The sequence below is a fragment of the Humulus lupulus genome, chromosome 2 (assembly GCF_963169125.1).
Source record: "Humulus lupulus chromosome 2, drHumLupu1.1, whole genome shotgun sequence".
Lineage (NCBI taxonomy): Eukaryota > Viridiplantae > Streptophyta > Magnoliopsida > Rosales > Cannabaceae > Humulus > Humulus lupulus.
The window spans coordinates 105,314,125-105,386,213 of NC_084794.1; the positions used below are offsets into that span (position 1 = coordinate 105,314,125).

Consider the following 72,089-nt stretch of genomic DNA (forward strand, 5'->3'; position numbering starts at 1 on the left):
GTGGTTTAAATTTTAAAGAGATGTTGTTTAAATTTTAAGCCTTGTAGTTGTTTAAATTTTAAAGAACTGTGACTTAGATTTTAAAAAATTATGATTTATATTTTATATGGTCGTAGTTTAGATTTTAAGTTTAGTGGTTTAACTTTAAGCCTTATGGTTTAAATTTTTACAAGTCGCGGTTTAAATTTTAAAGAGTGATGATTTATATTTTAAGGTTTGTGGTTTACATTTTGAAGAGTTGTAGTTTAAATTTTAAGCCTTGAAATTAAAATTTTAAGGGATCGTGGTTTAGATTTTATGTCTTGATATATATATTTTAAATGATTGTTGGTTACATTTTAAGATTTATGGTTTATATTTTAAGCCTTGATTTTTACATTTTAAGGAATAATTTTTCATAGATTGAATACATTCTTATAAATATAGTTGTCACACACATATAAATATATATATGACACACTACAATTAGAATATATTTTCAATTTAACTATAATATAACACATATAATACACATTACAATAATACTTAAAATCATGTACTCAAATAAAAATAATTTGAAAAATCTCATAATAATAATAATAATAATAATAATAATAATAATATATAAAATTTAAATAAATATATTTAGTATCTAGGTAACATAAGTTCTACTAATCTATACAAGGAGTGGGTTGGTAGCGGGTCCAACCCGTACTCGCCCGCCTGTTTTATTAAAAATAAAAATAAATTATAAACAAAACCTAACGAACTACATAAGCCTAGTCCCCAGCCTCTCTTTCCCGCTCGTTCAGCCTCTCTTTACCTCTCTCGTTCAAGGTTCATCAACGGCGCAGGTCACAAGTTTTTCAAAGGGTTGGCGCTCCTCGGTCTTCTCTCTCTGTTCAAGGTTACCAGAGACCACGGCGGAGCTCAGAAGTTGTATTGGTTCGCGCTCCTCAGTCCCCTCCCCTCCTCGCAGTGCTTCTCTTCCCTCCTCAGTACCCCCACGCCAGCCACTTTAGCATCTCGGTCACGCCCACTCTCTCTCAATCAGGTAACATAATGACACACTCAAGTTCTTATTTTGTTAATGCAAGTCTTGCATAGATTTATAAATATTTATCTGTTTCTTTTTTTTTCTTTGTTTTTGTTCTTGTATTTCTTGTTTTTGTTTTTGGTATTTTGAGGCGGTGAACTTTGCATCGATATTGATCACATATTGTTAGACGAAATGCTTCTTGTGTAATTGTTTTTTGAATTGATTATATAACTTGTAGAGTCTGTAAACGTGGGAGTTTCAAAGTTGCCTGCCGAATGTTTGATAGAATGCGTTTGTGAGGGACTCTTCACTAGACTGGTTTCTGTTGTGGTAGTCATTTCCTCCCTATTTATTTTGAGATTGCATATGTAGTTTTGGTTATGGTCCTCTGAGAACACTTGAGCATATATATAATCTCGTATCATCTTCGTCAAATGTGTATCGAAAATGTATTTGAAATATTTATATGTATGTTTATATAGCTTTGATAGTATCGAAAATGATATCTACTCTAAGTCTGGGGCTTTTGGATTTGATTTATAAACTCTTTATCATGTACGGAACTTTTTTTTATCTCGAATGCCCCCATTGCTGCAAGAAATGGAAAAAAAGGCTTCAGGCATTTTTTCTGTTTGTCGTTGTTGATGATGATGTTTCCCATGGTTTCTTAAAAATGGTTACTTCTGAGAATGAGTTTAGGTATTTTTGGTGTCATTGTGATTGTTTTTGAAGACTGCTGATGAGTTGAAATATATTTACTTGATAATTACTCTTGGTTGGAAAATTGATTTGTTCTTAAAATTTTTAAGCAGTATTTAGTTTTTTTTTGTTTAATGGGGTTAGCATATAAGGGGGCTTTTGATTAATTAGATGATTTCACTGCTTCTTCTGTTTTGACAACTGCTTGTTTCTATCTTAGTCTGTGATTTCACTTTTTTTTTTGGTTCTTTTCCAGAAGAAGTCAGATCTTTTGAGATTTAGTATTATCTTTTTCAAAACTAAGAAAAATAGAACATAATGTTTGTATTCTTTCTTGTTGACATATTTACATGTTCAATATTCTATATCTAAATTATAATATGCTTAATTCTTATAGTTTTGTTAGGAATAGAGTTTTCTAGACATGAATAATGCTTACTACACCTCATGTCCATTTTTGAATGACGTAATGTGTGTACATATATTTACTAATATGTCTGATTTCACTTTTTTTTTGGTTCTTTTCCAGAAGAAGTCAGATCTTTTGAGATTTAGTATTATCTTTTTCAAAACTAAGAAAAATAGAACATAATGTTTGTATTCTTTCTTGTTGACATATTTACATGTTCAATATTCCATATCTAAATTCTAATATGCATGCTTAATTCTTATAGTTTTGTTAGGAATAGAGCTTTCTAGACATGAATAATGCGTACTACACCTCATGTCCATTTTTGAATGACGTAATGTGTGTACATATATTTACTAATATGTAGTTTCTAACGCAACTTTCAGGTAGTTGGTCCTATTCTTTAAGTGCATCTTGGAGTGATCATCTCAAAGTTTTATAGCCTTTGATCAACATTATGTCATTTACTGACTCATTCCTTGATTTTGACTCTATAAAGGATTGGTTTGACAACATTTCAAACCCAGATATGGCTGAAGGAGCAAAGATTAAGACTGGTGCTCTTGAAGCAGATTCTTACGGAGAAATTGACGTTCAAGGACCTGTTATTGATCAGTTTGACTCGAATGTTGTTGGCTCCAAGCCAATTGCTATTGGTTCTGGGCCGAGTGACTGTGGGTCTCAATTTGTTGTGAAGGTGGAAGAAAGGGAGTGTGAAATGTCTGGAAGTGTAAATTGTTTGATTGAGGAGGTGATGGGAAAGGTAAGTTTGGTGGGTGGGTCTGAAAACTCAGGAATGGATGAAAATGTTGTAAAAAGTAAAATAATTAGTGATGATATAAAGAGTGAAACAATGGAGGAAAATGGTATGAAGAGTAAAATAATGAGTGACAAGGTTGAGAGTGAAAGTTCAGAGTCTGAGGTTGAAACTACATCATCATATTCTTCTTCCTCTTCCGGTTGCAGCTCTAGTGAAGATGATACTAGTGATAATGATGTGGAAAAGGAAGAAGTAAAAGAAAAAGAAGAGAAAGAAAGTATGAAGGTAAAGGTTGAGAGCAAGTTTAATGAGGTAACTGAAGTAGAAGAGGGTGAAATAAGGGATGCTGATGGACCAGACATGGTTGGCCAGACTCGTGATGATGATAATAGTGAGGATGAGGATGAGGATGACAATGATGAAGAGGCAATGGTTACTTGGAGTGATGTTGATGTTGCTGATGAAGAAGAAGATGGTGATGGTGCTTTGAAAGGACCCATCAAGTCTAAGAATGAGCTTGAGGTATGAAGAATACATATGTATTTATTTAAAGATTTATTGGTTGTACAGTACTTGTTTTCTGAGTAATGAAATTTGTGTTTATTTTTTGGTTGCTAATATTGAATTTGTGCTCATTTGAATTTACAAAACACAATGATTGCGATTACTATGTGATCAGAGTAACGTGCTATACAAACCCTGATTATATAGATAGCAGATGAGTATCTAATATTTAAGTTTGCGTTTGTATGCAAGTTTCAGATGTTAATTAAGTTTGGGATTTTACTTGCTTTCTAAAGCATGTGAAATTTGAGAAACTGTGCAGATATTTATGTTTCCATGGTTCTACAGTCTGATGTTTATTATGTGATCCTTCTCACATGAGAATAATTTTGTTGCATCTTGTTTCTCCTAATATAGCTTGATTTACAATACTAAGTGCTTCCATATCAATATTTGATCATAAAGGATTATACTTCTTGTATCGAATTACTCAGATCAAGTTTTATTTGCATTTTTGTAGGTTCTCCCTTCAGTTCCTCCAGTGAATGCTACCTTGCAACCACATCATCAGATGTTGTCTGTGGGAGTTGTTTTATCGGTAAGCTCAAAAGAAACTATGAAATACCTGTGAGAAATATTAAACTCAAACTTTAGCATAAACACTGACATATTGTTATATAATTACTTATTCCTTTGTTACCTATTGGCATTTATATTTTTGTCTTTTAATTGGGGTTGAATCAATACGAGTGTTGTTTGCAATCGTACAGATAATTGGTACCCAAGTTATTGTGGAAGGGATTGAGAAGCATAGCCCTCTAAATGATGGTTCTATTCTATGGATAACTGAAAGCAGATGTCCATTAGGGTTAGTGGATGAAATCTTTGGACCTGTCAAAAACCCATACTATGTGGTGAGATACAATTCAGAAAGTGAAGTTCCTGCTGGGGTGCAAACTGGCAGTTTAATTTCTTTTGTTCCAGAGTTTGTTAGTCATGTGCTTAACAACAAGGACGTTTACAAGAAGGGCTATGATGCGTCTGGTGCTAATGATGAAGAGGTGTATGATGATGCAGAGTTTTCTGATGATGAGAAAGAGGCAGAGTTCAAGAGAATGCAAAAAATGTCGAAAAGAGGCATGAACGACCAGAAACCTATGAACAACAAGAATGATAAAAGGAAGGTTAAAAATAGAGCTGAACCATGGAAAAATAGTAAACATTCATCCCCGCAAGCACCAACAGATGCAGGTCATGTACCACCCAATCAACACCAGCATCATTTGTCCCCTCATTTAGCACCGGTTGATAATGCCAATAGTTCAACCTCTTTTACTGTAGGACAAGGTTTGATTGGCGGGGCAGGTTTAATTCCACAACTTCGACCTGCTGCACAGACTGCTTGTTTTAATCCACCTTCAAATGGAGTTTGGGGAAATGGAATGTCATTTCAACAGCCACAAGGTGCTTTTTTCCCTGGTGGCTTTCCAGCTTATGGTATGCCATGGCTTCCACAGAACTCTCAGCAATATCCATTTCAGATGGCAATGCCAAACATGTTTCCCCAGCAGGTGGATCCCAGCCAGAGGTTACTTTCTGCTAATTTGCTACCAGGTCAACAATCAAATACCTTAGCAGGATCTGCATACTCTCAGGGACTCGTGGGTCAAAATGGATACAACCAAATGACATTTGGAATGGGTTTACAAGGTCAACCTTCTCAGCCATTCTTAAATCTTGGTCAGCAAGGAATTAATCCAAGCGGGTTACACAATGGACAGAATTGTAATGTGCCACAATCTGGAGGGATTCCAGGAAACAACAATGAAGCCTCTCAGCAGTTCAATGTAGGTGCTTCTGGTCGTGGAAGAAAGCCATTCCGTCGTGGGGGTGGTCGATTTTCACATGGAAGAGGTGGGAACCAATCTAGATAAAGTTAACAGCTGCTCTGCTGCGTGATTTTGATCTTAACTTATAATAGGCCTCTGAGTACAACTGCTGCATTTTGAAAATTGTTGTTTTTTCTGTAGGTCAATAGTTTTTGTAGCCTATATTTATAATGCTATGTTTTTATGTTGCTACTTGTTAGTTCTGTATATGGTTGCTTATAGATTTCCCCATACTCGAGGATTTCATCTCTACATTTTCATTTCTTGCAAATTTGTTCCTAATTTATTTTGGTTGAGATGGGTACTTTTTGTTATTCCAAAATTAGTGCAAATTTGTTCTTTTGGGAACAAAAATGCTGGTAGGATTAGGCCCAAAAGACTTGTTCATACACAATTTGAGTTTTAAGGAGTTAATGCTGAAAACCAAAGTAACATTTTTTTTGAGGCATTAAATAATGAGAACAAAAGCTACAGCAACAGTATTCAACTGAAGTAAAACTGAAACTCTTTCCATATGTTTTCTTATGCCACTACTCAAAATGAGGCTATGATGTGCTTTGATCTTATGAAGTGTTAAATACATCATTTAATCTATCCAATCTTTACAAGAAATCTGTCTCATGAAGCGAATCTGAATACAGAAAGCTTAATTAAGACATTCCATGGAGTGTTTGATTTCTTTTACATACTGGATAAGCCTAAAATAGTCCTCTCGTGCTAAGTACACTAAGCTTAGTCGTGCTTTACTACATCTGCGTTCATATTCTCTACAGCTATCACATTCATTGTCATTTTGGTGTATGTTGATGATATTGTAGTAAAAGGTATTGACTCTTCAGCCATGTCCAATTTAATAACCTCCCTGAATTTGAAATTATCCATTAAGGACCTTGACCTTTGCATCACCCTTTGGGGATTCGAGTTCATCCCACTTAATCTGGTACACATCTTAGCCAAACGAGGTACATTACTGATATATTTACTCATGTTGCAATGCTGAATTCAAAGGTTAATAGATCTTGTATATTAAGTATGGATCCATCCAAAGAATTTATACAATAGGTATTCTTGCATTTGGCCCAATTTTTTACTAAAAGATTGGACTGCCCAGTTTAATTTCACTTCAACATTATTAAATCTCATATATAGTTACTTTGGGTATATTTATATAGTAGGACACACTTTTTTATCCTACTGGTATGGTATGCTCCTACCGACTTCATCCTATCATATCTACCTACCGACGAATCTCTATTTTAGACCATTGCAAATGAAACATCATCTACAAGTTCTGCAAACTCTAGTGCTCCTATAATATCGCCCTTGTCACTTACTCCTTCTCCATCTTTCCGCAACTCCACAGCCAACAAACTTGACTTTCTTTATGAACTATCATATGTTCCTGAAGAAAACAAGATTACTAATAACAACCTTCCTTTGATTAACCCATACCAAATTTTCCCAAAATCCATTATTCCTTTTACCCGGTCCATTAAAGCTCTCATCAAACCATCCTACAAAGCCCCAAAACAATATATCCAACTTCTAAATTTAGCGAGTGTCAAATGAGACCTACTCCTGAGGTCCAATTCGTTACTTTACAAATCTCTCCTGAATTTATCCCCCAATGGATTGCGCAAGGATTCACTCATATTCATTTTGGTGTTATTCGCTTAGCTATTTCCCTTCATGGCAGAAAAGGCCTTCCAATCGGCTGCCGAATGGGTCTGCTTGACACCCGAATAAGAAAATACCAACATGCAAGCATTGTAACCATAGAAACTACATTAAATCCAGGAATAGTAATAATTACACTGTTCCCTAACTTTAATATGTCTCTCAAAGACAATCGCTTGACTGATGCTTTCGAAATTGAGGTCCAATTGACTAGAATTCACCAAGATCTTACTTCCATTGGAGCTACTCTTCACTACTAGATGGCATACAAACTCCAAGATCACGCTTTGGATCTTTCTTTGCCAATAGCTGAAGAAACATTATTGGTTTTGATAGAATCTACCCAAGTTCCAACATGCACTCATATTCCAAGGCAAATCTCTACAGATGATCTTATGAAGATTTTGCCCAGTTCATGGATAACAAACTATGAGATGCTCCATCAACCTCAAAAAGTTGACCAAACTCTTACTGAACCATCTTATCACAAGAAAGAAGATGGCTCTGTCGAAATAGTCATTGACAGAACTCAAACAAAGACTCCCAGTTGCTTTACCACCCAGTACATGATGACTTCTGTCACACCAACTGATGTAGAAATCCAATCCTTTGATTCTCAAGGCAGCCCTATTTATGCTTTCGAATCTTCCGATGGACATAAGTATTGGGATGTTTACGACTACAAAAGCTGCCTAAAAATAGAAGAAGACCTCCCAAAGCCAAAGCGACGTCCTAGCTCAGGAAAATGACTTAAGCAACAACTAGATAAAGGATAAAAATGAATAGGATTGTTAGGCTAACCCTCTGGAAAGTTTGACTATATAGTCAAATATTCTGCTCCTAAAGACTTACCTGACTCTCCTCTAGAACCATCTGGTTGAGACATTGAGCTTCCTCCAACAGACTCCCAAGAGCCTCCGCTTTCAGCTCCTCAACAGAACATTTTTCCATGCTACAAAAAAGAAGCAAAATGGATGCGACATCATGGAGAAGCTTTTCCTGCTCAAAATCAGTTCCCAAAATTCCACAGGTATGTATGATGACTACTACTGGTTACGAGTTAGATTTTCCTCCTCTCAAGAAATTTGATAGACAAGACGACCAAGGTACGATTTCTCACCAACCAAAGGTTCAAAAGCCCATAACCAAAAATGCGGATGAGTCTCTACAAAAGTATCTCCGACCGAAGAAGTTCTCAACTGGCAATCAGAATATATGTGTAACACCTTGGATAATCAAGACTATTACACTATGTGTTTAAAATAGTGCAGGACTTGCTAATCAAGTCATTTAAATGAAAATGTGATCCTAAAGTCATAAACAAGTTAAGTTTAAAAGATTTTGGTCATAAACTGATAATTTTCATTAAAACAAATATTTAGTACATGGGATCCCAAGAATAGGGTTTAAAGGACAAATTTATAAAATTTCCAAAAGTTATAAACAATCAAGGCCACTCTAATGGAAAAATACACATTTTAGGTTTTCGTCCCTGTACAATCCATCGACCGTGGCGAACGAGCAACTAACAATGTACACGTCGCCCCCAGAGCTCTCCAACTCATGATTGAACCATCTTACCCTTGCCTTTACCTGCACCAAGTAGCACCCGTGAGCTGAGGCCCAGCAAGAAAACCATAATATCATAGCTTAAATCATAACGATAATCAAATAATTCACAAGTTATTAACCAGATATTTAGCAGGCCATAGCAGACACATAATCAGTGACAACAACCAAGGAATCATCAATCTAACATTCATGTATTCAACAAGCCTTAAACATCAGATTAACAATAGTAAACATATTCAACAGTTTATCACAATCATCATACAATACCCAGGGTCGATGCCCTTAGGCCGTACCCTCTATTTAACCCACTGACTACGGCTCGCTTAGGTAGAGCCCAGCGTTTATCTAGCTGACCCTAGCTCTCAGTGGCCGAGCCGCATCCTGTGCGCAAAGTATCAGCCTCGACTCTCTTAGGCCGCTTATTACATGCTCACATGGCATATGATAATCATACAACATTTGTATTCAAATATAGGGAATCTCAGTCCCAACACAACCATGCAAAGGGTGCAGTTTTCTTACCTCAGGTCCGGATACTTTGGTTAATACGAACGACCCTCGAGCACGATACCGTTCCGAGCCCTAGCGAACACCTCAATTATGACTATCTTCCCACAAGCTTCAACCTCCAATTCTGAGCTTAACCCCCCTAGTTCCAGAGCTTCAATTTATCTCAACTATGGCTGAAACCACACCAATTCCAGCTTCAATTCCTAGCTTTTTCCCAGCCGAGTTCCCTTCCAAAACCTCAGCCTCAAGTCTGAATTCTTCAGCCCCTTTTTCCTTAGTTTCAAAGTTTCATAAGGGAGAGTGAAGGAGATGAAGTACGTTAGAGAGAGAGAGAGAGGGAGAGAGAGAGAGAGAGAGAGAAAGAGTTGATAGTTTCCTTTTAACTTCTAGTTTCATCCCTTTTGTTTTTCCTAAGTTTCTGAGTATATCACTTAGAGAAAAGACCAAGCTTCCCTTCTAGTTTAACTAGTCCTCAAGTGACTCCTAGGGATAAACAGGTCATTTCACTTCCAATTCCAACTAATTCCTCAAATGTTTCTACTATCTACCAATTAATCCTGTTATCCAATTAATTACCAATTATTTAATCAATATATAATAATTCCCAAATTATTCTCCAAATTCCCAAAAATACTCCCCAGGCTCCCCCGAGTCGGGTATTAATCCCCGCCGTGACTATTTTGCCAATCCACTCACTAGGACCGTCTCGAGCCATATGTTGCAAATATATTCACATAATAATGTGGTCTCATCAATTTATCACATATAATTACATTTATGCCATCAACGACCAAAATTACAAATATGCCCTTATAAGCTAAACAGAGCCCACATGCATATTTAATACTCATAAACATCCATTTAATCATATAATCATGCATGCCACATAATCATGCATCTAATCATTTATTCAAACATATACCAATTATGCCCTCCCGACATACTAATCAAGGCCCTTAAGCCTTATTAGCAATTTTGGGTCGTTACAACTATCCCCTCCTTATTACAATTTCTTCCTCGAAATTTATTCGACCACATCATGTAATAAATCTCATACATCTGACCATAACTTCAAAGTCCAATTCTTTACCTTTTATCATTCAATAACACTCTTACTAGAGTGACAATCTTGTTCCACAAGATCTTATCTTATAATTATAATTTCATTAGCCTTTCCTTGCACAATAACTCTGCAAAAACCCCACAGTCTGCTTATCTCATCAGCGATCATTTTCCCGTCTTGTCATTGGTACCAGTAATACTCATAAGCCACCACCCATACTAGGGTAAGGCTAACTTGTAGGCCCCTGTCCCAATTCTTGGTATGATCTCGGACCCCTTCTCGAATCATAAGTCAAAACTCCCCCTTTTCTTTCCCAATGTATCTTACTCTTTCTTATCTGCAATGTTTGGAGAAATACAAGTCTCCCGTCCTGTACTTCGTGTTCCGATACTTGAAACTTGCGAATCCTTATGTCCTTATAGATGGGCAGATACTTCTGCCCTAATAATTCTAATAACTTCATTGGTGTCCCCCGAACCAATACTGAACCATGATACTCCCTGCCTTTCATTTCCTTACTTAGAACCAGTACTTCTTGCTTTCTATCTTACCATATCTTATGTCGTGTCACCTTAGCCATAATCCAGTATTCATCACTATGACTGTTTCACCAAGGGACTATACTTTTCTTAATATCCAAAACACTGGCACATTCAATGCATAATTCTTTAAAATAACCATTAATTCTTTAGGTTACCATTCTATCTATAGACAACCAATAATTCTAGGTTCCAACCTTATGCCCTTCCTTCTCTGTTTCCTTTCTAGAACGTGGAAAATTTAAGGGTCTCAACTCGGCACTATCAATTATCATGCTACGCCACCCGTTCACACGAAAAAAAGTGTGTTAACTCAATCTTCTGAGTTGCAACCCTCCGTGTCCAATCATCTTACTTATAGTCTAATGTGGTCCATTCCTACGATCCTACACTATATCATTTTACCTTCCAATATACGAATTTTAAATCTTATCATCCATTTAAACTTCCTGGTTACAATATGCCTAAGGAGGTAGTACAATGTTCATTTAGGATCTCCATCTCAACACCAGATTCCATCAGATCACTCATCCGATCTTCATCTCTTAATTCATACTACGATGGTAGGATTCTTATCCATTATCACAAGATCCTCTTTCTGAATTTCATTGTCCATAGAGATATATATCTGTCCACAACCAATCACAACTGCTATATCAATCTCAATCGTTACCTTGTCTAACCTTACTGTAATATGTGGCATCCTATCCAACCGACACAAATCTTCCCAAGTAGGAGGTCAACTTCCAAATTAATTTCCCCCTTGTACAGTCAAGGGTTTCTAACATGAATCACCCATTAAATCTCACTAGATCTTGGTCACAGGGTTATTCCTTTACAAATGACATGCGCTCAAATCCCTTACGCTATGCATTCACCGCTAACTAGGTGTTCCATGTATACCGGCCATGATCCCATTCTTTCACCTACCGTGAGGCTCAAACCATCATCCCTTCAGTCTATATTTGGGTGCGTCTCAGACTTTGATGCACCACTTATAGTTTCATGTTTTAAACAAAGAAAAGGTCCTTCACATTACCTTTCCGTATCCATCCATTACACATGGATTCCTATACCACAGGGTGTTAACCAATCCTTATTCTGTCTTCTGAAAATCTGATTCAAAATTATCCATTAAGTCAACTTTAAGTTCCTCTGCCATCCCAACCTCTGGTGTAGCTGTCTTCGAAGATACTTCAGGTAGTAGATGACATGTCCACCGGTCTCATTGTACCTCTTATCCCTCAGACGTTCTTCAGTAACTTCTTTGTGGCTTCTGATTGAATCTTTTCATACTTGATCCCTTCTCTTTCTGTAGCGTGACCTTAAATACCCTTGGAGACATCGAAGCTAACACCTTCTGGAGCCTTACCTGTGACCCTGCTTCTTCAATCTTAGTATCATCAGTGTAGTACTCATTCGCACTCTGCTTCTAACTGGGAAGTAGTTCAACACATCCTTGACGAACCTGGATGTGACTCGTTCATATCGTTCCTGTACTCTCTGCTTGTAGAACTTACCTGTGTTGTTGAAGCATAAGTCAGTTAAGAACCTTTACTGATAATCCTTCACACCCTACTTGGTATAAGTAATAATTCCTGAAAATGTCTCTTTCCTTGATCCTCAGCTGGTAATAACTAGATCGAAGATCAATTCTTGAAGACATTATCCTGTCTTGTAACTGGGCGTTTAAACTCTTCATCCTTAACAGGCGATGTCAACGAATCCCACGATACGATGCTCCGTCTAATCCATCCCTAAGTCAAAAAATTCTTCAACTGAACTAGTAATTCTTTCTGCCAAACTAATATCATTCTTCATAATTCCCCTGATACCGAATCTGTCCATAGCCAAAACCTAAAGCATACCCAACTACTCCTTACATACCCATCTGAATCCCTACTGACCAACTCAGTTTCCATTCAGTCCAACTTATATACTTCAAGTGATGTCCCCTACAATCCATGGTTGTCCCTTATCTAACAAATTAGCTCTCACTCAGGCCCATAACAAGGCTCTTATATGAAAAGTTCAATCACTTTCACTACAAACCCCTTTACTACTTGTATTCCAATTCTTCTTTTAGAAATTTCTAATTCATCCCCAACAAGTACTAATATCTCAAGTCCCTCGTATAATAACCTTGAGGCATATACCTCATATCTGAATCTTCCCTGGGAGATACGCAACACCGAACTCTTTCATCTCGTCATATAACCAAGAACGAGAACTATCAAGTCAACCGGTCACCTCCGAAGAACTAGCCTCGAACTTTGAATGTAACAAGGCATTCCAGTCTTCCATTCTCTTATCCCGGGCAATCCCTAATCTGCCATAATGTACTGAACCATTCCATGTAGATAACGTGTCCTTACCTGACATCTTTCCAAATGGCGTCTCCTGCTTCTGGTGCATACTAAATAGCTTCACTAGGCCTCATCACTGTCCTGACGGCTAACTTGTAAACTATACCCTTTCCTCTCAAAACTAGGAGCAAAAGACTATCAGGGGTTCTTCTGTTCCGATTACTGAGCATCCGCCCTTACTAAATCCCACAAATGGGAATACCGTAATCTGCATTTCTTGCCCTACGACATTCGCGCTCTATACCTCATTCCTTATATCTTAAATAACATGGCCCTCCCTGCTGCCCAAGCACAGATGAAAATCTCATGCATTGGAGCGGCCCTGATGCTCTGGGCCATCCCAGAGTTTAATCTTTAAATGAATCATCATTTCCGGCTACATTCGCTTGTATAAACTTCCAAAGCGGATTGGCCAACCCACCAAGCTTATTGTAGAGTCAAAGAACTTTACTTAGCTAGTTAGATAGTAGTAGTAATAGTAATAGCTAGTAGTAGTTATAGTATGTTTATTTCTGTGGATTTTGGTTCAAGCTGGGACTTAGTTGGACACTCGTAACAACACTTGTAGATTTTATAAGTTTAACCTATAGTTTAAGAATATTAATTATAACCTAAGGTTTGATTAATATGACTGATTATGAAGATGATATTTATTATACTATAAGGTTTAGATAGACCCAATAAGATAATGACATTTGTCATGTGCATGTTTAATGAGAAATTAAGTATTTTTGAGGAATAGTTTATTAAGAGTAATATTTGAAAATCCCAGAGTCTGCCAGCAGCTTTGAAATTGTTATTAGACTCAGTCAAAGTTGTTTACTCAATTCAAATTAGGCTGAAAAAGTGTAATTACGTGTATAATATTTCAGCGTATGCCGATATATCGCAGCTCTAGGGGGCGATATATCGCCACACGGGGATACAAAAAACACGTAACTTCGCACGACCATTTTGACGAGCCTCGGGAATATGAGCCCAGACGATATATCGCCTATGGTAGGCAATATATCAACTCTAGGGCTGCATTTTCAAATGATTTTGAAACCGAGCTCATTTTATTCCATAAACCTCTTGATAAGCCATAACCTTTTTGACCGAGTCTTCAGCCTCTGCTGAACGAATATTCAAATGATTTTCAATTAAAAAGTCATTATTTTTATTCAAGCTAAATGAAGATCTTTTCATTCTTGAACTCTATAAATAGGACCTAGTACCCAACCATTTCTTCATTCTTCAAGCTGAGTTCAGAGCCTTCAAGCTGCTAGGTTTACTTTAGAGTGTTAAACACTTGGGTTGGGGTTATAAGCTTTATCATTCTAAGCTTATTAAAAACTTGGGAAGTAAGGTTCATAGTGTGTATTTCGATTTTGAGGTGTATTTCGGTTATAGTGCATTCAAGGTATTCCTATTTCTAGTTCCTTTCTGTATTGTTTCATTAGTTTTTATAGTTTTTCTCTACTCGATTCCTAACTCGCTGTTTTCATTCGTGGTTAGGCATCTAAGTTCTTTGAACTTGAGGTTCTTTTCGGTAAGTACCTTCTCGGTGGTTTAGTTCATTCCTTTTCATCTCTTTCTTTTAGAATACTCACCTCTCTATTAATGGTTTTTAGGAGTGTTCCAAAATCCCGCCCTTGTTCTCGCATCTCAGTATTTGGTAAGGAAAATAGGATAGTTCCTATGTGATATGTGCTATGTTATATAATATGTTATTATTATGCTATAATATGATTTTCTGTGTTATGATATATGTATGTTTTGGGGCTTATAGTTGCTATATAGCAAACCCCAGCACTTTTATATTTTTGGGGCTTATAGTTGCTTAACTATAACACATGTACATGAGTTAGAATTATGATATATGTGTTATAGTATATGATATATGTTCATAGTTTATGTGTATCATTATGTTTCATGCTTGTAGTAGATTTTCCTTGCTGGACATTAGGCTCATTCCTTTATGTTTTATATGTGCAGGAAAATAGTTATGGCAGCGGGAAGATTCTTGGCGGCTTAGGAATGTGTATTGAGGGAGAATGGAATCGGTGGACTGCGTGAACGATTTGAGGATGAAGTTGTTTAAGTCTTATAAATTATGATTTCTATATATTTCCGCACTTAATTTTGTAACCAATTTATTTAAGATTTAAGTTATGTTATGTTTTATTTTCAAAACAATGGGATCCCATATCCTACTTTGAATTTTATGTATTTTAACCTTTGTTTTACAGTTTTAATGAAGTTATGATTATTTCATATGTATGTTTTCTTAAAGATTAGTGTCCATGTATAGTAGTTATTAATGGTCCAAAGTCTAGAATAAGTTGGGTCATTACACTTATTGACATATTATTTCGTTGTCTTACCATTCTAAACCAAGTTCATAAACTTATTAGTCTCCGTAGCTCAAACTATGTCATAATAATCTTTTTTCTCAATTCACTGCCTGAATTCCTCTCAACCCATCATGACAACATTTTGGGTCTGAGTACCACTTCTCACCACTTCTCACCACTTCCGGGCATCCTTCTGCCACAACTGCTTAGCACAACCACTCTGTCACGACCTATCATGTAACGCCCTGGATAGCCAAGACCGTTACACTGTGTGTTTATAACGTGCCAGACTTGCTAACCAAGTCATACTAGTAAAAACGTGTTACTGAAACAGTAAAGGATCTAAGGTTAAAAGTGTTTTGGTCTCAAAAGTACGTTTTCATTCCTAAACATTGTTTCGTTACACGGGATCCCAAAAATGACAGTTTCAAAGGTCATTTACAAAATTTACAAGGTTTGAATACATTAGCGGCCGTACTAAGGAAAAATGAGCTGTTAGGTAGTCTCTGTCCTGACACACTTCTCGACCATGGTGATTGAACGGCTGGCTATGTACATACACCTCGGAGCTCTCCACCTCAGGCCTGATCCAGCTTGCCCTTGCCCTTACCTGCACCACGAAGCACCTGTGAGCCAAGGCCCAGCAAGAAAACACAGTAATAACAGAGCATGAACAACTAACCATCAAGTCATTTACTCATATAGCATCTCATAAATTTCAAGTATATCATCATTCAAGCATACCACATACTAAGGATCTCATCACATAAAACATAATGCACAGACGATAACCAGGGCTAGCGCTCACAGGCTGCTCCCTCTGTTATCCTATTGTTTCTGGCTCCTAGTGGCCAATTCGCGCCCCGTGCGCTAAAGTCATGAACGGTACTCTTAGACCGCTTATACATGTCCCTTGGCATAATACCAACGATGACACGATACAACACTCGGGAGCACTTAGTCCCATTCGAAACCATACACTCGGGTGCAGTTTTCTTACCTTTAGTCTGAACGGTTATTGAATTATGAGCAACGCCCCTCAAGCACGATTCGTTCCCGAGCCCAAGCTTATCACCTAACCACAATCAAAGTATAGGGTTTCATAAATATCCAAATATAGGTTTCCAATTTACAAAACTAACTCCCAGGACTCATAATTCCACCAAGCACGGTGGTGAAACCAAACCCGAGCACCCAAGACCACTCTCCATGCCTAAAACCCTCAAAATCCCAAGTGTGCAACCAAGGGCTGCGGCCCCCAAAGCCTAGCCGCGGCCCTTCCTCAAAACAGAAACCAACCCCACTTTGAACCACACACGCGCCGCGGCCCTTGCCTTGGGCGCCGCGGCGCGCCCCCTTGGCCGAACCTCCTTGCCTTCTTTGCATGCTAGGGCCGCGGCGCTCTAGAACAGAGCCGCGGCCCTCCCCTTCGAACCCAGTTTTTCCACCATTCAAAAACCCAGAACCTTACCTTAAACCATCCCAAAACTCCCCAACTCTTAACCACCTAATTCCTAACCTCTTAGCATGATCTAAATAGCATAAACTCCCAAGAAAACATAGCCTAACCTACTCAATCACTTCCCTTCAATTTCTGCAACCCAAATGCTTAAACACACATAAACCAACCACCAGATTCAATCTAAGACCTTCAAACCAGAAATTAAAACTCACCTCTGTTGTAGAACCTCTTCACCAAACTGTAGCCAAGCCAAGTCTCCAAAATCTCCTCTTTAATTCAGCCTTAAGCACCATAACCAAACTTGTTTCAGCACCCAACTAAACCCAGCAAAAATTCATAATTCAACCACAGAAAACAGAGTTAAATACTCACCTTAATCCCTGTTCAAAAGCTTGATAAATCTCTGAGCTAGACCTTCAATTCCTCACCCCCAAATCACAGAAATCCCAGCTTGTTTCCCCTTTGATTCACTGTATTTTTCCTTTAGTGTTTTCCTTGAACGTGAGCAAGAGAGAGAGAAAGAGCCTAAGTGCTAAATTAAGGTCGGTTTATATTTCTTCTAAAGGCTTCCTTAAGTCTGACTCACGTGTTAAGCTAACCCCGAGGCTCGGGGTGCCGGAACCGTCCCCGAGGCCAAAATGGTAAAACCCCCCATTATTCCCGCCTAGACATCCTAACCTCAAATATATCTCCATATATTTATTTTCATGTCCCGGTAACCCAATTCACTATCCGCTATCTAATAACATTCCTGACTTCTCCAAAGTCATAACTTAAACCCCATTATGACTTTCCCGCTATCTGACCCTAGAATCGTCTTGAGTCGTGCTCAATGAACCTGTCCACATAATAATGTGGTTCTCACATTTATCACATATCATATACCACATTTTATACTCATATAAACAATATTAAACACATAATTATTCATTAAATCACAATTATTCCAATAATGCCCTCCTGGCACACTAATCAAGGCCCTTAAGCCTTATTAGTGAATTTGGGTCGTTACATATCATCTTCTTATTATCGAGGGTGGAATTAGCTATGCCCATCCCTTAATCAATTCTTGAGCAAACCCAAACGTTTCCCAAAACTAGAGGATAATGCTTCTAAAGACTTCCACACAACAATTCTTATCTGTCTATACCCTCAAGTTAAACCAACACTGGTGCCCCTACTGTCAAACTATACAAAGCAGCTATTTCCCCAACAAAACCCGCTGTTTCACCCATCTAATCTCCTTTATCAGACCTCACAACTTTACTCACATACCGGCAAACATCTGCTGTGAATTTCAGAGGCAGATGGAGGATTCCAACCCTAGCTATCATCCACAACCCTCACTATAACAATACCAAGTCCAGTCAACCATTCTGAGCACAAACAATCTGAATTAATCTGCCATCACCGACTAAACCCTTCAGCCCTGATGTTCATATCCAGAACCATCCCACGGGCAGGTCCAAACAACCACAATAATCATACACACATAAAGTATATCAAACACCAATCTACATTACTATGCATTAGTTATCAAATTTCATTGTTACTAAATACAATCATATTCATCATGCTTTCCATATACCAACAAGCAGATAAAGCATATAAGTTCAATTTAAACAATTAACCACATGCAATCAATATACAAATCATTATCCAAATATTCATCCACATGCGATAGCAATGTTAATCAACACGCCTCAATATCATCACACAACAGTCAAGGGCCAGGCCCTATCAGAATCTCATACTCCCTATTAATCATACAAATTAATGTATTCATATTTCATTCAAGCACTTAAACATATAATCTCATGTATTCAATTACAAAACCCTGAGTCAAGCTTGTCTTTAGTGGCAAGTGTAAATGTCTAGCCAGTCTTCAGGAACCCTTAAACCTAGACCGCTTTGATACCAAGTTGTAACGCCCTTGATAACCAAGACCATTGCATTGTGTGTTTAAAATAGCGCAGGACTTGCTAATCAAGTCATTTAAATGAAAATGTGATCCTAAAGTCATAAACAAGTTAGGTTTAAAAGATTTTGCTCATAAACAGATAATTTTCATTAAAACAAATATTTAGTACATGGGATCCTAAAAACAGGGTTTAAAGGAAATATTTACAAAATTTCCAAAAGTTATAAACAATCAAGGCCACTCTAATGGAAAAATACACATTTTAGGTTTTTGTCCCTGTACAATCCCTTGACCGTGGTGGACGAGCAACTGACAATGTACACCTCGCCCCCAGAGCTCTCCAACTCATGGTTGAACCATCTTACCCTTGCCTTTACCTGCACCAAGTAGCACCCGTGAGCTGAGGACCAGCAAGAAAACCATAATATCATAGCTTAAATCATAACGATAATAAAATAATTCACAAGTCATTAACCATATATTTAGCATGCCATAGCAGACACATAATCAGTGACAACAACCAAGGAATCATCAATCTAACATTCAGGTATTCAACAAGCCTTAAACATAAGATTAACAATAGTAAACATATTCAACAGTTTATCACAATCATACAATACCCAGGGTCGACGCCCTTAGGCCGCACCCTCTATTTAACCTACTGACTCCGGTTCGCTTAGGTCAAGCCCAGTGTTTATCTAGCTGACCCCAGCTCTCAGTGGCCGAGCTGCGTCTTGTGCGCAAAGTATCAGCCCCGACTCTCTTAGGCCGCTTATTACATGCTCACATGACATATTATAATCATACAACATTTGTATTCAAATATAGGGAATCTCAGTCCCAATACAACCACGCAAAGGATACAATTTTTTTACCTCAGGTCCGAGTACTTCGGTTAATAAGAATGACCCTCGAGCACGATCCCGTTCCGAGCCCTAGAGAACACCTCAATTATGACTATCTTCCCACAAGCTTCAACCTTTAATTCTGAGCTTAAACCCCCTAGTTCCAGAGCTTCAATTGATCTCAACTATGGCTGAAACCACACCAATTCAAGCTTCAATTCCTAGCTTTTTCTCAGCTAAATTCCCTTCCAAAACCCCAACCTCAAGTTTGAATTCTTCAGCCCCTTTTTTCCTTAGTTTCAAAGTTTCATAAGGGAGAGTGAAGGAGAGGAAGTACGTGAGAGATGAGAGAGAGAGGGAGAGAGAGAGAGCTGAAAATTTCCTTCAACTTCTAGTTTCCTCCCTTTTGTTTTTCCTAAGTTTCTGAGTGTATCACTTAGTCAAAAGACCAAGGCGCCCTTCTAGTTTAACTAGTCCTCAAGTGACTCCTAGGGGTAAAAAGGTCATTTCACTCCCAATTCCAACTAATTCCTCAAATGTTTCTACTATCTACCAATTAATCCCGTCATCCAATTAATTACCAATTATTTAATCAATATCTAATAATTCCAAAATTATTCTCCAAATTCCCAAAAATACTCCCCAAGTTCCCCCGAGCCGGGTATTAATCCCCACCGTGACTATTTTGCCAATCCGCTCACTAGGGACGTCTCGAGCCATATGTTGCAAATATAACCACAAAATAATGTGGTCTCATCAATTTATCACATATAATTACATTTTTTCCCTTAACGACCAAAATTACAAATATGCCCATATGCATATTTAATAATCATAAACATGCATTTAATCATATCCATATAATTATATAATCATGCATGCCACATAATCATGCATTTATTCATTTATTCACATATATACCAATTATGCCCTCCCGGCACACTAATCAAGGCCATTAAGCCATATTAGCAATTTTGGGTCGTTACAATATGATTGCCCAAAACAAGGTCTTAAAAGCAAGTCGAGTTACAAAATAACAGAATAGAGACACCAGTAAAACAATCTCAGATTACTGTCATCGATAAACTCACTGCAAAATTCCAACAGACTCATGAAGAGCTTCTAGCCATCATTAAAAAAAACTAAGTCCCAATGCCAATATTCATAGCGAAATAAGCCGAGATGAAGAGCCTTAAAACTCAATATGATTCCCTTAAGAACCGGTTCTGCTAGCAAGAACCGACAAAGGCACCCTCAACTAGCTAATTGGAAACTTCGTCCCCATTCAGGATAACTACGACGCTAGTCCCTTGGCAGTTTGCTACAATACCAAAGACCTCCCAGCCTTTTCCAATTACTGGTTCCGTACAAGAGGATTTTGTTGGAAGACTAAGACGCATGCTTGATGAAATTCAACAAAAAAAGACAAAAAAGGGGAAGAAGAAAGAAGCACCAAGCCAACCGACAGATGAACTTAAGCAACTTATGGTTCATCCAGTCATAAATCCTCTGTCACGTATGATTCGACATACAAGCACTCTCCACATCACAGAAAAAGAAATGGACTCAGATGATCAAAGCTCTTTGGCTAGTTCAGACAATTCTTCAGATGACTGGTCTGAAGAAACAAGTTCAACTTCTAATGACACTACCTAGTGATCCCAAAAGCCTATCCAGTGAAAAATTATCCAGCGATGACGATGGAGCATTTCCACATTTGATGGTTCAACCAGCGGAATCAAACTCACAGACAGAACCAATTATCACAAGTGAAGATGAAAGTGGAAATGAATCAACAACACCACATGTTCCCCAAAAACGAAAGAGTAAAAGTTCAAACTTTAAAACTTTTACTTTAGATGACCTCCCTCCATCAAAATGGCGTGAAAGGTTCCAAGAGTTTCAGGCTTGGCTTAGCCTAGAATAACAAAGACCAGAAGCACAAATAGGAACAGTTCTCCTCAACTTTGTCTCCCGTTTTACAAGAACCCTACAAGATTGGTGGACAAGTTTGGGTGATTATAGACAGATGACATTTTTACAACATCCATCTGCCACCAATGTCTTGACCTATATGTATATTGAATTCTGCGGACAGGACGGTCAAGTCACTGAAAGACTACGCACACAATTCTTCAAGCTAAAATGTTGTTCAATGGATAAGAGAGATTTGGAGAAGCATTATAAAAAGATGATTCAACGGTTCTGCCAAATAGGTGGAATTGATGATCCAAATCTAAAACAAGCTTTCCTCTCTTCCATACCAGAACCACTAGGAGAAGAAACCTTTAGACTTCTCTCGGGAACAAGAAGAACCCTAGCTGATGCTACGATTGGAGAAATCTATCACCTAGTTCTAAAGGCATTAGAAAAGATCTGCTATCAGCACAAATTAATCCAAGAATTCATGAAACAATCAAAGAAGCTCAGAAAGGTTTGCAGCCAAAAGGACCTACAGATCAAATGTCCATCAGAATCAGCATGTTCTTGTCTTCCAGAAAAAAAGAAACACAACAAAAAGTTTAAATCCTTTAAATCCTCAAAGGGAAAAGGACGCCACTTGTTCAAATTTCTAAGGAGGAAACACTCTTTCAGGAAGAAATCTAACAGATGTTTCATCTGTGGAAACAGAGGACATTATGCCAAACAATGCCCCAAAGGGAAAACCGCCAAACGAATCTCCCACATTCAACAAAAAACTGCCGTATCTCTCAAAGAAAATGACATAGAATCCATCTTCTCTACTGATGACGAGATAAATCCAGAGTCCCTCTGTGCATTTGAACAACAAAAGGCTTCAGGCACGACAACTATTAATACAATACAACCATCACCAATCATCTCCATGCAGATCCTCTCTACAAAATATGCTCGACCAGTCAAAGTAGCAGCCTTCTTTGATACGGGAGCATCATACACCATGATGAACCCTGATGTTCTCCCTCCAGAATATTGGAGAAAAGAAAAACAATTCTTCTACGCTGCAAATAGAAGCATTTTTTGTACATAGCTCATCAGTAAACCAGTTAAATTACAGTTCTTCTCATGATGCTTAATTTTTCATAGAGTAATTGGCTCAAAATTACCAGGGAAAGATCTAATTATTGGTTTTGATGTCTACACCAAGAAAAAGGGTTTATGAATCCTTCCTGGTGGCCTTGGCTACAAACAACATTTTGCTCCATGGGAATCCATACCAAACTATTTTCTAATTCCTCCTGATCCATTCTCCAAGGCCAGAAAAAGGTTATAGAAAATTCATGTGCCACAAGTCATACCAAGTTCCTCCAAAAATGTGAATGCCCTCTATGGAAAAATCAACAGTTCTTCATCAGTTTACCATTCAAGCTCAATGAAGACATTAGCCCTACCAAGGCAAGTCACCCGGGCATGAACCCAGAGCATCAGAAAATGGCAACCGAGGAATGCCAAGATCTACAACAACAAGGATTAATCGAACCAACCACCTCTTCATGGGCATGCCATGCTTTCTAAGTCAATAAGAGATCAGAACAGGCTCGGGGAAAACCAAGACTTGTCATCAAATACAAGCCCTTGAATGAATTTTTGGCAAATGATAAATTCCCCCTACCAAAAAAAAAAATTCCCTATTTGCAAGCCTGTCAAAGGCTCAAATATTTTCAAAATTCGATCTAAAGGCGAGATTTTGGAAATTGGGTATCAAACAAGAAGATTAACCCAAAACAACCTTTTGCATTCCAAATCACCACTATCACTGGACTGTCCTTCCCTTTGGTCTCAAAACAGCCTCATCACTGTTGCAAAAGGCCATGACCATAATCTACGACCCCATTCTAGATAAGGTCCTGATCTACATTGATGATATATTGCTCTTCTCACAGGATGAACAAGCCCATCGCAATCTACTAGCCCAGTTCATCTCTCTCACAGAAGCCCATGGGGTCATGTTATCCGAAAAGAAGATGATCATTGGACAAGCCCAAATTGACTTTATGGGAATGAAGCTTATTAAAGGCCAATATGAGGCCCAACCTCACATAGGCCAAGAATTACTAAAGTTTCCCGAAAAGGACTTCACAAAGGTCCAAATCCAATAGTTCTTAGGAATTGTAAACTATTTAAGGGATTTTGTCCCACGACTTTCGGAAATGACAAGACCACTCAGTGACATGCTTAAAAAGAAAACTCCACCATGGTCAGGAGAGCAAACTGTAGGAGTAAAAAAACTAAAGGAGATGATGCAGACACTACCACCATTGCAGATTCCTTCTGATGGAAAAAGAATCTTGCAGACAGACGCTAGTGATCGGTATTGGGGAGCTGTCCTACTTGAACAAGACAAGACAGGGAAAAGAAAAATATGTGGATGCAAGAGTGGCTACTTCAAAGATTCTTAGCTCCACTACCATTCTACCCTAAAAGAATTATTGGCGATAAAGATGGGTATTACAAAATTCGAACTCCATCTGATAGGTCATCATTCCTTGGTAGAAACGGACTTTGCCGCGTCAAAAAAAATGATCGGTCTAAAGAAGAGCAAGACGACAAATGCCCAACTTTTGAGATTGGCAGTCTGGCTTGACAACTACTCTTTTGACATTAAACACATCCAAGGCAAAGACAATATTGTGGCTGTTCTCTTATCTAGATCACCCCTTGCTATAAATCTAGCCTTAGGATGCTCACCAAGAACACATCAGAGCCATACTTCATCCTATCCTACCGACGAATCTCTATTTCAGATCATGGCAAACGAAACCTCATCTATAAGTTCTGCAAACTCTAGTGCTCCTATAATATCGCCCTTGTCACTTACTCCTTCTCCACCTTTCCACAAGTCCACAGCCAATAAACTTGACTTTCTTTATGAACTATCATATGTTCTTGAAGAAAACAAGATTACCAATAACAACATTCCTTTGATGAACCCATACCAAATTTTCCAAAATACATTACTCCTTTTACCCAGTACATTAAAACTCTCATTAAACCATCCTACAAAGCCCTAAAAGAATATATCCAAGCTTCTAAATTTAGCGAGTGTCAATTGAGACCTACTCCTAAGGTCTAATTCGCTACTTTACAAATCCCTCCTGAATTTATCCCCCAGTCGATTGTGCAAGGATTAACTCATATTCATTTTGGTGTTATTCGCTTAGCTATTTCCCTTCATGGCAGAAAGGGCCTTCCAATCGGCTGCCGAATGAGTCTGCTCGATACCCGAATGAGGAAATATAAACATGCAAGCATTGAAACCATAGAAACTACATTAAATGCAGGAACAGTAATAACTACACTATTCCCTAACTTTAATATGTCTCTCAAAGACAATCGCTTGACTGATGCTTTCAAAGTTGATGTCCAATTGGCTGGAATTGACCAAGATCTTACTTCCATTGGAGCTACTCTTCACTACCAGATGGCATACAGACTCCAAGATCACACTCTGGATCTTTCTTTGCCAACAACTGAAGAAGCATTATTGGTCTCGATAGACTCTACCCAAGTTCCAACATGCACTCATATTCTAAGGCAAATCTCTACAAATGATCTTATGAAGATTTTTCCCAATTCATGGATAACAAACTATGAGATGATCCATCAACCTCAAAAAGTTGTCCAAACTCTTACTGAATCATCTTATCACAAGAAAGAGGATGGCTCTGTAACGACCCAAAATCACTAATATGGCTTAAGGGCCTTGGTTAGTGTGCCGGGAGGGCATAATTGGTTTATGTGTGAATTTATTAAATTAATGTGTGATTATATGATAAACATGTTATATGGCTATGTGAATGTAAATGTGGTTATATGTTATATGTAATGCCCTGGTTACCCCAGAACAGTTACGGTGAACGGTGAACAGGAAATTTGATCCGCTACCCGAGTCCTTTGGTTAAAAACGTGCTCTAAGTATGATTAACAAGTTAAGGTGGAAAACTAATAAAAAGGAATGGATATTTTTCATTACAAACTGCTCTGCAGAGCTAATCAAAACATTTACAAGTTGTTCTCAGTACAAGATGGTCATTACTGTTTCAAATTACAATCCCGCCGACCTAAGCGGCAAAATAGGGTAAACCCCCTAGTTCCTCTGAGAACGCCTTGGCCGTGGTGGTCAAGCGGCCGCATATGTACACATCACCACCTAAGCTCTCCACTCAAGGCTGGGTGAGCTTTTCTTTCCCTTTACCTGCACCACATAGCACCCATGAGCCAAGGCCCAACAAGAAAACATAATACAACATGATATAATATCAACAAGAATCGTAATAATCATCCTAGACCAATAGTCCAAACAAATTGGTGACAATCGCAAGAGTCACTAATACGGGGACAGCACCCTCCAGCCATGTGACGATAGGGTCACCAGGACTTAACAGATAAGTGATCCTTTCATAAGTTTGAACAGGATAGGTGTATGGTGAATAGTCACCAACATAACCTCCCTCATGACCTTAGAGTCATAACCCTGGAACAGCGTTCCCTAGCCATGTGACAAACAGTCACCGGGGCCATATGCCCTGGCTCTGAATAACTGGTCTTAGACCAGACAAGTGCTTATAAGTTCATCGACCTTAGGGTCGGTCCAGCGGTAATACCCCATATGAGTCATTCAACGCTGATATCGATTAGATCTAATCTTCATTTGGCTCGACGTTCATGACGCTATGCCATTTCTGACTCTTAGGTCAGTGTCCTTGACTAATCAGTACATATACAAATAATCAACATTCACTAGCATTTAATATGCAATCCATGTCCACATTTATCAATCAACATGCCTCAATACAATCTCGCATGTCACATATACACAGGGTGCAGTTTTCTTACCTCTTGTTCGAGCGAGAATTAATAATAAGAACGACCCTTGAGAACGATCAACCTTTTGGTTCTTTAGCGATTACCTGGTCATAACCAATTACGGGATTCCATTAGTGAAATGAATAATAAAGGGTTCCCAAACCAAAACCTAGCCTTCGAGACATCAAACACTACTAAACCGGGTAGTAGGATCGATCCCGAGGCCTAAGGCTAGCATCCCTAAGCCATAAAGCCATTTCTGGCCAAAAAGCCACTAAGGGCCGCGACCCTCCTTGGCCATGCCGCGGCCTGCCCCTCAAACAGAGGCGGCCAACTTCAGCACTCTTCAAGGGCCGCGGCCCTCCTTGGCCATGCCGCGGCCCAACCTCCAGTTCAGCCAAAATCCCTATTTTTCTTCCCTTGCGATTTCTCTTAGAACCAACCTTTCAAACCAAGCTTAAACACCACTCAAACCTCCAATACAACCCCTAAACTTAATCTATAACACTCCCTCATCAAAACCCAAGCTAAACCCTAACCAAAACTTCCATAAATTCCAACAATCCACCTAAAAAACATGAGCTGAAACTAAACACCAAAACAGAGTATACCAGAAAACTAATGGCTGAAAACTTACCTCAAACTCAGGTTATGATGCTCTTCAATGATGGAACACTCTCCCAAACTCCCAAGGTCTACTTCCCAAGCTTGAATCCTCAACAAGATCACCAAAAATCACAAAGAAAATAGAAGAAGAAGAAGGTACGGGTAAGCTCCAAACTTGCTCTGTTTTTCTCATCAATTTTATTGCTGAACTCAGTTTAAATCTATCCTAGGGGTAAAAAGACCATTATATCCCTAGGTCATTTAAGGGTTTCTAAAGGCTCCCAAGGGCATATTTGTCCTTTCCAACCTATCTCGTTAATCATAATTAACGCTCTCCAATTCCCGCTATTCTCAATAATCTCAAACACCAATAATTCATATCCCGTTACCCTCTAATACCCAGTAATGCACTAATCATTAAAATCACCCCGAGACTCTTCCCAAGCCTCGAACTTAAACCTGTTATGACCAGACCGCTAATTAACAGACCATGGTCGTCTCATGCCGAATAGCTCGAACAAACCCACATTATAATGTGGTCTCAACATATATCACCAACATGCATACAAATATACAATTACACCCTCAATGGGCCAAATTACCATCACACCCCTGTAATTAGAATGCGGACCCACATGCATGCTTTTAACATCATATTATAATATAATTCACATATGCATGCATAATATCATTTAATGGCTTAATTAAACAAGTATGGCCCTCCCGGCCTACTAATCCCGCCATTAAACCATACTGGAGAATTTGGGGCATTACATTATATCTGTGAGAACCACATTATTATGTGGGTAAGTCTGCAGCGTGCGACTTGAGGCGATCCTAGGGAGCTAGTTAGCGGGAAGTCACAACGGGGCTTAATGTTTGACTTGGGGCAAGTCAAGGGGTAATTCATGTATTAGATGATTATTTAGGTTATCGGGTTATGGAAATAAATATATGGAGATATATTTGAGGTTAGGAAGCCTAGGCGGGAATATTGGGAAATTTTACCATTTTGCCCTCGGGGACGTTTTTCGGTACCCCGAGCCCCGGGATTAACTTAATTAATCAAGGTTAGACTAAGTAAAATAGAAAACAGTAGAACAAAAACCCAAACTGACCCTTTAATGTTCTCTTCTCCTCTCTTCTCTTTTCTCTCTTAGGAAGGCTATAGAAATCTAAGGAGAATCAGCTGGAATTCTGTGTTTTGAGCTGAGTTTGTGAGGGATTAGCTTAGTTCTAACTAAGGGACACTCAATCAGGACCAAGGTAAGAACTGAATTTCATTCTTGAGCACTAGAATTCTGAGTTTTGGGTGAGTATTAAAAGTGTTTATGGTTTTGATGTTTAAGGGATGAATTGAAGCTGAGAAGCTTGGGTTTTAGCTCAGAAATTGTTAAGGAAGTGGTTCATCAAAGAAGGTAAGCTTCAATTCATAATTTAGAGTCTAAAATCTGAGTTTGCATGACTGCTTTTAGAGTTCTTGAGCTACTGGGTTTCAGAAATCAAAATGGGAATTTAATGAGTTTTTAAACTAGGTTTTTGTTGGATTTAGTTGTTGGAACCATGTTGGGAGTCTTGTGATCAATGGGTTTTGGAATTAGGGTGCTTTGGGGGTGGTTTTTAGCAAGGTTAGGAGGCTAGAAATGGTGGTTTTTCTGGGCACGAAGGGTTGGGCCGCGGCTCTGTTCTAGAGTGCCGCGGCCCTGTGAAGCAAAAAAGAGCCAAGGAGGCTCTGCAGTGGGGAAGCGCTGCGGTGCCACAGGGTAGGGCCGCGACGCGTGTTTGTCTTCAGAGAGGCTTAGCCTCTGTTTCAGGGGTGGGCTGTGGCTAGGTTTCAAGGGCTGCAACCCTTAAGGGCATCTTTGATCTCTTGGAGGTTTTAAGAGCGGGAACCTAACGTAGGGTGCTCGGGATCGACTCCACCACCGTGTTTGGTGGAATTCGGTGTCCCGGAAGCTAGAACTCCATCCGGAAATATTAACGCGATTATTAATGGTACTCCCTATCTTGGTTGTGACTAGGTATTAAGCTAGGGCTTGGGAAGCGGATCATGCTCGAGAGGCATCGCTCATAATCAGTGAACTTGGAAATTAAAGGTAAGAAAACTGCACCTGGTTGTGGAATTATAATGGGACTAAGGGTTCCCTATTTTGTATTCTTTGTAAAGGATGGTATTATGCCATGTAAACAGTAAACCAACGGCCTAAGAGTGTCGAAGTTTACACTAGTGCATAGGGCGCAGCTCGACCACTGGTAGCTGAGGATAACTTGTTATGCACTGAGCTCGGTTTAAGCGGGCCGGAGTCAATGGGGTAAATAGAGGATGCGAACTTAAGTGTTGACCTTGACTATTATATGCTTTGTTTGCTATTATTGTTTGGTGGATTGTTATGCTGAATAGTTGGGTGATGATTAGCTAACTCTTTGGTTGAATCTCCAAGCTTTGTGAATATTGTGGTATGTTAAGTGTATAAACGTGCTTAAAGGGGTATCCAAATATTATTATTGCTTGTTATGTAGTATGATATGTTTTCTTGCTGGGCCTTGGCTCACAGGTGCTACGTGGTGCAGGTAAAGGCAAGGGCAAGCTTGATCAACCCTAATTTGGAGAGCTCTGAGAGCAGAATGTACATGAACAACTGCTCAGCCGCCACGGTTGAGAGTGAGACAGGAACAGGAGAACCAGAAACGTCTGTTTTGCCTTAGAGTGGCTAATGATTGTTTAAACTTTAGAAATTTTGTAAACTAACTTTTGAACGTTGTTACTTTTTGGGATCCCATGTGTAAAATGTTTAATTTTATGAAATGTTCCTTTTTGATACCAAACCCTTTTAACCCTAGCACATTAATGGTTTTAGTGACACGTTTTTAACTAAATGACTTGATTAGCAAGTCCTGCACCTTTATAAGTGCACATTGTAGTAGTCTTGGCTATCCAGAGCGTTACAGGCTCTATCGAAATAATCATTGATAGAACTAAAACAAAGACTCCCAGTTAATTTGCCACCCAGTACATGATGACTTTTGTCACACCAACTGATGTAGAAATCCAATCCTTTGATTCTCAAGGTAGCCCTATTTATGCTTTCGAATCTTCAGATGGACATAAGTATTGGGATGTTTGCGACTGCAAAAGCTGCCTGAAAATAGAAGAAGACCTCCCAAAGCCAAAGCGAAGTCCTAGCTCAGGAAAATGACTTAAGCAACAACTAGATAAAGGAGAAAAAGGAATAGGATTGTTAGGCCAACCCTCTGGAAAGTTTGACTATATAGTCAAATATTTTGCTCCCAAAGACTTACCTGACTCTTCTCTAGAACCAACTAGATGGGACGTTGAGCTTCCTTCTACAGACTCCCAAGAGCCTTCACTTTCAACTCTTGAACAGAACATTTGGCCATGCTACAAAAAAGAAGCAAAATGGATGTGACATCATGGGGAGGCTTTTCCTGCTCAAAATCAATTCCAACAAATTCCACAAGTATGTATGATGACTACTGCTGATTATGGGTCAAATTTTCCTACTCTTAAGAAATTTGATAGACAAGGACGACCAAGTTACGGTTTCTCACCAACCAAAGGTTCAAAACCCCACAACTAGGAACGCGGATGGGTTTCTCAAAAAAGTATCTCCGACCGAAGAGGTTCTCAACTAGCAATTAGAAAATATGATTGCCCAAAACAATGTCTTAAAGCAAGTCAAGGTACAAAATACCAGAATAGAGACAACAATAAAACAATCTCAGACTATTATCATCGATAAACTCACTGCAGAAATCCAACAGACTCATGAAGAGCTTTTAGCCATCATTAAAACAAACTCAGCCCCAATGCTAGTATTCCTAGCGAAAGAAGCCGAGATGAAGAGCCTTAAAACTCAATATGAATCCCTCAAGAACTATTTTTGCCAGCAAGAACGGACAAAGACACCTTCAACTAGCTATTTGGGAGCTTCGTCCCTGTTCGGGATAACTACACTGCCGGTCCCTTGGCAATTTGCTATAATACCAAAGACCTCCAAGCCTTTTCCTATTATTGGATCCGTGCAAGAGGACTCTGTTGTAAGACTAAGACGCATGCTTGATGAAAGTCAACAAAAGAAGACAAAAAAGTGGAAGAAGAAAGAATCATCAAGCCAACCGACAGACGAACTTAAGCAACTTATGGTTCATCTAGTCACAAATCCTATGTCATGAATGATTTGACATACAAGCACTCTCCACATCACAGAAAAAGAAATGGACTCAGATGATCAAAGCTCTTTGGCTAGTTCAGACAATTCTTCAAATGACTGGTCTAAAGAAATGAGTTCAACTTCTAATGGCACTACCTAGTGATCCCAAAAGCCTATCCAGTGAAAACTTATCCAGCGATGACGATGGAGCATTTCCACATTTGATGGTTCAACCAGCGGAATCAAACTCACAGACATAACCAATTATCACAAGTGAAGACGAAAGTGGAAATGAATCAACAACACCACATTTTCCCCAAAAACGAAAGAGTAAAAGTTCAAACTTTCAAACACTTACTTTAGATGACCTCCCTCCATCAATGTGAAAGGTTCCAAGAGTTTCAGGCTTGGCTCAGTCTAGAATCCCAAAGACCAGAAGCACAAACAGGAATAGTTCTCCTCAACTTTGTCTCCTGTTTTATAGGAACCCTACAAGACTGGTGGATAACTCTGGGCGATTATAGACAGATGACGTTTTTACAACTTCCATCTGTCACCAATGCCCTGACCAATCTGTATATTGAATTCTGCAGACAGGCGCAAGTCACTGAAAGACTACATGCATCATTCTTCAAGCTAAAATGTTGTTTAATGGATAAGAGAGATTTGGAGAAGCATTACAAAAAGATGACTAAACGGTTCCGTAAAATAGGTGGAATTGATGATCCAAATCTAAAATAAGCTTTCCTCTCTTCCATACCAGAACCACTAGGAGAAGAAACCTTTAGAATTCTTTCGGGAATAGGAAGAACCCTAGCTGATGCTACGATTGGAGAAATCTATCAGCCAGTTCTAAAGGCATTAGAAAAGATGTGCTCTAATCACAAATTTATCCAAAGGACCTACGGATCAAATTTCCATCAGAATCAGCATGTTCTTGTCTTCTAGAAAAATTGAAACACAATAAAAGTTTAAAACCTTTAAATTATCAAAGGAAAAAGGACGCTACTCGTTCAAATTTCTAAGGAGGAAGCGCTCCTTCAAGAAGAAGTCCGACATATGTTTCATCTGTGGAAACAAAGGACATTGTGCCAAACAATGCCCCAAAGGGAAAACCGCCAAACTAATTTCCCACATTCAACAAACAACTGGCATATCTCTCGAAGAAAATGACCTAGAATCCATCTTCTCTAGTGATGACGAGATAAATTCAGAGTCCCTCTGTGCATTCGAACAACCGAAGGCTTCAGATGAATTCTACCACATGGCAGCTATTAATACAATACAACCATCACCAATTATCTCCATGCAAATCCTCTCTACAAAATATGCTCATCCAGTCAAAGTAGCAGCCTTCTTTGATACGGGAGCATCATACACCATGATGAACTATGATGTTCTCCCTCCAGAATATTGGAGAAATGAAAAACAATTCTTCCACGCTGCAAACTGAAGCATTTTCTGTATAGAGCTCATCAGTAAACCAATTAAATTATAGTTCTTCCCAGGATGCTCTATCATTCATAGAGTAATTGGCTCAAAATTACCATGGAAAGATCTAATTATTGGTTTTGATGTCTACACCAAAAAAAAAGGGTTTACGAATCCTTCCTGCTGGCCTTGGCTACAAACAAAATTTTGCTCCATGGGAATCCATCCTAAACTATTTTCTAATGCCTCCTGATCCATTCTCCAAGGCCAGAAAAGGGTTATAGAAAATTCATGTGCCACAAGTCATGCCGAGTTCCTCCAAAAATGTGAATGCCCTCTATGGAAAAATTAACAGTTCTTCATCAGTTTACCATTCAAGCTCAATGAAGACATTAAACCTACCAAGGCAAGTCACCTAGGCATGAACCCAAAGCATCAGAAAATGGCAACCGAGGAATGCAAAGAACTACAACAACAAGGATTGATCAAACCAACCACCTCTTCATGGGCATGCCATGCTTTCTACGTCAATAAGAGATCATAACATGCTTAGGGAAAACAAAGACTATTCATCAATTACAAGCCCTTGAATTTTTTTTGGCAAATGATAAATTCCCCCTACCAAACAAAAATTCCCTATTTGCAAGCCTGTCAAAGGCTCAAATATTTTCGAAATTTGATCTAAAGGCAGGATTTTGGCAATTGGGTATCAAACTAGAAGATAGGCCCAAAATGACCTTCTGCATTCAAAATCACCACTATTAGTGGACTGTCCTTCCCTTTGGTCTCAAAGTAGCCCCATCATTTTTCCAAAAGGCCATGACCAGAATCTATGACCCCATCCTAGATAAGGCCTGATCTACATTGATGATTTATTGCTCTTCTCACAGGATGAACAAGCCCATCACAATGTACTAGCCCAATTCATCTCTCTCACAGAAGCCCATGGGGTCATGTTATCCGAAAGAAGATGATCATTGGACAAGCCCAAATTGACTTTCTGGGAATGAAGCTTATTAAATGCCAATATGAGGCCCAACCTCACATAGGCCAAGAATTACTAAAGTTTCCCGAAAAGGACTTCACAATGGTCCAAATCCAACAATTCTTAGGAATTGTAAACTATTTAAGGGATTTTGTCCAGCGACTTTCAGAAATGACAAGACCACTCAATGACATGCTTAAAAAGAAAACTCCACCATGGTCACAATAGCAAACTGTCGCAGTCAAAAAACTAAAGGAGATGATGCAGACACTACCACCATTGCAGATTCCTTCTGATGGAAAAAGAATTTTGCAGACAGACGCTAGTGATCGGTATTGGGGAGCTATCCTACTTGAACAAGACAAGACAGAAAAAAGAAAAATATGTGGATACAAGAGTGACCACTTCAAAGATTCTTAGCTCCACTATCATTGTACCCTAAAATAATTATTGGCGATAAAGATGGGTATTACAAAATTCAAATTCCATCTGATAGGTCATCATTTCTTGGTAGAAACAAACTTTGCCACGTCAAAAGGAATGATCGGTCTAAAGAAAAGCAAGACGACAAATGCCCAACTTTTGAGATTGGCAGTCTAGTTTGACAACTACTCTTTTGACATTAAACACATCCAAGGCAAAGACAATATTGTGGCTGATTTCTTATCTAGATCACCCCTTGGTATAAATCTAGCCTCAGGATACTCACTAAGAACCATCCCCATTGTCGCCCAAAAATCATAACATACCATCCTATTCATACTCATGATGGCTTCTTCCTATGTTATCAAACACAATCAATCTTTTCCCCGAGATTCAAAAAATATCCTTTAAAAGACGTCCCACAAATCAGCCAGAGAAAGAGCAACTCACATAGCAATCTTTCTTCAAAATTTTATGATTTCCAAACATGGACCTTCTATACAAAATTACTTTGGAATCCATCCAAACTATCCATTTGCCCAAATCCTACCTTTTCGAGATGCTATCTTCCCACCAAAACCAGTAGCTCACTTTTTATGATATTTGGCTAGTGTTTTTACCATAGCTGTCTAGGTACAAACTATGGCCTTGCACACATCCATAAAATCATTCTTGGACCAAGAAAGGTTCAAACCAGCTTACCAATTCCAAATGGACATTCTATCCTGGTTCGCTCCATTGGAAAAATGGAAAAAGTTCCTATCAACTGAATGGAAAAAGGTACAGAATGACAAGCTCACTTTTATCTACCCACCAGGCCCAAATGTTGCTAGCCTAATGAATTGTTATACTGTTCTCTTTCTTAGTCTTAATGCCAAGCTTGATGCAGAACCGAATATAGTTATCAATCTAGCATTCGAAATCTACAGGTCAAAAGAAGAGCCACTATGTGGTCTTGGGGGCCAAGAATACATGGACATCAAAAAAAGTCTATTTGAGAAAAATCAGACTATACCTCCTGAATTATGGCCCAAGCCAGAAGAAGACGCTCCTTGGGAAAGGTTCCCTTCTGACTATACTTGCAAAATAACGAGGGCACTTGAAGCCTTCCATATTGCAGAAAATGAAACAAATCAGGTCGCCAAACTCGAAGAAACTTTAGAGAAAAAATATTTGTCACTATACAAATTGACCGACACTGAAAGGGTAATTTTGTGAAAAAGTAATTACTTTGAAGATTCTCAAGACCTACATGCCGACACTGTAGATATGCAAGATCCTTATCTCTTCCAGTACACAGGAAAAGAATGGGATATGGGATATACAGACTACGATGCCTGCCCTCCAGCTGGCAGTGATCAGGATGAAGAAGAACCGACAGGATGGAACCCACTTCATGAAGACCCATCATATGATTCTGACTATGGGGCTAGCCATGAAACAAATTTTAAATAAAAATTGACTTTTATCCTTTTGCTTTGGTCAGAGAATCTTATCCCTTATCTTGTATGCTTTACTTTATGCTTTTGTCATTTAGCCTTTTGCTTTGGACATAGAATCTTATCCCTTATCTTGTTTACTTTATTTTATGCTTTGGTCAGGGAATCTTATCCCTTATCTGATCCTAACTATGGTTGGTTTTGACTAAGGTGGGTTAAGTTTGTATGCTTAAGTACATGGCTATATAAGGCCATCATCTCTCTTTGGGTAAGGCAGAGAATTACAAAGTAATAAAATATCAAAGTGTTTATTATAAAAAATGTTCTTCTAAATCCTTCCTTTAGAGATTTTTGAAGTAGGGATAGTATGCAATATGGATCATATCTGAAGGCAACTACTGTTATAAGTTTTTAGATTAACCTTCGAGTTAATTGATCTAGCAATCTATCCTTTATGATCGTAAGTCACGTAGTATGGAGTGTAATTCGTGCAGATTCGTGTGAGAAATTGCTGGGTTTATTAATTCGTTAGATTAACATATCTGAAGGAAAAGGAAGTATGGCTTAGGATAGGATGAAGTATGGCTCCAGTTTCACATACATATATTAGTCATGACCCAATTTTTATTTACATAACGGTATTCGTTGTAGTTATGACAACCTTCTTGTATGTTTTCGAGAAAATTCTTGATAATTTAATTTGCTTAAAATATGATTAAATATTTTTTTTCACGTGTGGTGATTCAAAATATCAGAAATTCTATTTTCGACATGCTTTCCCAATTATTCCCAGTATTTATAATATTTATATTTTTTAAAAGAATTATAAAGCGTTATTCAACACTTAATTTAGTATACTATTGTACCTCCTGATATTTCAGCTCGGGTCTTTTAGGCAGCTCGAGTACAGTTGGCTAGCCAAGAACAATACTAGATGATCCACGAGTTCATATTTCCTCTGCGAAGGTAGTGCAACTCCCAAGGTAAATAACACGAGTTAGAGACGCATATGAAGCACATCGTCCTAGACGCGAGCTGGCGTTATGTTCAGGTTGGGGTATGCTAAAGATCTGCCATTTCCAGGATCTTTTATAAACCTGGATACGTTATATATAAACGTGCGTGATCAGACACCACATGTCCGTTTATTCCTGAATTCTCGGACACGTAACATAAACATGCCTAATCAGACATCACATGTCCGATTATGCCAGATGACCCATGATCATTTTTACCTAATGATTATACCATACCTTAATGTAAATTGTAATATTCATCATTTGTGCAAGACAGGTCATAGGAAGGATTTGTATTCACGTGATGACCCAAACACCTATCTTGGGATGGTTCTTCTATAAATACCAAGACCCTGGATAGGGAAAGGGGTTGGGTTCTTTCTCTATAATGCAAATACTCTGCAAAAATATAGAGAGATATACAGTAATAATAACGACTCGTGGACTAGGGGGATATTAGCCTTTGAACCACGTAAAAAGGAATGAGTGTTCTTGATATTTCATTCCTAGCATCCCTAAGTGTTATTTTCCTGATTACGGTTTATCCTTAAGCACTAATTTATTCCATCTAATTACGTTATTCACTGTTGGAGAAAAACTGCGTCAACAGTTTGGTGCTTTCATTGAGAGCTGCAAATTAGTGCTATTGAAAAAGATTCAGAACAAAGTTCATCATGGTGGTCACTCGTTCAAGGCACTGTAACGAAACAGATCTGCATGGTGGGCCGGAGGCTCACCATACCGTTGTTTCCGATGAACAAAACCCAGAGATTCAGCAGCGGTTGGGAAAGCAACCGATGGGCCACGATGACACTAGAAGTTCAGCACCTCTACCGCCGAATCTGAACCCGGATTACTTGACTCCGGTGGAGTTGGGGAACATGCAGTTGAGGAGCCATCTAGCCAAAGCAAACAAGAAAATCAAGGAGGTCTTGGCTCAGTTACCCCCTCTTGCAACCAACGTTAACGTCGGAAAGAGGCAAGGCGGGACTCATAAGTCCCGCCGGGATAGTCGACCCAGGCCAAGTCAATCGGTTAGAACCTTAACCCCAAGTTCTGCGCCTATGTCGCACAATCACCAGGAAACCCCGTTTGGTGGCTTTCTTAGGGATCATCAATGAGTCACTCGGTCGGTCAGAACCTCAACTCTGAGTTCAACACCACCGTTAAATACACCCAGGAGCGCCCATGGAGACCCGCGTTGAGGGTCAAGGGAAAACTCGCAAAGACGGCATGTCCCGACCGACCTCCCTGTGCCGCGATCAGATCGCCAGACACAGGGAATCAGAAATGGTGGAGCAGAGTGAACGTGGGCTAGTATGGTCCAACCTGATGGGACAAGAATCACCTCACCAATTAGGCATCCTCCATCGCTGATAAGGCATCCATCTCCACCTCATTCTACTCAAAACGTTCCTACCTACGGAAATAGCAGGAGGAATCCTCCTCCCGTTGCCCCTACTCATGCCCCGTGAGTACGCGGAAATATCCCAGATCCTCATCCTTGATCACAAGCTCTGAGTTTCTCTAATGGAAGCTATTGGACGAAGGGCCGTCGAAGTGATAGAACCAGCACATATTTGAGAAACCAGCTGAGTTCAGCTCAGAACCCTCAAGTTGATCCGCAGACCGATCTGCGAGATTGCCTGAATTCACAAAGGAGAAATCCAGCTCGCGATGGAGTCAGTGGCACTCACCACGAGGGAAGTCCTTCTGAAGTACGTGATAACGGGAATGTCCCACCAAACCAAGCTCGAGGTTGGAGGGACAATAACCCGCCAAATGTGTGTGATCGAATGGGAGCTGTTGAACAACCCTAGGGAGCCAAGGACCAAACCCTCGAGAGGTTAGCCCAGATGGAGGAGCTGATGAAAAGACTCCTATAAGAGAAGGAGAAAGATGAATATGACTTGGGGGATGAGCTCGAGCTCTTCGCCCCCAACATTGCAGCAACAACGTGCCCACCGGGTTTCAGGATGCCCCATTTATCAAAGTTCGATGGAGATGGGGATCCGTCTGTGTAACGACCCAAATTTGCTAATAGGGCTTAGGGCCTTGATTAGCGTGCCTGGAAGGCAATAAATGAATTAATATGCTAGTATGTAAATTTATGTGAACATATGTTAAAGATGTATGTTTAGTTGAGTTAAATGTGCATGTGGGCCCCGTTTGGATAGTAGGGGTATAACTGTGATAAATGTGATAAATGCGATATGTATGTGATTTATCAGTGTAGCACGGCCCGAGACAGTCATGGGGAGCGGTTAGCCAGAGAGTCACAGCGGGGTTGAGAATCCGACTCAGGGCGAGTCGAGGGGTAATTTGGGCATTAATTATTATTTTGGGTTATCAGGGTATGGAAATAAATATTTGGAGATATATTTGAGAATAGAATGTCTAGGAGGGAATATTGGGAAAATTTACCATTTTGCCCTCGGGGACGTTTTGGTACCCCGAGCCTTGAGGTAACCTTAAAGCTTAAGTTAAATAAAACAAAGTTTAGGAAGCTAGTGGAGACTTAGAAACTGACATTCACCTATCCTTCCCAGCTGAAGATAGTTTCTCATCTCTCTCTCTTTCACTCTCTAAGAAAAACTCAAGGGAATCAAGCTTTGGGTGCCCATTAGCCAAGAACTAAGGATTGAAGCTGAGCTTGGGATTTAGAGAATCTGCACAGAAGTATAATTCATCAAGGTAAGCTCTTAATATGTTGATTTGAGCCAATATTGTATATGGTTTAAGGTTGTATATTGAAGTTGCATGTGGGCTAAGTTTGAATTGGGGATTTGATTGTTAGGCTGAGTTTTGAAGGCTGGTTCTTGATAGGTTTTGATGTTAAAACTAGGCTGGAACCTTTGTGATAATTATCTAGGATTGCTAGTTTGGTTTTGGGTGAATTGGTTTGAAGAAAATGCAGGAAAAGGGTGAAGATTTCTGGGTTGGAGGCTAGGGCCGCGGCCCTAGGAGGGGCATCCCGCGGCCCGTGTGCGCGCGCGGCCATGGGAGGCCAAGAAGCTTGAGGCACGCCGTGATGCTTGGTGACGCGTGCCGCGGCCCGTGTGTGTTGCAGGGAAGTGCTAGCCTCTGTTTCGAGGCTAGCCGCGGCGCTTGTGGGTAGGGCCGCGACTCTTAGTGTCAGTTTGAGTTTTTAAGTGTGATTAGGCTCGGGAACTCAGTGGTTAAGGCTCGGGATGGATTTTCTCACCCGGATTGATATAATTCAAGGTCCCAGAGGTTAGAGTTATGGCTCAAAGTTATTTAATGGATTAGAACTTGATGGATGGATATTTTTAATGTGTTGTGACTAGGGTTTCGGCAAGGCTCAAGTTAGAGGACTGTGCTCGGGATAGTGGTGGTCGGTGAGCTCGGGACTCAGGTAAGAGAACCCTTGTTCCCATAGAGCTTGTATGTAGGGTTGAGCCCCAATATGTTTGAATTGCAGGGCGTAGCCCTTGATTGTATTTGTTAGTGTTTAGTATTTGTTTATTATGCTATGAATGCTATTGTGTAAGTGTTCAGCAAGAGCCAGGAACGGCGCAGGCCGAGGTCGGCAGGGCCAGGAACGGCAAAGGGCTGGGAACGGCTTTAGGCACATTGAGTGCAAGGCCGAGTACAGAAAGGGGCCGGGAGCAGCATTGAGCACGTAGAGTGCGAGTTGCCAGGGCGAGACCCTAAAGGATACCTGGGATATCCTCACGGCATGGGCCGCGAACCCAAGGCCTGGTAAAGCGCCTGGGACGACTTGGCCATGTATGTTTAACTTGTTAATGGCCTGTTATGCGCTAAGTGTTTGTTTTGCATATGTTATCTATCTGTGGGTTTTCTTGTTGGGCTTCGGCTCACGGGTGCTCTGTGGTGCAGGTACGGGCAAGGAGAAAGCCAACCAACCATGAGTGTAGCAAGCATGAGGCGGCGTGTACATGTTTGGCTTGCCTGGCTGCCACAGCCAGTGGATTTTGGGAGATGGTTGTTATAAAACCTAGATTTTGTCGTTTAGCCGACTTGGTTGTATTTGTATGTTGTAAATATTTCTAAACTGTATTTTGGGATCCCAAGTGTTAAACTTTTATGATTTTCAATGAAATAGGGTTATTTCTAAAATTTCTACTTTGTTTATGACTTAATTACACTTTTGCTTTAAAAGCCTCGGTTAGCGAGTGATTGCACATTTTTTTTAAACTCACCTAGTAACGGCTCTAAGATAGTAGGGCGCTACAACTAACCACTCAGAATTGAGATTGAATTGACCTATGGTCAACTATATGATATGACTAGAATAGATAATAACGGTATGTTTACTTATCTTATCAACTGTCAATATCGGTCCAGTCGGATGTAACAAATACATCTGATCTTATCTACTTTGCTAATGTTCTGGAAAGAACATAACTCTACAACGTGTAAGTAGATCATATCGTAGATTGGCAAGTCAGTGTAAATCCTGTGCACTGACTAATCTTAAGACTAACTTATTTTGAACATATAATCATATTTATATTCAACTGTGATTACGTCACAATAAATATGATTAGCTATATGCTCGGGATTTAATAGAAGTTTATATTAAACAAATAATCATGAAAATAAAACATGTGAGCAAAGTGATTGACCAATTCAAAAAATGATTTTTATTCTTTTATTGATAATAAAATGAGATTACAAAGAATTTGAGTTTTAATTAGGACATAAAATCCCAACATATTGAACCTTACTCGATAAGTCAAAAGTCATAAAAGCACAAATAGGAGTTCATTACTCACTTCAAGATTGATGTCAAGTCTCACACGACCATCGAGTGATGAATGTTGAACTTCTATATTTGAATAGAGATGATCAAAAGTTCTTTCTTTCATCGTGCCCCAGTTCGAAATTGAATCGAAAAAGCATCGTTTTTGCCAAAAATCAAGTTTTCACGATTGCATCGCAAAAATATCGAAACACCATTGATTTTGCATCGAAAAAATATCATTTTGGCCAAAAAACAAGTTTTCATGATTGCATCGCAAAGCATCAAAACACCATCGATTTTGTATCAAAATTGCATCGAAAAAATATCGTTTTTGCCATAATCAAGTTTCATGATTGCATCGTAAGAGCATTGAAAAAGCATCATTTTGGTCAAAATCAAGTTTTTATGATTGCATCGCAAGAGCATCGAAACACCATGCTCTTGCGATGCAATCATGAAACTTGATTTTTGGCCAAAACGATGTTTTTTCGATGCAAAATCGATGAAATTTCAATGCAAAATTGATGGTATTTTAATGCAAAATCGTTTCGATGCTTTTACGATGCAATTATGAAAACTTGTTTTTTTAGCCAAAACGATGCTTTTTTGATGCAATTTTAATGTTCTTGCGATGCAATCATGAAACTTGATTTTTGGCCAAAATGATACAATTTCGAGCAAAATCGATGCAATTTCGATGTAAAATCGATGGTGTTTCGATGCTTTTGCAATGCAATCATGAAAACTTGTTTTTTTTTAACCAAAACGATGCTTTTTCGATGCAAATTCAATGATGTTTCGATGTAATCATGAAAACTATTTTTGGCCAAAACGATGATTTTTCAATGCAATTTGGATGCTTTGTACTAAACTTTGACGAAATCTTTGGAAGTTCATATTTTTTCACTCAAATGTATGTTTCAGATTATTTTGTTCTTAAATTTTGGTGTTTTTTTTAGATCTACAAGATTAGAATGAGAGAGAGTGAAAGAGTGAGAGAATGAGAAACGAGAGAAAAGAGAGTTTAGATTAAGAGAGAAAATAAGTATTTGAATATTATAAATATTTTTATCCAAAATATTAAAATTATCATATATATATATATTTAAGCTAGTATGTTATGTTCGCATAATAAAAAATTTCAAACAAATATCCTGCCTATGAAATTCCCTTAATAATATTTCTGAGGTCCCCGTTGAAGCACGAAGCCATAACATAAAGTGAAACACGTGGCCAATCCTACACTATCGCGGACTCTACTGCTGACCGTTGTTTCTTCGAATAATACTGTTAACCGTTTTTATCAAAGTACAAAACTACCCTGTTAATTAAGGATGCAAACTAATTATGTTTTTTGATTTTCTAATTCATTTTTAAAAACAAAAGTTTTGTCAACTCATCAGAAGTTTATTCCTCCAGGAACAATAGCAAATTCAGGAAAAAGAATGAGAAGGGTAAAATTGTAATTTGTGTTCTTCACTTCGTCTTCCTCTACCTGCCTCACATTTTCTTCCATAGGTTTAGCTCCGATATACACAGAAATATGCACCTCCTTCCTTCTTCAAACCCTAATTTTACTCTCTTCTTCACCTCTCAAAACCCTACAAACCTCTCCAAATGTACACTCCATATCCCGCGCTGCTCTTCCAGAGATTCCTCCTCCGCACCAGTCATCGACCACGCCTCCGCGCTTCCCTACTCTGACTCCAATTCTTATGCTGCCGCAGCCGTTGTCTCGACCAAGGAAATAGCTTCGAAGAGCCCCCCCGACTCCTTGCCGGACGGAATGCTCGTGGTTCGACGGCCGGCGATGGAGGCTTCAGTAGGAGACAATGCGGCGGCGATTGACGAGGGACTTGCAAAGTTCGCAAAGAAGATGCCGATTTTTGAGCCCCGTGAGCGGATTGAATCTGGCCCCTTGCAGGCGAAGCCTCTGCCGGTGAATTTGGACTTGGCTTTGTATAAGGCCAAGGTTTTAAACAGGGGTTACAGATTTGCGGAAGCTGAGGAAATTCTTCAGAAGGTTTAATCTTCTGTAACCACATGTTCCGTATATTAAATGTGTTCGTTTATTTGTAAGTTGTTTTTGGAATTTGATGATGGAGAATGAGTGTTTTGTGTGGTTCTTGCTGGGAAGAACAGTGTATAAGCTATTGGCCAGAAGATGGGCGAGCTTATGTGGTTTTGGGGAAAACTTTAAGCAAGCAATCAAAGACTGCGGAAGCTCGAGCTGTTTATGAGAAAGGTTGCCAAGCTACTCAGGGGGAGAATCCCTTTATCTGGCAGGTTCGTTGAAAATTGTTGCTATGTTTTCTAAGAAAAAAAAAAGCTTACTAAAATGAGAAGTGGTGTGTACTCTCTTTGATCAATTGATAATGAAGAAAATCAAGCATAATTTGATCGAATTGTTGTTGTAGTCTCTTTCGAATTTTGGGCTTTACTAGTCTAGAATTTCACTGATGAACAATTCAGTTGAGGGAAGTTTATGTAATGGGAAGAAGCATTTTTGTTTGGTGTTATTATTTCATTTATTTCTTAGGTTCCATTTGACAATGTCGTTGTCATCTCCAACAGTGTTGGGCTGTTTTAGAAAAAAGTGTGGGAAATATAAGGAGGGCACGGGAATTATTTGATGCTGCCACTGTTGCTGACAAGAGACATACTGCTGCCTGGCATGGTTGGGCAGTTCTTGAGCTGAAACAGGGGAATATCAGGAAGGCAAGGAGCCTTCTCGCTAAAGCTCTCAAATTTTGTGGAGGAAATGAGTACATATACCAAACGCTGGCATTGCTGGAAGCTAAGGCGAATCGCTTTGAGCAGGCTCGATATCTGTTCAAGCAGGCCACCAAGTGTAATCCCAAAAGCTGTGCTAGTTGGCTGGTAAGTATTGTTTTCTGCATGCATTCTTTTCTTGGTTAAAGTAACTTTCTCAATGACTTATTAATATTATTTATTTTTCGGATGCTTCTGAGATAGGCATGGGCACAAATGGAGAGTCAGCAGGAAAATAATCGAGTTGCTAGACGACTCTTTGAGGTGAATATTTCTCGTCTCCAGATTATAGCATTACCATGACTTCCATTTTCATTCTTGCTAGAATTTGAAGCTAGTAAACGGCCTAAGGATCATGTTGGAACATTGAAACTAGAGTTTTTATGAAGATGTTTCAGTTACTAAAATGTAGCACTATCTCTGTCTTTCAATATTACTTATTTAAAATGCTATAGAAAATTATCAAGTTTTGCAATCAATTAAATAACTTTCTTCTTTCACAATATAGAAAGCTATTCAGGCAAGCCCCAAGAATAGATTTGCATGGCATGTGTGGGGAGTTTTTGAAGCCAGTGTTGGAAATGTTGACAAGGGAAGAAAGCTTTTAAAGATAGGTCATGCACTTAATCCAAGGGATCCTGTTCTACTTCAGTCTCTAGCTTTGTTGGAATATAAACACTCAACTGCAAATCTTTCTCGGGTGTTGTTTAGAAGAGCATCTGAATTAGACCCAAGTCACCAACCAGTATGGATGGTAAGAATCTCATATTGCAAACACTTACTCATCAAATTTATTATAACAACGCCAAGTTGTGCACTTATGTTTGAGAATTATGAAGTTACTGGAGCTGTGTATGTTATGCATATTACATATGAATTAGGAATAATCTGTATGATTGAGAAAATGTGATATTTTTTTTAGGCATGGGGATGGATGGAGTGGAAAGAAGGAAATATAACCACAGCTAGGGAATTATACCAAAAGGCACTGTCAATTGACTCGACCAGTGATACTGCTGCACGATGCCTACAGGTAACTACCATATAATTTAGTGAATTTTTTTTTTTCGGAATGTAGTTGAAATATGGGAAGAGATCGGTTTGAACCAATATTCTTACTTGTTGGTATAGGCTTGGGGAGTCCTAGAACAAAGAATTGGCAACCTATCTGCAGCACGTAGATTATTTAGATCATCTCTAAACATAAATTCTCAGAGTTTCGTCACATGGATGACTTGGGCAGCATTTGAGGAGGATCTTGGAAATTCTGTTCGTGCTGAGGAAATCCGCAATCTCTATTTCCAGCAGGTGAACAAGCACTACAAATTACTCTTATCTTTATGCAAAGAATTGTTTAGTATAATCGTAAGTAAAATAGATTTACTCTTACCTATTTTGGTTGCCGCAGCGTACTGAAGTTGTCGATGATGCTTCATGGGTTATGGGATTCCTAGATATCATAGACCCAGCAATTGATAGTGTAAAGAGACTCTTAAAATTAGACCAAAACCCATCTAGTGCACCCCAGGATTCCTTGAGAAGAATGGCTGTGATTGATGATAATTACACTAATGAAGACTCAATCGGTGTTTACTCTAATGGCGACGACAAGGAAAGTGACAGTGGCTTTGATGTGGATGCTTTTATCTCTGAAAGATTGTATTTAGACCCAAATAAGCTGGATTTTCTGTTGGAAACGACAAGAATGAACTTCGCAAAAAGATCAAGAGGTAAATTTTCAGTCTTTTCCTAACTCCTAGAGGAGAGCCTTGTCAACACAACAGATTATGAAGCTTCAAGACGGGTCAACAGTGAAATACTTACTAATTTGAACGATTCCCCAATCGATCCTCCTCAATCGAAATCCTTGAAAATCAAAATGTATTATTGCCCGTTAATTTGTAGAGCATGAAAGCAGCTTTGAACCCGATTAGTTATCAGTTAACAGTCATATGTAAGGGACCTTGACTGGTATAAATTTACAATAATTTACAATTTTTCAAATCTGTAATTAATTCAACAGATCTATTCTTATGTAATTGATGCCCTTCAAGCCAAATCCTTCATTAATAGCCCAAGAGTGTATCGATGTTTTATGAATCCATCACGTACTTTTTGTGGCAACATAAAACAACATATTTACATAGAATAATAAACATATTATGAAAGAAAATGTTATTTGGCTTCAATTTAATGTAGAAATTTCCCGATCTTTATCAATATTGCGTAAAGCGGTATATGTATAATCCTATTATACCTTTTTAAATAAATTTGACATCACAAGAACAATACAAGGATATATATAAAAAATATTAAAAAATGTCACAATTTTCCACCCAAAGTACATTATAAAGTAGATCTTGGTAGCCAAATGCTGAAAACCCCCATTATACATTGTCTAAAGAAAAGTAAACCCTTCCACCATATCACTCACCTCGTCAACAACATCCGTGGTACTCTTAATTTCATTATGTTGATTATTAATACCATCATCAACAACAGGGCAAATGGCGTCATTAACGATCAATGCCGTCTCATAATTGTCATTATCGATACGGTTTTGATGATGTTGATGGTCATATTCTGATACAGTAAGAGTAACAGTACAGTTGTTAGTTGGTGCTATTTCTCCATCATTTTTCATCACACCATCAATTATAGGATCATCTGTGATCTTTTCATCATTATCATGAACATCGAAAACATTACTGTTATCCGCAATACTGATCATTAAAGTTATCACCTCAGTACTACCTGCAGTCATTTGATGAGTATGATCATGATCATCAGACATTGTACTAGTACCGGTAGTAGTAGTGGTAGTAATATTACTCCTCGTCGTTTCATCATCAGCAATATCAGTATCCCCTCTTTCATGATCATGATCATCATATGTAACAGAGCTATTGCTGGGGCCGATCATCGGTACGTAAGGTGTCTTTTCATCGGCAGTAGTACTCGCTGTCCTTATATGGTGGTGATTATGATCAGCAAGAGAGAACTTGAAAGTGAAAGAGTATTCTAGTGGGAACTTCTTGTTGCCCTGGATAACACTGCCTCTCTTGTTGTGGTAGCCAGGATAGTGTTCTTTGTAAAACGACACTTTTTCTTTGAGAATCAGCCCTGCGTTTTGGGCTAGCTTCTCCAGCTCCCATTTGTTGTAAGGTTCGTCACCCCTGTGAGCAACGTGGATCTCCCCACCTTCGTTCATCAATTTGCAGGCACTTCTAAAGAAACCTCTAACCAAATTCTTATGCCTCCTATTCAATATCAAATAACAAAGATCATATAATATACATATATTTATATATATCCTAGAACAACAAAAGTTCAATAAACTTTTAGATGAAGTTAGAGTGCTATAATTATATACAGGTACGTAACTTACTCAATAAGAATGTCATCTCTCTCACATAGCCAAGAGACATGACCAGAATGAGGAAAGTTAAAGACAATGACATCAAATTTCATGTCTTTAAGGGTGGGATGTCGGTTCATGTCATGCACATCCACTTCATGCAAAACCAAACAATATCTTTCCTCCAACTCATCCAAATGACATTGACAACTCCAATGCTTTCTCAATAACACATCTACAATCAAACATCCATACAAATTAAAGGATTAAAATTAATACATTACACAACACGTAATGATATATGTTATAGTATTATCGATAATCATGCGTATCAAATTCAATTTGCATATACATAAAATGCGTATATAGGGGGCTATAAATATTTGTACGTGCCTAGAGAATCCAAAGAAGTGGCGACCATATTTTTGGCGGAGCGAAATGCTTTAGCTAAAGAAGCAGAAAAGGAAAAGTCACCTTCTCCAACGAGCAGTATCTGCTGAGAACTCCTATACTCTCCTATCCGTCTCTCCCTATTACTGATAATCATTCTTATTTTCTTACCTACCTACAAATAATTAAAGTAAAATATAATTTTTCCTTCATGTACTGTGGGTTGAGTAGTAGTACTGGTGGAAAAGGATCATGGTTATTTATATTGGGTTTCATCCATTCCATTGTATACTGACACTATTTTAAATTAAATGCTAATTAATTTTCGATTTTGAAACGGCAAAAGGTAGAGATCGATGGTGATAAAATGGAAGACACAGAGTCATGAGTTGAACGATCATGCTTCTTATCAGGTGGAAGTATTATTGAAGCGCATGCGCATGTATTTTCACCATTTACGATAATTATTAGTATAATTTTAATTTAATTTATATGGACTATAAATCGTTTTTTAGTGTCCTTTCTTTCAAAATAATTTAATTGACCATGTGTTTTTCACGAATACAAGTCGGTTTGTCAAATGACAATTCGAACTCTATATTTTACAAAATTGATCAAAATAGTACCGTAGACTCGATTTTGACCAAAATATTTTCAATTATAAGATCAATTCTTGGGTCGTTAGCGATGCGATGAGTTCAGAGAATTCAGAAAAAATGGTCGAAGAGCTAAAAATGAAACATTATATTTGAATTTTTCTTTATGCCAAAATTGGGTACAAAAGTACTATTTTGATCATTTTTTTTAAAATATATGGTCTGAATTTTCATTTAACAAAACACATAGGTGGATAGTGTGTTTAGAAAAAAGACATGGGCCAAACTGATGTTTTTCATTTAATTTATTTATTAAATATTTTTGCTAGTTAGTATTTTACTCATTTGACTACTACAAGTGAGATGTAATATAAGGTATAATAATTCAAGTTACTCAAATTTACCACTATTTGCTTAGTCTAGTGGTGGCCCAAAGTTATCTTCACAAAATGGTCAATTGTAGTGTAGATTGGCGGTCGTGTCCACGAGAAAATGTCTAAAATAAGCACAAAAAGTTGCAAACAAATAGATTAGAGATAAATGAAGAGAAACAAAAGAGAAGGAATGATGATTTTTGTGATGAATTAATAAAGATTAAAAAAATAAGAAAAGAAAATAAATAATAAAAAGTGGTAAGTGTCAAGAATCCCTTATACTACAGGAAAATAGGTCTACAGAATTGAATTTTTTCATTGTTGTGGATCAAGTAGTCGTTGCCATAACGGTTTTGCTGTAGGTCCATATGTGTAGCGACGTACAACAACGACAAAACGCAGTCATCGCAGTAGGGTTTTTCTACAGCGACGATATGTTGGTCGCTATAGGAAATCTTTTTTTTTTGTTGAATTGGGATATTGCGACGACATGTCGTCGCTGTAGGTGGTTGCAAATTTTGAAAAATTGAATTTCAAAAACTCCTACAATGACCACGGTTGGAAAACACAATCAGAGTTCACATCGAAAATGGCGTGGTGGGCCCAGTTTGTAAACACAAAATTTTTGAATCTTTCATATAAACAATTTATATGTTTAAGAAAACATCCAGACAGAAACATTAATATACAATATTATTAATCATGCAACATATATATAAATATTCACATACTTATATATATCATATGCATACATATACAAATATTCAAGAACATAAATATTTACCTCTTGAAGCCTATCAAGTGTCCTTAAGTACTCAAACAACGATTTTCTGGAGTGTTCTCTACACCTCAAGATGTGTGTGGGCACATAGAGAACATGAGTTTGTAATTTAGAAATCACAAGTATATCTCAACACATGAGAACTTAAATTATTGCTTAAGAAGGGTTAGAATAAAAGAAGAAGATGATGACAATTTCTTGTGTGACAAATTCTGAAATTTTTCTGAATTTCCACTCTTTTGTTTTCTTCTTCTTATTTCATAATATATATATAGAGATTATATATTACCTCATTATTCCTAATAATAATATAAATATATTAGTAATATCATAATAATGATAGGAATTGATTTAGGCAAATATCTAACTTACCAAATTTGAATTTTTTTTTTCTTCAAATTATTAATTAAATAAATAGAAATAAAAACAATTTGATACTTTATCAGTATACTGCTACACGCATGCCATAGTCCCTAGACTGTGTCATGCATGAATAACAATATTCCCTTCCAGGGATATTGCATTTTTTTCCTTTTATTTATTTATTTAATTAAAATCAATCATTCCACAAAATATGATATTATCTTTTTTTTAAAAAAAACCCCACAACCATATTTCAAAATTTGAATTTGAATTTTTAAATTATAAATTCAAATTGATGATCATCATTATCATTATCTTTTTCAAATTCAATAAATCAAAAATTATTTTGACTTACCAATTTTATTTTCTTACACTCAAATAAAATAATTAATTTCAAAATTTTATTTATTTATATATATTTCAAAATTATATATTTAAATCAATAAACATATTTTTGAAAATTTAATAATTAATTCTAAATTAATTATTCAACCTCAATTATCATATAATTGTATATTTGACCTGAAGAATAATTTTTTCCTTAAATTTCTAAATTACAATTTTACCATTGTATTAACTCTTACATTGATATGGTGTCGATAGCCACCTGAGTGACCGATGGACTTGCTATAATATCAAGCTCAAATAAATATTAGATTATTAATCAAAGATATTTGATTAAATAATCATATTTATTAATCTCATTACTCCACTATAAATATGAGATTGAACTCTTTATAAATTATAGACATATATTTACAGAGTACTTTATTAAAGAATAAATTGTCAATTGATATAATCATTACATACAACGTCAATCCTCTATTTGTGGTTCATAATTGAAAGGGAATAAAAAAACTTTTTTGCCCTTTTAACTATATCTTGTTTCTAGTGTACTATTGACTTTACTAGTGAAGGTTGTGTCACAACAAGTTTGTGACGTGAACACTCATAAATTTTTCAGATCCAAAAGCCAACCCAATAGGGAACCATTATTCAATTTATAAGAAAATATAGATTTCATATCTGTTAAACTATGTTCCCAACCATATATATCATTGAGTCCCCAAAACAATTGCTTTTAGCCTGATCATTCTAACAAACCTTAACGCATGAATCAAATGATCAGATGACATATATAGTAGTTCATAGTAACCTCAGGATTAAGATCATTGTGTATATGATCATCGTTTAATGTGTTTGGTTAATACTATGAAACGATGTTTAAACAAGTATTAATAAATCACATATGGTCCACGTCTATATATCACTATATATAAAGTACATTCACTAAAGTATCCTACTACAGTAGTGACCCGAATCTAGGTTACTTGTATTTATAATACTAGCGAACCGTACTAGCAGTATTTAATCTAAAGATTCCATAACTTTATTTTACTACGAACTATTTCAAGTTTATTATCTAAATCGATCCTCTCATACCAATATGAGACTGTGGATGCTCAAAATTCCATGCTTGTAAAAGGTCCAAAGCACATGCTAAGGTCCCATAAACGCCTAAATACATACCTGAGCCGCGAGGCCCTCGGGCCACCATCGTCTCACAATTGCTTACTCCCGACGCCCCTAGCGAGGCCATGTCTCGCGCAAGAGCGTCTCGCGGGACCATTGTCTCGCCTCGCCTTGCCCCGCGCATGCAGCCGCATCCCTAAGGGCCTCGCGAGAACATTGTCTCGCCTCGCCTCGCCTCGCCCCACGCATGTAGTTGCGTCCCTAAGGGCCTCGCGAGACCATTGCCTCGCCTCGCCTTGCCTCTCCCCACGCATGCAGCCGCGTCCCTAAGGGCCTCACAAGACCATTTCCTTGCCCCGCCCATGCAACCACTTCCTTAAGGGCCTTGCGAGACCATTGCCTCGCCTTGCCTCGCCCCGCGCATGCAGCCGCGTCCCTAAGGGCCTCGCGAGACCATTGTCTCGCCTCGCCTCGCCACAGCCGTGCCACTAGGGGTCGCATGCGTAATGGGCCTCATTGGAGGGGCCTTATCTCTCCTCTTAAGATAAGCGCCACCAACGGGGTACCACTCTTACTGTAGGTCTAACAAGAGGTAAGATCAAGGACCTCTCTAACACACAGTTAAGGACGAATAGGGGAAGCCTCATATCGCTTCACGCAAAGTCAGAAGAAGTACGGAGCACCCTTACAAACTAAGAGGAATTAGAGTACGGACACAAGGTCCACGCCAGACAAGTAGTGGTCATACAAGTGAGGTATCTGTTATGGTCCACGCCAGCCAATCTCTGACACTCGTACTGGGCGAGTAGTGGCGGCACAATCGGGTACTAAAGTGGAGGTGCTCCCATGGACTCTGACCATGTACTGGAGCCGACACCACTACACCTGATACCACTCCCCTGACAGTGTATTTATGTACAATCTGGTCCCCTAGACCACAATTTATCTCAGGCCATTAGAGCCCACTATAAAGGGAACCCCACTTCAACATTGAAGGGGGTTGGAAAAAACAATGTAGCTTGAGACAACAAAGGAATACACGTTCTTTTCCCATTTTTCTTCTGCAACTATTTTCTAAGTTTCTGATTACATTGTTGAAGTTCTTCATTAATAAGCAATAGACTTTGATTTTTCTAACTTAACTTCGTTGACGAGTTCTCACCGTCAACAGTTTGGCGCTGTCTGTGGGAAGAATAAGTGCCAAGTCGTTGTTCTTCCATTGATTCCGGCAGGAAAAAATGCCAAGACGTTCTAAACGACTGAGAGAGCCACGGGAGGTGGAGGTCCACCTTGATGGAGACCAGCTGAAGGCCTCCATGAAGAATCCCCCTCCACCCAGAAATGTGGAGGCCTTAAAGGGGCCCAAGGTCCATGAAGATGAGAGGGAGGCCTTATCCCCGGCCGTCCCACCTGATGAGAATCGTCCAAAGTCAGCAACTGCCCCTGCAAGGGATGTCGGTGAGTTCCCGCCCCCGAGGCCGTCATAGGTACCGAACCTCGGGCAGCAAGATCCGGGCCCATCGACACGCATTCCTGACAAGCATCCCCGGGTCCATTCCGTGAGATCGAGTTCTAAATCTCGATTTTACGAAGAGGAGATACGCGAACTGCACCGCAAGAACCAAAGGCTAGAAACCACCTTGGAGAACATGTAAGAGGTGTTAAATGGCCTATTACAAGGAAAATCGAGCATACCTCTGCCTAGGCGAAAAGAGAAAGGACAAGAGCGGGTAGAAACCATAGTGCTAGTGGACGATGGGAGAACTCAGCTCTCCACTAGTAATACCCCCCAGACGAAGCAGCGCGAACGTCCCGGACCGCCTGAGCAGCCCAGAGGCAAAAGCAGAGGAACAATGTTGACCCACGTAGCGAAGTCGAGGTCATGTCGAAGAAAACGCCCCCAGACTTGCGAGAGGAGCTCAATAAGAAAAGGGCGGATAAAAGGACTATCTCTCCCATGGCACTCCGTGAGGACAAAGGAAAAGGAAAGGTTAACCCGTCCACATTGAGAGACTCCTTGAACAAGAGGAGACAAGACCTAGACACAGAAATGAGGAGCCTACGAAGCAAGATCGTCACCGTGTTTGGAGGACAAGCCATTGAGGACGAGTTCGACCATGAATCACCCTTCATTAAGGAAATCCAAGCCATCCGGCTCCCAACCAACTTTAAGGAGCTTCATATGACCCCATATGAAGGAAACACAGATCCTAAGTACCATCTGGACGCATTTAACGATCTGACAAAGTTAAGGGGGATTAGTAGCGGAGCCAGGTGCCATTGCTTTGCTGTCACCTTGAAAGGACCTGCATACAAATGGTTCAAAAGACTTCAGCCAAGGTCCATCAGGTCTTGGCAACAATTTTCTGATGAATTTCTCCAGCAACATCACACCGTACGTGATTACACAGCCTCGCTAATGTGAAACAAGGAGAAAATGAGAGTCTGAAGAGCTACATCCACAGGTTCAATATGGAGGCAGGCAAGGTAGGGAGCTTGACCTGTAGAGAGCTAAAAATGGCCATCACGGCCGGAGTACGCCTGGGAAGCAAGTTATGGGATAATATGCTCAAGAGAGACGTCACAGATTTAGACGATTTATATGAGCGAGCACAGAAATATATTCGCGTAGAGGATGGTCATGAAAGCCTTAAGGTCGAAAAAGACCAGTCCCCACCAAAACCCTCAATCTGGGAGAGCCAAAGCAGTGCAAAGAAGAAGAGGATCTATGAAGGAACAAGGGAGGATTGACCTCAGAAGCCCCAGTGCACGGACGAGCGCAAGCAAGGCCCCTACACCTTTTACACTAACCTCACCCACACAAGGGAGCATATTTTCGTCACGAATGAAAACCAGGTCCCTTTCCGAAGGCCCCCTCCAATGAAAAAGGACTGGTCAAAAAGAGACCCCGGTAAATATTTCCAGTATCATAAAGATATCGACCACACCGCCGCAGAATGCAACCATTTGAAGATAGAGATCGAAGAGCTTACACGCAGGGGACATTTGGGCAGATACGTTCGCAAAGAGAACCAAAGACCAGAAGAAGGGGTATCCTCGCCACGGGCACGAGAGGTGGCCCTGGAGATACAAGGAGAAGTCAGGACCATTTTCGAAGGGCCAGGATTCGGAGGCGAATCAAGGAAGGGGCGAGACAAATATGCCAGGGAGGCCAGACGAAGTCAACCACCATGCGTCTTAAGTTTGGAGCAACGCCCCCCGAAGAGTTTCAAGGGTGAGAATGAATCAATAACCTTCACCGAAGAAGACGCATGAGGTGTACATTTCCCTCATAATGACCCGTTGGTGCTGACTGTCCAACTTGCGAACATGAGGGTACATCAGGTCTTGGTGGATAATGGAAGCTCTGTAGACATCATGTATCGCCTTGCTTTGGAGAAGATGGGATTGAACATCCGGCACCTGAAGCCCTGCAATACTTCCCTTTACGGATTTATAGGGGATTCGATTAAGCCCCTAGGTGCAATTGAGTGAGCCCTCACCATGGGGGAACAACCCAGGAAAACCATCATAATGGCAAACTTTGTCGTGGTGGATTGCGCCTCAGCCTTCAATGTGGTGTTAGGGAGACCCTCCCTAAGAGAATTCAAGGCGATAACTTCTGTGTACCACTTAGCTATGAAATTCCCAACTCTCGGGGGAATAGCAAGCATGAAAGGAGAGCAGAAGGAAGCGAGGGAATGTTATAACACATCCCTCCGCGCAGCCACAAATCCATCGATGCCTATGGCAATGGTCGTGCATGAAGGTGCAAACCCCCACGAGTTGGACCCACGAGTCGCGGAAGAACCTAGAGCCGAGCCAGTAGAAGAGTTGGAAGAAGTCACGGTCATGAATGAGCCATTGAGAAAGTTGAAGATAGGAAGAAACCTTACGGGTATCGTGAAGTTGAAGTTAGTAGAATTTCTGAAAGCCAACCTCGACATATTCGCGTGGAGTCACGAGGACATGGTAGGAATAGACCTATCAGTCATGTGTCATCACTTAAACATCGACCCAAAAGCAAGGCCCGTGAGGTAGAAAAAGAGAGCGCTAGACCCAGAGAGATACGCGACCCTAAAAGAAGAGGTTGACAAGTTGAAGGAAAATGGGTTTATCCGAGAGGCATTCTACCCACTATGGGTATCAAACCCTGTGTTAGTCCCAAAGCCCAACAGAAAGTGGAGGACCTGTGTGGACTTTACTAACCTTAATAAGGCCTGCCCTAAGGACAACTTCCCGCTTCCTAGGATAGACCAGTTAGTAGACGCCACAGCGGGGCACGAGCTACTTAGCTTCGTGGATGCATATTCTGGGTACAACCAAATACCCATGAACCCAGCCGATGAAGAGCAAACTTCGTTTATGTAATGCCCTGGATAGCCAAGACCGCTACACTGTGTGTTTATAAAGATGCGGGACTCGCTAATCAAGTCATTTAGTTAAAACGTGATACTGAAACCACTAATGTGTTAGGGTTAAAAGGGTTTGGTCCCAAAAGTGAACATTCTATATAGCAAAACATTTTACACATGGGATCCCAAAAGGAACAACATTTGAAAGTCAGTTTACAAAATTTCCAAGGTTTAGACAACCGTTAGCCACTCTAAGGCAAGACAAACATTTCTAGTTCCCCTGTTCCTGTTTTCCCCTCAACCGTGGTGGCTGAGCAGCTGGTCATGTACATTCAGCTCGCAGAGCTCTCCAAGTCAGGGCTGATCGAGCTTGCCCTTGCCTTTACCTGCACCACGTAGCACCCATGATCCAAGGCCCAGCAAGAAAACATAATATGCATCACAAACAACTATAACAGATGAATAATTCCTTAAGCATGACCAGACACTTAGCACTCATATTAATCACATAGCACGTATTCAGAATCAAAGATGCAACTAAGCATTAATAGCAATCAAATTACATGATTATCAGGGCCGACAACTTAGGCTGCACCCTCTGTTTACCCCACTAACTTTGGCCCGCTTAAACTGAGCTCAGTGCATAATAAGCTGTCCTCGGCTACCAGTGGCCGAGCCGTGCCCTGTGCGCTAGTGTAACCTTGGCACTCTTAGGCTGTTGGTTTACTAATTACATGGCATAATACCATCCTTTTAAAGCATACATATTAGGGAACCCTTAGTCCCATTACAAATACACAACTGGGTGCAGTTTTCTTACCTTTACTTTCCACGTTCACTGACTACGAGCGACGACTCTCGAGCACGATTCGCTTCTCGAGCCCTAGCCTAACACCTAGTCACAACCAAGGTAATGGATTCCATTAATATTCAAATAAAGGTTTCCGGGTACAATGCTAGCTTCCGAGACATCAAATTCCTCCAAACACGGTGGTGGAATCGATCCCAAGCAACCTAGGTTAGGTTCCTACGCTTAAAATACCCAAAAGATAAAAAATGCACCTAAGGGCTGCAGCCCCTAAAACCTAGCCGCGGCCCGCCCCTGAAACAGAAACCACGCCTCTCTGAAGGTAGACACGCGCCGCGACGCTCCCCTTCGGCCGAGCCTCCCTGTCTCCTTTGCTTCGTAGGGCCGCAGCGCTCTAGAACAGAGCCGCAGCCCAACTCTTCGTGCCCAGAAAAACCTCCATTTTTAACTCTTAAACTCCTCCAAAACTACACCAACTCCACAATTTAATTACCCAAAGACTTCCCACACAATTCCAGCAACACAACCCAGCTGAAACCTAGATTAGAAACCCATCAAAAACCTATTTCAATCTTTGAAACTTACTAACTTAAGAACACAAAACCAGCCATGGAAGCACCAAAATTCAGCCATTAAACCATAAATTCGAGCTTACCTTAACTGCAGAATCAATCCTCCAAAAGATTTCTGGGCTAACTTCCAAGGTTCTAGCATCAATTTAATCTTCAAATCCAAAACCCAAAAACCACTTAGAACACAACCAAAATCCCAGAATTTCAACAACAGAGAGTGGGAGTCAATCCTTACCTTAGTCCTTAGTTGAATCCTCAATTAACCCTTGAGCTAATCCTCTAAATCCCAGCTTCAATCCTCAGAATTTCAGCTACAATTTCTAGGTTCTGTGTTTTTCCTTTGAGAGAGAAAGAGTGGAAGAGGAAAGTATCGGTGTAACGACCCAAAATCACTAATAAGGCTTAAGGGCCTTGGATAGTGTGCCAGGAGGGCAGGTTGGGATTTATGTGTGATTTTATGAGTTAAATGCATGGTTATGATTTAAAGCATGTTATATGACTATTTGTTTATCTGAGATGCATGACTATGTATATTAGTATGCATGTAGCCCCGGATCGTGTTAGAAGGGCATAATTGTAATTTTGGCCATGTTTGGCATAACTGTATTGATATGTGTTGATTGTTGAGACCACATTGTGATGTGGATGTTTCTGTGATTTGTGACTCGAGACGATCCCAGTGAGCAGACTAGCGGAAAGTCGAGGCGGAGATTTATACCCGGCTCGGGGCGAGCCTGGGGGTATAAATAGGAAACTAATGAGTATATTGGGGTTTATTTTGATATCGAGGAATAATTATTTGGTGATTTATCAGGTGTTGGAAAGCAACGAGAAATTATTAGAGACACTTGAGGATTAGCGGGAATTGGGTAAATTGACTAAAATGGCCCTACATGGACAAAAGGGTTTAGAATTTATAGGGAGGGCATTTTGGTCAATTGGCTTTTTAGAGATTGATTATTGGGGCTTTATATACTTAGTGGGATTGTTAGGAAAAGTGTAAAGGCTGTGGAAAAGAAAGAAAAAGGAAGAAAAGAAAAGAGAGGAAAACAGAGGGGTTTTCCAAAGGATCGGTTTGGGGTTCTAGCACCTCTTCTCTTCAAATTTCTTGGGGCAAAGCTCAGTGGAGTGCTAGGATAGGCTGAGCATCAAGGATCTTAAGTTGGACTTGAAGATTTGGCAAGGATTAGCAAGATCACATTAACTTTTGAGGTAAGTTTTTTAGAGATTTCAGTTTTAAGGGTTTAGCTGGTTTGAGCTGTGTTTTGAGCTGAGTTGTTGGGAACTTTAGGGGATTTCTGGGCAAGCTTTGAGGATGAACAAGCTAAGGAGGTCTAGGGTTGAATCAAGGTTGAAATTTGCATCAATGGTAAGAATTCTAAGCCTTTAACTTTGTTGTTGACTGAATTTCTGGGTTTAGGGTTGTTCATGGTGGATTTTGAGATTTGGGATGAATGTGCTTGGGTTTTGAGGATTTGAGATGCTTGGGATGAGTGGAGAGTGTTTATAAGCTTGATTTTGAGTTTGGTGAAGATTTGGGGAAGTTTGGGTTGAGTTTGGTTGAAAGAAATCGCAGAAAACGATTTCTGGTGTTGCTTGCCTGCAACTAGTGCTACAGCGCTAGTCCTTGGGCGCTGTAGCGCTAGGCCTTCTTTCTGGGGTGGTGCTGATTCTGCTTGTAGCGCTATAGCGCTCTCTTTTGAGCGCTGTAGCGCTACCCTGCGCCTAGAATGGGGTTTTTGGGCTATTTGTAAGGGATTTTGACCTAGGGTTCGAGGTTCGACTCCGCCACCTTGTTTTGTGGATCTAGGACTTCCGGGGGGCTCGGGATTGGTCCCGAGGCTAGGTTTTCGGACTTGGGGTTCGGTGTTGACTTTGACCTATGTTTGTGCCTAGGTGTGCGCTAAGGCTCGAGTGGGATCGTGCTCAAGGAGTCAAGTGTTGAAAGCTATCGAATTGACAGGTAAGAAAACTATAACACCCGTAGGATAGGGCATGGGCCCATAGTGTGATTGCGGGGCACGGCCCTATATTGCATGATGAGATGATTGCAGGGTACGGCCCTATATTGCGTTACATGTTAGGGTGTAGACTTAAATGAATTGATATTTGTTTGAATGTTGTTTGAGTTATACTATATGTGATTATAGTGGAATGAGAACGGCGAAAGGCCGAGAACGGCAATGGAGTCGAGAACGGCGAAAGGCCGAGAACGGCAGTGGGGCCGGTAGTAACACTTAGCACATGGGATGCTTATGGTCAGGGTAGGACCCAGTGGATACATGTGATATCCTTACGGTGAGGACCGAGACCCCAGGCTTTGGTAAGGCTTTTGGGGCAGCATGGCCGTGTTTACTTAGTCTAATGGTTGACCTGTTTATCTGTGGACTATCTGATATGATTAACTGTATAATTGGCATATGTTATGAACTGCATGAGTTTTCTTGCTGGGCTTCGGCTCACGGGTGCTCTATGTTGCAGGTAAGGGCATAGATTGAGTCAACCGACCATGAGTACGGAGAGCGTGAAGCGATGCGTACATGTTTGGCCTGCCCGACTGCTTTGGTTGGGGGTTTATTCGAGAAATGGCTGTAATAATCTACAATTTTTATAATTAATCAACTGTAAACTCATTTTAAGATGTAAATAGTTTTCAAACCTTATTTTGGGATCCCAAGTGTTTAATGCTAGAAGTTTATAATGAAACGACACATTTTCAAAGATTACAGCCTTAACTTTTTATTAGTCACACTTTTGTTTTAAAAACCTCGGTTAGCGAGTTCATTGCACTGTTTTGTCTTAAAACTCACTTGGTAACGGCTCTAAGGAAGTAGGGCGTTACAATCGGTCTAATTTGTTCTACTACTTCATAAAGCCTCTTAAGTCTATCCTTAAGTGATTAAGCTAATCCCAAGGCTCGGGGTACCGGAAACGTCCCCGAGGGCAAAATGGTAAAATTTCCCCAAAACTCCCGCCTAAGCTTCCTAACCTCAAATATATCTCCATATATTTATTTCCATAACCCGATAGTCTAAATAATCACCCGATACCTGAAATACCCCTGACTTGTCCAAAGTCAAATATTAAGCCCCGTTGTGACTCTCCCGCTATCCAGCTCCCTAGGATCGCCTCAAGTCGCAAGCTGCAGAACCACCCACATAATAATGTGGTTCTCATAGATATAACATTTAATTACACTTACATTCATATAATCATACAAGCATGCTTATCATATAGTCACGCATTAAATCGATAAACTCACACATAAACCAATTATGCCCTCCCGGCACACTAATCAAGGCCCTTAAGCCATATTAGTAGTTTTAGGTCGTTACAGTTCATAACAGACAAGGGGCTTTATTGCTACAAAATGATGCCTTTTGGTTTAAAGAACACATGTGTTACTTATCAAAGGTTGGTGAATAGAATGTTTGCGAATCAAATAGGAAGGAATATGGAAGTATACATGGACAAGATGCTGGTAAAGATAAAGAAGGAAGAAGAGCTCACAAACGACCTCATGGAGATGTTTGACACCCTCCGAAAGTTCAGAATGAAGCTAAACCCACTCAAGTGCACCTTCAGAGTTTCATCAGGAAAGTTCTTGGGTTTTATGGTGAATTCCTGAGGTATCGAGGCTAACCCTGACAAAATGAAGGTGTTATACCCAAAAATTGGAGATCAAGGACGTGGCAATAAATGTGACAAGTGACAGTGGATGGCCAGTAAAGGACACGATAATAGTCAATAAATACGTTGACTCCTTAGAGTTGTGATAAAGTGACTCGGTAGACTGACGAAGAATTTGGACTGCTTGAAAGATGTCATAACCAAGCCAAGTGCACCTTGGTCCGAGGAAAGCTAAGGAAAGTGCATCCTAGGAGGCTAAGGAGAGTGCATCCTAGGAGAGATAAGGAGAGTGCATCCTAGGAGAGCTAAGGGGAGTGCATCCTAGGAGAGCTAAGGAGGGTGCATCGAGGAGAACTCAAGAAAGTGGTCCTAGGAGACCTCAAGGAGGATGTGGTCCTAGGAGACCCCAAAAGAGTGATCCTAGGAGACCCCAAGAATGAGGTCAGAGGAGAACTCAAGAAAGTGGTCCTAGGAGACCCCAAGGAGGATGTGGTCCTAGGAGACCCCAAGAGGGTGATCCTAGGAGACCCCAAGGATGAGATGCCAAGGAGGTTGCCTCGGACCTATCCGAGGTGAGAAGCTTCAAGGAGGTTTCCTCGGACCTATCCGAGGTGAGAAGCTTCAAGGAGGTTGCCTCGGACCTATCCAGGGTGAGATGCCAAGGAGGTTGCCTCGGACCTATCCGAGGTGAGAAGCCAAGGAGATTGGTTCAAGGAGAAACATGGCATGCTAGAGGAGAGTACCATGTTAGAGGAGAGAAGTGCATGTCCTACCACCATGCACGTTCGACCCACAAAAACATGTCCTACCACCATGCATGTCCTACCACCATGCACGTCCGACCAACACTTGCATGAGTGGTCAGTAGGAGGTGGATCAACTAGCTAGAGGAGACTAAGTCAAGATTCCCAGAAACAACTTCAACAAGATATGCGTGAATCTCTCATTCTTCCCACAAATGGGGGGTTTGTTACATTTTGAATTTTGAATGTTTCTTTGTAATTTAAATGTAATAAATATAATAAAATATCCCGGTTCTAGGGGATACCGTATGTATGACCCTAAGCCTATAAATAGAGGGCTTATGGGATGAGAGAGGGGCTGCTTCTGCTTCTTCTTTCTAGAGAGAGAAATTTGGGTCTGAGTATTCTAGAGAGAGAAAGTGCTGAAATTTGAGAGAATCCTTGTATTTTTGCAATCTGTACTGAAGAAACTCAGTTGGCTCAGTCCATTTGATCTTGAGTACAGATCTATAAATCACAACTCTAAGTGGATTAGGCTATTACCGACAATCGGGGCTGAACCACTATAAAATCTCTTATGTTATTTACTTTTCTTGTTTATACCGTCTGTTGTCGTTTACATTCTCTTGAAGGCTTGTCGTATTTGACGTTCTCACGTCGTTGGCTAAAAACGCAGTCAACAGAAGGCATTGCTGGAAATGAGCCCACCACAAAGCAAGAAGGAGGTGCAATGCTTAACTGGGAGAGTGGCAGCACTCAATAGGTTCATCTCCAGGTCCACTGACAAATGCCTCCCTTTTTTCATCAACCTAAAAGGGAGCAAAAAGTTCGCTTGGGATGATGATTGCCAGGAAGCCTTCACCAAGCTAGAGGAACACCTTGGAAAACCACCCCTTTTGGCCAAGCCAGAAAAAGGGGAAAAGTTGTATTTGTATCTAGTTGTATCAGAGCATGTTATAAGTGCCGCCTTGGTCAAAGGAGAAAAGAAGCATCAGCAGCCCGTGTACTTTGTGAGCAAACGGTTGGTAGATGCAGAAACCCGGTACCCAGAAATAGAGAAGTTGGCATATGCCTTGATAGTGGCTTCTAGAAAGCTGAGACCCTATTTTCATGCTCATGCCATCGAGGTGCTCACCAATATCCCTTTGCGTCAAGTCTTGCACAAGTTGGAAACTTCAGGAAGGTTGTTAAAGTGGTCGATTGAATTGAGTCAATTTGACATCACTACACCCCAAGTACCTCAATCAACGAGTAGGTACTTGCAGACTTTATAGTCGAGTTTGCACACCGACCCCATGAGGAGGGAGAAGTAGAAGAGAATGAACTTGGGCATAAAGGGGAAGAGCACCCTGAAGAATGGAGTCTCCATGTAGACGGGGCATCTAACGAAGGAGGAGTCGGCGCTGGCATAGTAATGACGTGACCTGCGGGGCACAAGATGCATTGCGCCTTGAGATTCAGATTCGAAGCTTCCAATAATGAAGCAGAGTACGAGGCACTATTGGCTGGCCTGCGGCTAGCTAAGGAGTTAAAGGTAACCCATTTACATGTCTTTAGTGACTCACAGCTGGTGGTGTTTCAGGTGAAGGATGAATATCAAGCTAGAGGCCCAAAAATGGCTTCATATCTCGCCAAGGTGAAGGGGTATTTGGATCAGTTCAAAAAATGCACCATAGAACAGATCCCAAGGGAGCAAAACATAAACGCCGATGCACTCACAAAACTCGCCTCTACTCGAGACGAAGACACGCTTGAGTCCATCCCAGTCGAATACCTCTCCAAGCCAAGCATAGTAGAAGAAACGATCCATATGGTCAATAGCCCAGGGGAGTCATGGTTTGCACCCATCGCGAAGTACTTAAATGACGGGGCCTTGCCTTTGGACAAAAAAGATGCCCGTAAGCTAACTTACAAAGCTACCTAATATACCCTAGTAGACGGGGTCTTATATAAGAGAAGTTTCTCTACCCCGCTCCTACGGTGCGTAAATAAGGGAGAGGCTTTAAAAATTCTACAAGAGATACACGAAGGGGAATGTGGAAATCATGCTCGGGGGCAGTCCACGGCAAAAAAGGCCATCCGCCAAGGGTATTATTGGCCTACCATGGAGAAGGATGCGAGCGATTTTGCGAAGAGGTGTGACAAATGCCAGAGGCATGCAAATTAGCCCAGACAACCACCAAATGAGCTGGTAAGTATGACCTGTTTGTGTCCCTTCGCTGTGTGGGGGATTGACTTCATTGGAGCGTTGCCAGCAGGAAGAGGAGGGGTAAAATACGCGGTGGTAGCAGCCGATTATTTTACTAAGTGGGTGGAAGCAGAGCCTCTAGTCAACATAACGGCTAAGAAAATCACCACCTTCGTCAACAAATTTATCGTCTGCAGGTTTGGAGTACCCTACAAGATAATCTTCGACAATGGGACACAATTTGAAGGAGGAGTATTGGAGGAATATTGTAGGGAAAAAGGAATCAAGAGGAGTTTCTTCGCTGTAGTACACCCACAAGCCAATGGACAAGTGGAGGCCATCAACAAGATCCTAAAAAGGAACTTGAAAACAAAGTTGGAAAATTTGAAAGGGGCATGGGTCGAAGAACTTCCCAATGTGCTGTGGGCCTACAGGACCACACCTCATTCCACCACGGGAGAGACGCCTTTTACCTTAGCCTATGGCTGCGAGGCTGTCCTTCCAATAGAAATGAAGATTAACTCCATCCACACACAAGCATATGATGACCAGGCCAATATCGCAACATTAGCCGGGAATTTGGACCTATTGGAAGCTAAGAGAGACAGGGCACAACTGAGGCTAGCCACATATCAGCAACAAGCCGTGAGATACTATAATTCGAGGGTGCGAGAGAGGGCGTTTAGAGTTGGAGACCTCGTGTTGCGAAAAGTCCTGCCCAACACTCAAGATCTGAGCGCGGGTGTGTTAGGAACAAACTGGGAAGGGACCTATCAAGTTTCCTAGGTTGTGCCCCCTAACACCTACAAGCTCGCACACTTGGATGATACCATGGTACCTAGAGCATGGAACGCAGAGCATCTAAAAAAAATTTATTAGTAATACCCCCATGTCTGAGGCAAGAATGTTATTGTTCTAACGTACAAGTCTAATGTAATAGCTATGACGTAGAAGGCTAAATTAGATTCCTTAATATGTTGTAAGAATGAAGTGACATTAATTTACCATGTATTTCACCTGCTTCCAATCAATATGATGTGACATTAGACAAACATGTAGTATAAGTTCCTATTTAAGCAAGATGATTATCAAGATTCGTGAATGGAATGATCAAAGTGCTTGCCGAGATACATCTCGCCAACCACTTAGTGGGCAGAGTATATAGCAAAGAGGAGGATCCTAAAAGGACCCCTTATCAGGAAGACCCTAAAAGGACCCCCTATCAGGAGGATCCTAAAAGGACCCCTCATTAGGAGGACCCTGAAAGGACCCCTCATCAGGAGGATCCTAAAAGGACCCCTCATCAGAAGTATCCTAAAATGACCCCTTATATCAAGAGGATCCTAAAAGGACCCCTTATATCAAGAGGATCCTAAAAGGATCCCTTATATCAGGACCCTAAACGAGACCCTTATATATATAACAAAAAAAAAACCCTTATAAACAAAGAAGAAGACCTTACAAGGCATCACTTGAGTTCACGAGGATTAGCTACCCTTGTGAACATCAAGGAGGTCAAAAGGTCCTACAAGAGAAGCCTCCTAATAAAGGCAGATGCTCCCACGAGAGGAATGGCCTAAAAAAGAGCATCCACCAATAAGCCTAGAGCGGCCACCAAGCCGTCTAGCCAAAAAGGGTCCTAAAAAAGACCATTGCAAAAATAGTACTATGAAGAACGACCAGAAGGACGCTTCTCGCAAGAAATAATGAGCGCGCGCAAAAATATATAAAAGTATAACTAGAACCCAAAGGGTCAATATATCCTTATAGATACAATCAAGAGGCACAAAAGAGAGACCTATCGAACCCCTTCGTATGGGCTCCAAAGCACCTCAAGCCTGATAGATAAAAAAGAGAGACCTATCGAACCCCTTCGTATGGGCTCAAAAGGACCTCAAACACAGAGGAACAAAAGCGAATTATCACATATGTATATATATATATATAAAGAGAGAGTTTTGATAATATAACAGGACTCAGAGAAATCACAAACAAAATAAGGCTCAAATGAGCATACAACTACATTGGACTGAACGGTAAAAATCACAAAAGCAAGATCTCAAGGCCTCCTGCTGTAGGCGTTCCACTCAGCCACCCTGGCAACGGCGTGCTCACAAAAGGAGGAGAAATCGAAGTTAGGATTTTGCCTCTATACTCCGTAGAGGGTGCGCTCTATGGATCTATACTTGATATCAGCCTTATCTGCCTCTAAGGAAGCGACCCTCCCCTGCAACGTTGCCATTGTGGCCTTTGCACCCTCAAGGTCGGCCTCTAAGCGAGTGACCTTCTCCTGTAGCATCACGACATTGGTAGTCACCCTCTTCTTCTTATTTGATGATGAAGAGGCCTTCGCCAGGGCCTTCTTAATCTCAAGTTTGGTTTCAACAAGTTCCCTCTCAAGCCCCTGGACCTGGACCGTTAGACGGTCCCTTTCAGCATTCGACGCAGAGAGGTTCTGAGCCGAGTCGGCAAATCATTGAGCCACTGTATAAGTCTGCACAAGAAAAATAACAATAATGCTGAAAAAAAGGAGAGAAAAGGGGTAAGGCCGATGTAAGATGCATGAACTCACCCAAATGGACGAGCGCACAAGAGTCTCCCCAAGCTCCGACATGGCGAAACTCATGAGACCTCTCCAATCAGCCTCAGGAAGACCCCCAACGACTGGACATATTGTTGCCCATAAGAGGTCGCCATGCGGCCCACCCAAGGCGCCCCCTCTGAGCCAAGGGTGCCTACTTGGGTGGGGACAGATGACCCACTCACCGAAGGGGGAGGGGGCGCAGGAAGATAGAAAAAATGAGCCCCCGATGGACTGGGATTGAGGGAAGCACAAAGGAAAGCATCGTAGTCCTCAAAATAAGAACAGACGAAGCCCCTCGGCATGGCCTGTTGATCGTGGGAGTGGGAGGCCATGTCATGGTCTGTAGTGGCTAAATGAGGGCTCCCCCTGGGAGACAGAGATGATCGGCAAGGTCGCCTGTGTTCTGGGAAGACCTCCTCCGGCACACACTCTGCCTCATCCCATCCGAGTGAGGTTCAGCCAAAACAGTCTTTTTCTTCTGCTCAGAAATATGTCACAACAACCCAAGCTCTGAAGCCGCGGTTAGGTTTTAACGGTTGAGGTTGGTCATGGTGAAGAGACGAGCATCCATTTTCTCGGCAGGGTCAGCGTCGAGAAGTTTGCTCACCGCCTCTGCCTCCGACTCGGAAACGCTGGGAACGATGAAGTTTTCTGCACAATCAACATAGTTGCCAATATGAACATAAGTTCCAAAACAGTAAGTTCAAAATAAAAAAATAAAAAAAAACTTAGTACTTACTGGGAGCCGAGCAAAAGTGCTCACGAATAGAAATAAGACCTTTCATAAAGAAGAAGTCCTGCTTCTAGGTCCTTGGGTTGGACACAGAACCCTTTATCAAGGAGATGGTAGAATTGTCTTTCTGTAGAAAATAAAAGCCTTTGGATCTAGGGGTGGGCATGAGGTTGTACATGTAATGTACCTCCTGAGCCGAGGGAGCACGCCCGTTATGCTCCATATACGCCATAAAGAGGCAGCTCAAAGTCAGCCAGTTGTTGGGTGCCAACTGGAGCAGAGCAATGTCCAAATGGTTGAGAACCATGATGAAAAATGGGTGTAATAGGATTGTATCGCTCGCCTTTAAGATGTGTTCACTCATGGCCACATAGCCCTGAGTAGGGTTATCAGGCCGGCACTTGTTCGAAGGAACATATAGCTTGTACTCCAGGCTAACACAATATTTCTTTGCTAATTCTAGCAGTTTGTTCTCGGACACGTGGGACACCATAGTAGATGCCAACAGGGGACTAGATTCTTGTTGCTCAGGGGCCACCTGTTGTCGTACTCTCTTCGACATATCTGCAAAACCAAAAGAAAAAGGTGAGGTAGAAACATGGCACTTTACCCTCCATTTTTTCTTCCTAGCAAGGGTCTTCCACCGAGGCACTGAGTGTGAAAGTGCTAAGCAAGGGTAGACCAAGAGCAAGGGTTGAGGAGAAGACGGGATGGCCCCACGACAGTCATTAGGGGAAATTGAGGTAGGAGGCTCAAGCAGGAGATTTCCCTCCATAAACTCCAACTCCATATGGAAATCTAAAAGGGTCACCCTAAGGTTCGCTATATGGTCGTTAAGGTCAAGGGGGAAAGATACTCCGTCTCCCCTCAAAACTGAGTCAATTTCGCTCTCTACCACCCATATTTTACGTCTAAGTTCAGCCATATGCTCAAGATGACGAATACGGGCCTGCCTCAAGGTGTCGTAGTCTTGGTGAAGGTTGTCTTTGGGGGACTCGGAGTCTGAAGACAAGTCTACAAACTCGACCCCCGGAGGAACACCGGATGATCCTTCATATGCCATGGGACCTTGTCTCGTATGTAAATATGGTTCACGTATAAATGAGGGGATTGCTACAAAACAAAAAGGAATGGGCTCAAAACCTCTAGGCACAAGCACTCTAAATGACCAACTACGGGGTATGAATGAGGGCATGCAACTGGGTTAACTCACGACGAGCGCAGGCCAAAGTACCCCATCCTGAGTGGTGCTAATTTAGACCCAGTAAACATAAGGGAGAAAGAAAGTATACCTCAAGCAAGTAAAATCAGGAGATGTCGTGGTCAAAAGGAGGTCGAGGGCCAAAAGCACCATCACGGTCAAAGAGAAGCAATGGGTCGAAAGTACGCGCCTGCAAAAAAAAAGGAAAAAGGTGTTTTAGTCCTCAAGTACCTGCATGGATATAGACATACAAGAAATGAACTCAAATAATAATAATAATAAAAAGATAGCAAAAGGGAGGTTGTGGGGGATTGAACCCCTTACCTCTTGAAAGGAGTAAGGATCCCAAAACCACTAAGATGAGGAGGTAAAGTCAAAATAACAGGCTAGATATGAAGGCTTATTTAAAGGAGCCACAGGCTCATCTTAACCATCGAACATAAAGATTGATCAATGGCCAAGAAGGGAGCTTGGCATCTAGATTGGGATCCATGAAGCAAAACGATAGGCTCACGTTCAATCTCAAGAAATCACAAGGATCATCACTAACACCACCCATGCTTTCAAGACACCATATCGAAAAGTCTACCAGAGCGCCTAAAGGCCCTCTTCTAGACTGGGGAGCAAGTGTGGATGCTCAAAATTCCATGCTTGTAAAAGGTCCAAAGCACATGCTAAGGTCCCATAAATGCCTAAATACATGCATGAGCCGGGAGGCCCTCGGGCCACCATCGTCTCACAACTACCTACTCTCGGCGCCCCCAGCGAGGCCACGTCTCGTGCAAGAGCGTCTCGCGAGACCATTGTCTCATCTCGCCTCGCCCCGCGCATGTAGCCGCATCCCTACGGGCCTCGCGAGACCATTGTCTTGCCTCGACTAGCCCTGTGCATAAAGTTGCGTCCCTAAGGGCCTCGTGAGACCATTGTCTCACCTCACCTCGCCCCGCACATGCAGTTGTGTCCCTAAGGGCCTCCCGAGACCATTGTCTCACCTCGCCTCGCCCCACGCATACAGCCACGTCCCTAAGGGCCTCGCGAGACCATTGTCTCGCCTCGCCTCACCCCGCGCATGTAGCCGCATCCGTAAGGGCCTCGCGAGACCATTGTCTTGCCTCGAGTCGCCTCGTGCATGCAGCTGTGTACCTAAGGGCCTCGCGAGACCATTGCCTCGCCTCTCCTCTCCCCGCACATGAAGCCGCGTCCCTAAGGGCCTTGCGAGACCATTTTCTCGCCTCACCTCGCCACAGCAGCACCACTAGGGGTCGCATGCGTAATGGGCCTCGTTGGAGGGGCCTTATCTCTCCCCTTAAGATAAGCGCCACCAACGGGGCACCACTCTTACTGTGGGTCTAACAAGAGGTAAGATCAAGGACCTCTCTAACACACAACTAAGGACGAATTGGGGAAGCCTCATAGCGATTCACGCAAAGTCAGAAGAAGTACGGAGCACCCTTACAAACTAAGAGGAATTAGAGTACGGACACAAGGTCCACGCCAGACAAGTAGTGGTCGTACAAGTGAGGTATTTGTTATGGTCCACGCCAGCCAATCTCTGACACTCGTACTAGGTGAGTAGTGGCGGCACAATCGGGAACAAAAGTGGAGGTTCTCCCACGGACTCTGACCATGTACTGGAGCCGACACCACTACACCTGAAACCACTCCCCTGACAGTGTATTTGTGTACAATCTGGTCCACTGGAGCACAATGTATTTGAGGCCATTAGAGCCCACTATAAAGGGAACCCCACTTCAACATTGAAGGGGGTTGGAAAAAACACTGTAGCTTGAGACAACAAAGGAATACAAGTTCTTTTCCCATTTCTCTTTTGCAACTATTTTCTAAGTTTCTGATTACATTGTTGAAGTTCTTCATTGATAAGCAATAGACTTTGATTTTTATAACTTAGCTTCGTTGACGAGTTCTCACCGTCAACAGAGACTAAGACCACATAGATAAACTTTTGAATTTTCTGATATTTACTTAATATTATCAACATAATATGAGACATAGTCTATATATATAATAATTCAATTCAATTATTTATTTCATTTAAAACATCATTTCAACTACAATTGCTTTAAGGGCACTATTCCCAACAACCTCCCACTTGCCCTATAGCAAATTGATGCATCTCTCTCAATGTGTCAATCACATTATCCTGAACAAATTTTTCTAACAAAGTCTTTGTTAACAGTTTTGTAAGAAACTATTTTGAAGCTATCTTCAAGATCATTACATCAATTATGTAAAATTGTCTTGAATTAAATGATACTTCATTTCACGTGCTATACCCTCTCATGATTTCTAGTTCTTCTAGAATAGTTGTATCTCCATGGCTTTCGCAATGAGATACTAGTAGTTTATTCTAGTCTGAAACCCTTTCCAGAATGGTAAAGAACTCAACTAAATCAAATAGCCTATTTAACGGCTCGTAGCTGTTACATTTCGGCTTCTATGGTGAAACATACAAATCTAAAATGCCCAATACATTTCCAGATTAATGTGTCTCCTCAACAGTTATGGAAACTGATTTTGATATCAATCTTTGAAGATTTCTACCTAGTTTAAAATCAGTTTTATCCCTTGGGATTTTAGGTCACTGCCTAAATACACAAACATATAATCTGCATTATATTCAAGATACTCAAAAAATTAAGTCCTTATAATTATTCAAAGACTTAATCCATCATTGGATTGACAAATGTTGACTATTCCCATTGTTTAACAAATGTTAATTCGAAGACATAACATTCGATACATTAAATAGTCCATCACTGAGTTGTAGGAATATTGTCTCATGTCCTTCTTTTCTAGTAAAAGAATAAATGGACATTATTATTTAGATAATACATCCTCTTGACCAGGAAGGCAAAAAGCCTTTCTTGGGTTTTTGTAAACTAAAGTATTTATGCTTCTTATCTATATAAGTCGCTTGAGGCAGTGCCAAAAGATTTTTCTTCTAATCTCTATAGATTTGAATGTATAGAACATTCTTGACTTTTCTAAATCTAATATTTAGAAATGTTTTGCTAACCATTTTTTTTTCTATTAAAAATTTCTCTACATCATTCCCAATGATAAAGAATAAGAATCACAACATAATCTTTTTGGTTGAGATCTTCAAACGATTTTGTCATGTAAGTCATTCAATAAAGACTACTTAGACATCTATTTAAATTAATCTCATTATTCATGCATAAAGCAATGGATAAGAGTATGTTAGCAGATTTAAGATTGGTTATAGTAGAAGGTATTTATTCGAGTAATAAATTCTTCTTTCTGTTTATAGCCTTAGGCTATTAACCTTACATTGAAAAGTCTGTACTTTCCTCTGTTCTCCTCTTCATCTTGAATATCATGTTCCAAACTGAAGTTTATTGAACTTTAGTTGGAAGTTCAAGAATCCAGATGTCATAGAATTCCAAATTCCATTTCTAGATTCATGGTGTTCCAATCATTGTTTTCTGTAAAAACATTTTCATTACATGCTAGTATGTGAATGAAATATAGTTAGATTGTGTTACATGCTATTTAATCTTATCTAATATGATTATATTCCATTTTTAAAATGCTAATTTTTGCTTAGCATTCTAGTTGTATGTGACTTGGGTTTGAATTCCAAGTTGACATGCAATTTACTTGAATTCCAAATTCGAGTTTATACTTCCTTTTTGATCAGATCAAACAAGTCTTTATGTGACTTTACTTTAATTGTTTCATGGAAATTTTCTAGAAATTTTCTTTGTATTCAAGCAGAAATAAACATATCTTAAATAAGTGTCAATCAATATTGACTTACTATTTATTATCTCTTTTAGCTTTGAACATTAAAAATATTCAACATACATCTATATGTATTAGCTAAACGATTATGTGATTTTTGAGCCTTTATTAGAGAAATATCTTTTGGTTAACTTTAATTAATAGACTATATAAACAGGGAGCTCCAATGAATGGTTCCAATAAAAGACTGCATTTTATTTTTTTTATGCGTCTAATTGATTACAA

The 72,089-nt window shown here is 40.1% G+C and overlaps 2 protein-coding genes across 2 annotated transcripts; both read left to right on the forward strand.

The window, feature by feature from the left end:
* The first annotated feature begins 897 nt into the window (after positions 1-897).
* LOC133818321 (H/ACA ribonucleoprotein complex non-core subunit NAF1) lies at positions 898-5,583 on the forward strand. Its single transcript, XM_062251108.1, has 4 exons — positions 898-1,033; positions 2,513-3,408; positions 3,911-3,988; positions 4,161-5,583. Exons 2-4 carry the CDS (start codon positions 2,584-2,586, stop codon positions 5,322-5,324), a joined length of 2,067 nt encoding a protein of 688 aa, XP_062107092.1. The 5' UTR covers positions 898-1,033; positions 2,513-2,583; the 3' UTR covers positions 5,325-5,583.
* A 36,971-nt stretch (positions 5,584-42,554) lies between these two features.
* Positions 42,555-46,007, forward strand: LOC133818322 (protein high chlorophyll fluorescent 107). Its single transcript, XM_062251109.1, has 8 exons — positions 42,555-43,180; positions 43,300-43,443; positions 43,732-44,037; positions 44,134-44,193; positions 44,438-44,683; positions 44,852-44,962; positions 45,061-45,237; positions 45,338-46,007. Exons 1-8 carry the CDS (start codon positions 42,701-42,703, stop codon positions 45,680-45,682), a joined length of 1,869 nt encoding a protein of 622 aa, XP_062107093.1. The 5' UTR covers positions 42,555-42,700; the 3' UTR covers positions 45,683-46,007.
* Positions 46,008-72,089: the final 26,082 nt, after the last annotated feature.

Coding starts and splice junctions, on each gene's coding strand:
- LOC133818321 (XM_062251108.1), top strand. CDS start 2,584: ATGTCATTTACTGACTCATTCCTTGATTTTGACTCTATAAAGGATTGG. Junction 3,409..3,910: donor AGTCTAAGAATGAGCTTGAG/GTATGAAGAATA, acceptor GCATTTTTGTAG/GTTCTCCCTTCAGTTCCTCC. Junction 3,989..4,160: donor CTGTGGGAGTTGTTTTATCG/GTAAGCTCAAAA, acceptor GCAATCGTACAG/ATAATTGGTACCCAAGTTAT.
- LOC133818322 (XM_062251109.1), top strand. CDS start 42,701: ATGCACCTCCTTCCTTCTTCAAACCCTAATTTTACTCTCTTCTTCACC. Junction 43,444..43,731: donor AGAATCCCTTTATCTGGCAG/GTTCGTTGAAAA, acceptor CATCTCCAACAG/TGTTGGGCTGTTTTAGAAAA. Junction 44,963..45,060: donor CTGCTGCACGATGCCTACAG/GTAACTACCATA, acceptor TTGTTGGTATAG/GCTTGGGGAGTCCTAGAACA.